The sequence below is a fragment of the Phragmites australis genome, chromosome 15, assembly GCF_958298935.1.
Source record: "Phragmites australis chromosome 15, lpPhrAust1.1, whole genome shotgun sequence".
Lineage (NCBI taxonomy): Eukaryota > Viridiplantae > Streptophyta > Magnoliopsida > Poales > Poaceae > Phragmites > Phragmites australis.
In genome coordinates this window covers 19,680,747-19,752,835 of record NC_084935.1, presented here as the reverse complement: position 1 = coordinate 19,752,835, position 72,089 = coordinate 19,680,747, and the positions used below count along the sequence as shown (strand labels likewise).

Below are 72,089 nucleotides of genomic sequence, written 5' to 3'. Positions count from 1 at the left end.
CCTAAAACTGATTGATCTTATCAACCTATGCATTAATCAATCTATCAACATGAACCAATCTTAAAACAACAATAGATCCAATTTACTACTACTGTATATCAACTATATGCGATCAATCCAGGTCAAAAACCATGTGGGATGGCTCTGATACCATTGTTGGGGAACAGGTAGGCTATGCTAGTGCAAACTAAAAAAAATTTACCACGTTCAACCAAAAAACTATATGAGTAGAGGATCATGGATCATTATCACTAAACGCATAGTGCAGCAGAAGAAGGGTTAGAGCAAAACAATCCAACATCATCCACGTCGATGTAGAGGAAGGAGTCGAATTTAGCAGGTTTGTCATAGATGATCGACCTCCTAATCAGGATCAACTATCGGGTTCAATTTCCTTATTGGGAGCATTCTAACTACCTAGTCAGGAGTGTTTTGACTAGTCGTGATCTCCTTGTCGGGAGCGATGTCGAGCCGATCAGTGCTGCAATAGCAGCAGCACCTCTACGATCCACACGTCCTGGGCTAGAACGTCGAACACCGGTGTGCTAGCACTACACATACAACTATGGTTTTGAGAGGTCAGGTGCGTGACTAGTTTTTTGGAGTGGTACAACTGTGCATGCCCCCCCCCCACACACCTCCTCTTAGATCCTACTGTGGGCTCTCACATTGGAAACCCAATAGGACTCTAGGCTCTCATGGATCATAATCCGTTTAAACCCTCTTACGGATCCAATCCATGTGTCCTATTCCATCCCATTAAGTGTGTGGCCTGTTAGGTTCAAGTATAAATGGATACGACCCGAAAACCCCTTTCCACTACTACAGAACTTGGCTTATATGCCGGCCTATCACTGTCGGTTCCTCATTGGCTGGTAGTGATGGGGCATCACTACCATCAATTAGCCGTGCGGGAAGAATCAGCCATCATGGCTTATGAACCAGCAATGATAAGGGTCATCACTACCGGTTGATGGATTGATCTGGCAGTGACGCACCCACCCTCATCACTGCTGGCTTAATCTACTAACCGGCAGTGATATCTCTACATCACTGCCGGCGGAATACATGAGTCGGCAGTGACTTCCCCCACCTTCTTCTACCTCGAGTTAACAGAGCCATTTCAGAACTCTCTCCCTCACAAGATCTCCTATGGCAACAGCCACTTCATCCCTTCTCCCGCCTTGATTCCCCCACCACTCAATCTCAATTTTGGTCAAGGAGGTCTAGATGAGCTCTCTCTAGTTATCCAAACAAAATCTCTTCTTTCCTCTCCATTTGCTCATTTGCCTTTTCTTTATTTTTTAGGGCAAGTGAACTCTGGATTTTTCTCCAACAGTAAGCAAGCTTCTAGCGGGAGCCTCTTGAGGTCAAGTTGAAATCCCCAAGTTTAATCCTATATTTAGTATTTTATCTCAAAATGTTACCTGAAAAACCAAAGTTGATCTTATCCCTATAGAGACCTAGGCAAATCTTCAAAGTTGATCCTAATGAACCATAGAATAAATTTAGAAGTCCACAATATAGAAACTTTAGGTATGAGTATAATTATTTTTGAATTTTAATGAATGAGAAAAATTAGCCATGATATTTAGGTAAGTAGCAAGATCTAATTGTATTTTTTATATTTTATTTAATTAGCAACCTCCAATATGGAAACTTTAGGTATGAGTGTATTTGTTTTTCATTTTTCCTTAATTAGTCCTAGATAAGGGTTGAATAATAAAGAAAATTTCTAGGGATGGCACCAACAAATACTAATAAGAAGCGGACGCGAAAGCATACAAAAGGCGACTCCTCCAACCCGGGTCAATTGCCAGTAGGAGATGGCAAGGTAATTTCTTTGGTGGTGATTGCAAAATCTTCTAGATATTTTTAATTTAGATTTACAATAATGATATAATTGTAGATGGATAGAAGATGGATGTACAATGCAAGTCGTGTGAGACCAGGGTACAAGAACAGCATGGAGGGTTTCTTGGTAGCAGCCGCGGTGTAAAGTCAAATACACAATCTCAATACATGTGTTGTCCATGAGTCGATTGCAATAATAAGAAGCAGTTTTCCACCACCCAACAGATACATTCCCACTTGATACAAAGGGGCTTTATGCTTAGCTATACCAGTTGGACCGAGCATAGTGAAGCTAAGATCGTATAGGAAGGGCAATACATTGGAAGAGATGACAAAGACATGTGCACTAATATGCCAGTCGATGAATACATTGATATACCGTCTGCTGGAGATACGTTGGCTAATGATGATCTAGAGGAGATGTTAGCCGATGCTGATGTCGATGATCTGGAGCAGATGTTGCCTGATAGTCAAGGGAATTTCACCAAGAAAGAGAGCTTCAAAAGTTCCAACGCATGGTAGAGGACTTTAAAACACCGTTGTTCCTGGGCTGCGGGAAGGAGCACACAAAGTTGTGCACCGTGCTTTCACTGCTGCAATTGAAAGCAAGCAACGGGTGGTCTGATACAAGCTTCATAGAGTTGTTACTGTTTTTGAAGAAATTGCTTCCAAAGAAAAATATCTTGCTAGAAAACACATACCAGGTCAAGCAGGTTGTGTGCCCATTGGGGTTGGAAGTACAGAAAATACATGCATGTCCAAATGATTACATGTTGTATCGTGGAGAGCATGCAGACTTGCAAGCATGTATCGTATCTTGTGTAGCACGTTACAAGCGTGACGGTGATGATATCGATGGTGAAGGAAAGAAGAAAAGGCGTCCCATGAAGGTGATGTGGTACTTCCTATAGTCCCCCATTTGGAGCGTTTATTTGCGAACAAAAGGCATACCAAACTGATGCGATGGCACGCCGATGAGCACAAGGATGATGGAATGCTGAGACACCCCGCTAATTCTACACAGTTGAGAAACATCAATAGGAAATATAAGAAGACCTTTGCAAAAGATATGAGGAATATAAGATTTGGGTTGAGTACGAATGGGATGAATCCATTCGGCAACATGAGCAGTAGTCATAGCACTTATCCTGTGAATCTATGTATCTACAACCTTCCTCCTTGGTTGTGTATGAAACGAAAGTACACTATGATGCCGGTGTTGATACCAGGGCCAAGGTAACCTGGCAATGATATTGATGTCTATCTGAAACCATTTCTTTCTTTTTCTTTTCTATTTTTTGTTGTCTTTTCTTTTTTTTGACAAGTAGCACAAACTGAACTTTTGCAATATAATTATAACAAGATTGCAGAAAGTAGCACAGATATGCAAATTGCACTCTCTCGTTCTCAAAACTGAATGTACTCAGATTTTCACAAAAAGAAGAGATGCATAAGGGAGTCTTTGTGCAGGTGTGGATGATGGTGATGGTGGTGAGGGTTGCAGCGAAAAGGTGGAGAGCAGCGCCAAATTCGGTGGTGGTGGTGGTAGTAGTTTTGGTGGAGATTGCAGCGGCTAAACTGGGGGAAAGGCAGCAGCGGCTCGTTTGGTGACCAAAACGTGATAAGAACTCGAAACTCTAAAGGATTAGAACCTAAGAACCAGCACTTGACACCACGATGTAAACCACAAACTCAACAAGCAAAGAACTAAGCAGAAATAGCAAGGCTCAAACTTTTTTTTGGGGATTTCGGTTCTATCCTATTTTTGGGATTTCTGGATTGTAGGTAAAACAAGAATGGGTAGAATCTCTCACCGAAAAACCTTGCTCTGATTACCACATAATGGAACCCACTAGGGTTTGTTCCTGATCCTTCGATGAGAGTTGGGGATAACTTCGATTTGGGGTGGATTCGACGTTGGCTGTCCGACTACAACGACCACAAGGGGCTGCGCCTTAGCAACAGGTACACCGTCTCCGTTGGTGATGTTCTTGCCGTGCCAAGAACACCGCTGCTCCTGCTAGCAATCGAGAACAAGCAAGAACAAGATGAACAAGCAAATAACTCACGGAATGAAATCCAAAGGATTGATCTGAATCACAAGTTGGGGTCTTGAATCAAGCAAATCGGGTGGTCTGATCGACACACGCGTTTACAAGGAAGTAGCAGTAGCTAACTTGCATCTAAACAAAATCCAACCTTGCTCCTAGCAGCTGGAGGTTCTATTTATAGGTAGAAGGCAGCCAGGAGGCGTGGGGTGAAGAAACCCTAACACAAGATGGGCCCCTAGTGGGCTAAACTAGATACAAGGACCTCAGCCCAAGACTGGAGATCTAAACGTCTTCTGGTCGATTCTGAGCAGCTCCAGTGGAGTTTTGCAATGAGGTTGGATCCATTTGAAAGTAGACTTCAAGATCTTTCCAACAAGTACTCATGGGCCTCAAACAACCTTTGGAGTCAAGAAATATGGGCCAAGCAATTTGGGCCAGCCTAGCTGTCTGAACTTGATGTCCAAACCTGATGTGCAAACTTCTGCAGCTTGAAGATCTTGATGTCTGAAGTGGACGTCCACACTTGAGTCATCTGGTTCTTCTCCCATGTTCCTAAGCATAAGAAAATCATCACAAGACTTTAGTAGTACCCATTCAAAGAAGAACTCATTTTCAGAGCGAGGAACGACTTTACCTGATAATTGAGTTGTCGTGCCCGAGCTCTTGTCATTGGTCCTTGTTATGCAGTAGGTGTAGTTGTATCGTTGGAAGGGATGTCCTCATCAAATACTCTGGTGTGTACAAAGTTCTGAGCACCGAATCATCTGATGTAGTCATTTTTCTTGAGACTTGTCCAATTCAGTCCAAAATTTGTTCCGACTTTGATAGCTTCTTTATGTATTGCATCCATAAGACCTACTAACATATATTCTTGACAAACATGTTAGTCTCAATGACTATATTATCATTAATCACTAAAATCTATCCCTATGCGGCTATGCACGTGTGCCCTTTAGCAGTTTAGCCTCACCCTGTGCCGTGTTCCCCCTATGGGTGTGGGAGAAGAGCACAAGAGAAGTGGTCAGTGGATCAATCATCAGGCATCACTAGATCTAGATCAACAAACATTCGGCAAAGGGCAAAGTGGCCACTGGATCAAATCAACAAACAATTGAATGTCTGAAGACTCTGAACTGAACATCACTAGATCAGAACATGAACATCATGTAAACAACTAATTTGGCAACTGAACACCAATACATCAGAATATGAAACACCCCAAATCCCAATTCGGCAACAAGCCAACAAATATGACATACACAACACAAGCTGACAAGTGATAAGCAAATGAGCAATGAAACAAGTCAGAGGCACAGGCAGTCAGCAACATTGAGTCCATGAGCCACTAAGATAGGATCTAGGAGCCGCTAGCCTCAGCCATGGAGGAATGGCAGTGATGAAGCTATGTCTAGCTGTGAGCCGTCTGTACACCGGTGGGGTGTGGGCGCTGGAGTGGTCGAGTGGGGACTGCAGGACTAGGCAGGGCACGAGCGCCGGATGGCCAGAGCGGCAGGAGGGCTAGGTGGTCGTGCGTGGTGCTAGGAGGTGGGAGCGACCAAGCGAGGAGCATGGGATGGGAATGGGAGCTGGGTGCATCCATGCATGGGTGGTTAGGGGATGTGGATGATAGGATAAGGGTGGATGTGGGAAGGGAGTAGGGTTTGGAGGATTAGACCCACCTGTCAGAGAGCTATAGGCACTACTACAAAAAAAATCATCACCGACGGTTCAAAAATTACATTACTACCGATTTTTGAACCGACATTGATAATCTATGATTATCGCTGTCGTTTACAGAACTGTTAATGATTGTACATATCTTTGTTAGTTCGTGTTTATCACTACCGGTTCATGTTATGAACCGGTAGCGATACAAGCTATTATTGTTGGTTCTTGAGCTTATTCTAACGATTTGTATACTTATAACTACTAGTCACAACTACGAACTGGTAGTGATACTTAATCCAAGATAAAAAATTAAACATTCGAGCATTAATTTAACTATAATTAATATTACTAATCACTATAATAATAGAGTTTATATCACACTAATCCTATTGTACACCAAAAGCTAACATCATTCATACGCCTCCACGCACAAAACTCCTAAACGCACACGTCTAAGCTACCCCCAGCCAAGATGATACTCAATCCACGATCGGCTGCTGTCATCAAGGTCGTCCCCAACCTTCTCCTCCTCCGAATCCTCCTCTCACTCCTCCTCATCCTCCTCATCCTCCAATGAACTCGACGGAGGCTTTTTCACCTTCGACTCGTCGATGAAGAAATCCCACACCGAGTCCTCGGAGTGGGACCCCTGAGTCATCTGAGTCCAAGGTCAGGGGCGCCTCGTCTGACTACCTCGCCGGAGGGACCTCCTCCTCCTTGGACGAGGGTGCAGGTGTGGGAGGCATCCTAGTAGAAGGCAGTGGAGGTGGTGACAGATCCATTGATCATGCGGCGCAACAGCGGCGGTGGAAGGCGGCTGTGGGTGAGAGCGAGCGAGCAAAGAGGGAGTTCATCGAACAAGAGAGAGCAACATTTAAAGTCATAGGGAGAAGCTGAGCAGGTGGGCGCGTGAAGACGTATGGATTTTTTTAGTATCACTGTTGGCTCATAAACACAACCGGTAGTGATAGCCATTATCACCGCTAGCTATTAAAGGCATATCTTTTGATGAGTTAATATCACTGTAGATTATTAGCTAATATCAACAGTGATTCATGTTACTAACCGGCAGTGTTAATCATTATCATTGTCGATTCTTACTAGCTTGGTTTTTTTGTACGTCTGAAACTTCCGAACTGATAGTAATGAGAGGGTGCGGATGATGCTTTCTTTGGTAGTAAGGAGTAAACGGGTGTTACGGGCATGGGTATACCTTACCCATACCCATACTAGCCTAATAGTATTTTTCATCTACAAACATACTCAGGGATACTAAATACAATACATATCCAATCCTATTAAAATATATACCCACATATAATCAAATTAAATTACCATCCCTTAGTTGCACCACTGGCTGAAGCCAACGCAAACCCAGCGCAACCCCTTGACTTCCCAACGAAGGTAACGAACCGAGTAGGCACGTTCGCCTCCCTTGTCGCCTGTCCGCCTCCTTTAGTCCGCCTTCTGCCTCCCCCATCCACCAAATATGGAGGAAATTCTATGAGACCCAGTCTCACAGAAAGACTCCATCTTGTGCATATCATGTGTCATCTTCCTTTCTCTCAGTTACACATGCTAGCTGTTGAATCAGGGAAGGATGGTATGAATCAGAATCTCATAAAGATCTTTTGATGAAAGGTCTCATAAAATCCTCGGTGAAATGGCGCCTCCTGTACGAGCGGCTGCAGTCTTGCCGACGCAATGCGCCTCTCTCTCTCTCTACCCGCTAATTTCTTTGCAAGGTTCCACTGCATCACTCTAATTTGTTTGCAGGGTTTCATCGATGGTCCATTAGATTTAGAAAACCCCAAATCAGGTTCCTCCTCGATCTTCTCCTCCCTCCTCTTTTTGTTTCTCAAATTTTTATTGCCGAGTAACCATTCGGTCCAATCCCCCCCCCCCCACCCGACAAATATTCTTTCAGTTTCCCTTTTTTTTATCTTAGCATTCCTTCACATTAGGCATGGTGGGTTTCCTTCTTGCCCTCTGTCCTAATCACCTAAGTTTCCTGCTCCCATGTGGTTCTTAGTAGTGGATTCTCATTTTTTGTTGTGTGATACAGATAATCAGGTACTGGTTAACTGGTAGGAGCACGCACAAGCAAGGATACCATGATGAATAATTGTCCTTGAAATTGTACTTCCAACCACCAATACATTTTATCTCCCTTAATTGTGCATTCCCCTAAATTATTTTACAGGATTGCATCATTTTTTTTTACAGTTTTGCCTGTACAATTTTTATGTTTTAGTATATGATCATCAGAATCAGGTGAAGCAAGAGAAAGAATAGTGCTCAGTGCCTATGTCCATCCTTCCATTGTTCCTTTTGTCATGATGAGCCGAGACATCTTTTCCTCTCATATACCTGGACATTTCTTACTTGGTGAGGAATTTGAAAATGACCGGTACGGACAATTGCTATCTTGTTCGAAGCATAATCTGTTGTCTTTTACACATTTCAGATTTCACCCTTTCTATTTGCTATATTATCCCAACCAAATGCTTAGACTGTTTCTGCTAAAAAGAATGCCAGAACAAGATGCTTCAGATCCCACTACACGACACACAGGTGCCATATTTTCTTCTTTTACTCACTTATATTGATGCCTCATGCAGAGATTTTATGACAGGATAACTGCAATATTGCAAATTACTATTATCAATTCCAATTAAATATGTTATCAAACCCATATGGCCGTATCCACCGTTACTGTCCTTTGGACCCCCTGCTTCCATTTCACCATGGTAACTCACGAGCACAACTATATACCCACAACTTTATCTCATTCCATCCTACAATTGTCTCCTCATCGCCAAACACATGGAGCACCAACGACGCAGCAACAAGTTTTCCCTCTGTGCAGCTTACCATCTGTTACTTTTTTACATCTTTTTTTTTGTTTTTTTACATCATATCCCCTCTAACTAACAACATAGATAACTCTCCTGCTCTAGGATGCCGCCGAAGTCCTCATGGTCTTCCTCATCTTTCCTCCATCAGTTCACCCAAGGAGATACACAAAAGATACATGGATGCAGTCAATGAGCTCAAGGATTCTACAAAACCAAAAGTTTGTCTAACTCTCACAAGGAAATCCCAGGGTGAAGACATCACCAAGCAACTGCCATCTGATCATCACTCAGTATTGGCTACATAAAAAATGGAGAATCATACCTCCAGGCCATTTTCAGCGAAGATGACACTGGGAATAAAAATCAAAATTAGTACCGCTTATTACTATTCTGTTTGATTTACACAAGAAATTTCTTTCTACAGATAACCAGATCTGTGTAGCATATCTACATTTAATATAACTGCTGTTATACTATGCATCTTAATTTTGTCTTCTCTACTCAAGCCACTTGTAATTTGCACTACTAACTTCCTCCGGTCAATAATTCCATTCGTTTATATCTCATTTCCTGCATATTCTTGGTTCATGAATCATGAACAATTTCGGTGCGACTGAAGCTCACACCATATAGGTATGTCCATCAGGCTGTGATTTGGTCACCTAATTCCCCAAACTTTCGCTCTGTTTTTCCATCAGACCCCTTATATAAACTGCTGTTATACTATGCATCTTAATTTTGTCTTCTCTACTCAAGCCACTTGTAATTTGCACTACTAACTTCCTCCAGTCAATAATTCCATTCGTTATATTCTCATCTCCTGCATATTCTTGGTTCCTGAATCATGAACAACTACGGTGCGACTGAAGCTCACACAATATAGGTATGTCCATCGGTCGCCTAATATGAACCAAATTGTTTGTTATTTAACAACAACATTGTTAACTACATATATAATATATTACCCAAACTTCCGCTCTGTTTTTCCATCAGACCCCTTATATTTCTGCCATACTCCATTTTCGTAACTAACTAACCTGCTAATTTAATCTCCTTAATTCATCCGGTGTTCATATAAAATTATCCCTGAAATTCCCGCAGCAATGCGTGGGACATTCACCTAGTATTCCTTAGTACATCACAAAAGTGATTAGGTAGCAGTATGTCCTCACAAAAATCACGTGCATACTTACGAAAGGGCTCATATGAAAGTTAAGTTGTTTTGTACGTGCTCGCATAATTAGTCCTCGATATGCAACTGCCAGAGAAGGATTACTTATAGTGTGTCTCTGAAAAGTGATGTCCTCATCAGTGGGCGTTCTAGCCAACGGTGACTGGGTGGGTGGTTGCGGCTGGGGAGCAGTTGGCACAACAATGTCGGGGCACAAAGTGAGCGTTGGACATACAAAAACTAAGGGTCTATTTGTTTTTTATTGTGATTTTGAAAATCCAATACTGAATTGTGAATTCTGAAAAGCTGGATTATAAAAAGCTAAGTGTTGTTTGGCAACCTTAGATTCTGGATAGTTACTTTGTATGTATTATGTCTATAATACTCATAGTTGTTGGATTAAGATTTAGAACATAGTTGGATCTCAAAACCTAGTTTCAGCCCATATATGAAGTTGGCCTTCATCTCATTCGATTATCACAAGTCCACCATGCACAAGTAGTGTTCCACAGTTGGAATAATGTGGTACCCATCTATAGTGAAAATGATCCTATTAAGTCATGATTGTGATTTTAGTGATTAATGATAACATAGTCATTTGGACTAACATGTTTGTCAAGAATATATGTTAGTATGTCTCATGAATGCAATACATTAAGAAGCCACCGTAGTCGGGATAATATTTGATTGGATTGGAGAAATTCCAAGAGAATTGACCTCACCAGAAGGTCCGGTGCAGAAGAGCTTGCACTCACCAGAGTATTGTGCACAGAGGATGATAGCCTCACCGGATAGTCTGGTGATCTGTACAGGGTGATACCAGAGTATTTCTTGCAGAGAAGAATGCGAGTGCAAAAACCTGAATATCAACTCACCGAAAGGTCCGGTGCTTGGTTTGTGCACATTGGAGTATGGCACCGGAGCATTTTTTCCAAAGGCGACTGCAAGTGCTGAAGAATGAAGATCAACTCACCGGATAGTCCAGTGATTATAGAGATGAATGCACCGGAGCATTTTACACAGAGTGGCTACAAAGGTTCGGATGACTTAAGATAGCTCACCAGAAGGTCTGGTGATGGATTTTAAGGCACGCTGGTGTTTCCAATGTTCACAGAGGCTATGAGTGAAGTTCCAATAGCTAGTTTCTGAGTTTGTACTTATTGGATGATCCAGTGTTAGTACTACTATTCTCATCGGATCATCCGGTGAGAACAACTTTTCTGAGCCGTTGGTAAACGGCTAGTTGGCGGGTTTAAGGCTATAAATACCTCTCCGCTCAGTCATTTAGCGTGTGGCATGCTGCTGGAGTCTAGAGGAAACTTATACGCACTTGAGAAGACATCTAAGCCACCAAAGTATTTAAATTAGTCATCCAAGATAATTAAGCACAAGATTAGAGAGTGTTTTAGTGCTTATAGGCCTAGAGTGAGTTATAGCTAGGTGATGCAGCTTGAAAAAGAGATCAAGTAGTGATCTTAGTTTGTACCGAGAGGTACGTCGATACCTTGGAGTCTTGGTGACTCGATGTCATCTTAGGCCTTAGTAGCTCAAGCTTGTTGATCCTCCAACTTGGTGTGGAGAGGCGGTAAGAAACATGTACGGGGATGCGGAGACTCTTACCTTGGTGGCTTAAGCTTCTAAGTGATCACGACGACAAGGAACCAAAAGAGAGGCTAGTGGTGAGATCTTGTCTTGGTGGCTCATCTGGATGGAAGTCTTGTCTTTGTAACTTGGTGGCTCAAGAATCGTGACTGGAATAGTCGTGTCGACCGGGAGTTCCAATGTGGATTAGGAGTGGCATTTATGCTATCGATAACACGGGGTAAAAATTCCTTGTGCTGAGTTTGTCTCTCTAATTTATTTATGCTTTTACATTTACATACTAGCAATTTACCTTGCTAGAGTAGGTTGTAATCCTCTTAAGCGGTAGAGTAGACAGACTAGATAAACCTAGGGCACATTTAGATAGAAATTGAGATATATTTATCTTGTGAGGTTTTTGAAACTGAATAGTATTTAAGTGTCCTAATTCATCCCCCTTATGACGTCACTGTTTCTCAAAATTGGTATCAGAGCCTCGTGCTCTTGATAGGCTAAACATCTTAGAGTTGTGATATCCGAGGTTGGCATGAATACCTATAGCGCTCCACTTTTCGATGACACAAATTTCCTCGCTGGAAAATTCTATTGTCTCGTTATTTGCAAGTTAAAGGTGTAGATGTTTGGAGAATCACTGAGGAAGGGATGAGATCTTGCATCACCAATAAGGAAAGGCAATTAGATGTATTGGCGAAGAGTATCTTTTTATCATCTTTAAATGTTGATGCATTAATCATGTTTATTCTCTTACTAATGCACATGATATTTGGAATAGTCTCATTGAAATACATGAAGGCATAAAGGATGTGCGCAATGAGAAATATCATGTGCATGTTACTAAGCTCAATAGCATCAAACGATTTGCCCATAAAAGTGCTAATGACATGTACTCACATTTGAATATTTTTATCAATGAGATAAATAGGTTAGGTTTGACGTCAATTAACGATGATCAAGTGGTGAGAAGAATATTTCAAGCTCTTCTTAAAAAGTACAAGTTGATAGTCTCCATCATCTACGACAATAACGGCATCAAGAAGATAGTCACAAGTCAAGCGCTTGGCAAGATCACCGTTCATGAGATGACCATTAACATATGGGTAAAAGCCTCTTTCTCATCCGACGCCAAGAACCTTGCTCTTACAAACAAGCAAGCACAATGCCCATATATGAAAGCGAAGATGAGGAGGCAAGAGTAAGAGTCAAGCTCAAGCGAAGATGATGAAGATGAAGATGAGGACAAAGAGAGCAATGAAGCTAATGAGTAAAGCACATCAAGTGATGAAGAAATGGATCTTGAAATTGCCAAGCTCATCTCTCAAGTGGAGAAAAATATCAAAAAGATCAATGCCAAGATTTATCAACGAATCTCCATGAAAGATTTGGTCAAAACTATTGATCACATCAAGAAGGAGAAGAAGACCAAGAGCAAGAGGGAGACAAGTGGAAGAGCCAAAGCATTTGCAAGCATGGAAAGATGGTTGATTGAAGATGAAGACTCAAGCTCAAGTGATGAGAGCTTCGCCACCTAATCTTCCAAGAGAAGCTTTTGCTCAAGGTCATCATCACGCAAGTCATCATACAAGTATCTTATGGCTAACGCTATGGAAAGTGATGTAAGTGATGATGAATCTGATGATGATTCTCCTTCCTATAATGAACTCCTTCGTTTGATCAATGAGCAACAACGGACCCTTAAGAAACAACCAAAAGAGCTTAAGAAATTCAATGCCCTCAATGACATTCGTGCTACCTTTTTTTTAATTATGAACAATTATTGAGCAAATTCAATTTGCTAAACAAGGAGTATGATGAGTTTAGGCAAAATTTGAGTGCATTGAATCTCAATCTAAGCCCCTCTAGAGCAATCTACCTCTCTATTTAATTTTAATTCTAAGATAGATGCTTGCACTTCTTGTAATGATTTAATTGATATATCATGCTCACCCCTTTACAAGATATGCATTGAGAATATTTTTATAGAACCATCTAATGACCTTATTGTGCAAGAAAATAATGAGCTCAAGCAAGAAGTCAAAAGGCTCAAGATGGACTTGGCAAGATTAAAGGGCACGAACTATGTCTAAACTCTTCAAGATAATCATACTACCATGGTGAAGAAGCTTGCTTAGGGGTCTACCGTGACATGCTTCAAATATCATTAAGAAGGCCACAAGTCTTTAAAATGCAAGCAAGTTAAGAATAAGACCAAGGAGAAAAAGAAAGAAATGAACCTCTCCAACAAGACCTCCAATATCTACATCAAGTCCAACTACAAAACCAAGACCAAGAGTAACCACTACAAGCTTAAGAAGAAGAACAATGTCAAGGTGGTTACACATATGGTTAAGAGAAAAAATTAGGGGTGGAACCAACCCATTTGGGTGCCCAAGGAAGTCATCACCAATATGAAGGGGCTCCAATCGATTTAGGTTCCAAAGAAGACTTGAAGGTCGAGGCGGCTATGGGGATTTGGAGACTTAGCTTACAAGATAAAGTGAAGGTTCAATCAAAGAAGCCAAGTACATAAGTGAAAGTGCATTTAGGCCTCCTATGTGAGTTTTGGATAATTGATGACAAACGATTAAGAGACTAATGTGTTTATTGAAGTTATAAACATGTTTTAGTCCTATTGGAGAAGTTGAACGATGATTGGCATCCCTCAAAAAGAAAAGAGAAGTGACATGTAGTTACTCAGTAGGTTTAAATTATTTTTTTTCTAGAACTTGTGTTTAGGAATGTCGTGCTATCAAGAGGGATGCGTTTAGGTTGACTTGAAGATGTCTCACTGCTCAAATGATTCTTTTAGACCAAATATGAGAGACACAATCACCCCACAGACACCGGGATGGTCTTAGAGTTTGTTTGCACCCGGAGTGTCCAGGCTGACCCGGAGTCTCCAGGTTGTCGGAACCTTCGGGTAAGGCTTCGGTCAGGGGTGCTCAGGTGGAACCTAAGTACTGACTCCAGAGTCTACGAGTTATCCCGGATACTCCAGATTTTGGTCAGTGGCTCGAAGTCTCCGGGTTAGACTTCGATTCAAGCTCTCTGTTTGGGCTTGAGTGCCCAACCCAGAGTCTCTCGGTTGACCCGGATACTCTAGGATATGGTGAAGGTCCAGACCCTCCAGATAGGGCTCCTAACAGAGGTCTCTGTGGCACTTTCGAAGGCCAACCTGGATACTTGGAGTCAGTGCAAAAAGTACTATAATAGCTAGTTTTGGGGGTTGGGTTTAAATACCCCCTTCCCCCTTCATCTAGTGCTGTTGAACCAACTCGAGAGAAAAGAGTTCATAGCCCTCCCACTCCTCTAGTGCATTAATTCTAGCAAGGATTTGAGAGTTTAGGTTGAAAATTGAGATTGAGTGCTAGTGAGCTTAAATTCAACCTTTGAGCACTTGAGTTCATCGTCAAGCTGTCGACTCACATTCGTTACTCTTGGAGCTCTGAGTTTCTGGACCGTTAGGCATCACCCGGAGAGCACCTAAACTTGTGGAGTGCCCCAGGAAGTTTGTGAAGGTCATCCTCACCTCCGCATGGGAAGAGGAAGGTTGAGTAAGCCCCGAGCTCAATCTTTGTGGTTGCTCGATGAGGATAAGGGTTGAGAGAGACCCGGCTCTTTGTGAGCACCTCAACAGATATGTAGAATAATTGGATCTAAACTTCGGGAAATAAATACTTGTCTTCTTCACTTTCTTGCATACTTTCTTGTTCTAGTTGATCTTTTGGTCAATTTGCCCCAATCTACTTGTTTGTGAGTTTGTGACCGCATGCGGTTATTGAAAAGAAGCTCATACATCAATTGGATCTTGTGGTAACTCATAGACTCAACTAGATTTGCTTAAAAATTCATAGTTTTTTATTTCCTATTATTTCCAGACTATCTGGGTTCACCTGGAGTATCCGGATCCTATACAACCCGGAGTCTCTGGATTGACCTAGAGTATCCGGACTCTATAATCTGCTATGAAGTTTAAAATTTCAGGAAACGCCTCTTCACCCCCTTTCTAGGCGACACCACGTACATTCAATTGGTATCAGAGCCTAATCTCCTATAAGGCTTCACCGCTTGGAGGATTTGAAGATGTTGACGTCCAGGGAGAGCCTGACGAGTCCAAAGGGTGTTCTTTCAACATCAGGTAATGGTAAAAGGCAAGAGAGTCGCAATCGAGCTCAATTATGATAAATTGAATACTTTCAATTCTTATATTTCTGCTCCATCCGGGCGTGCGCCATATTTTGATGGCATGCATTATGACGCTTAGAGGCACAAACTGAAATTTCATTTAATATCACTTCATCCAATTACATGAAAAATTATTTGCACAGGTTTTACGTTGCCGGATAAAGACTAAGAGCTCACTCCCGATAAAGAGCAAAATCTACACTACGATGCACAAGCCGCAAGTTTGTTGTTTGGTGCTTTGAGCCCCGAGAAGTTTAATAAGGTGGATGGGCTTGAAGAAGCTAAAATGATATGGGACACAGTTCAAGTCACACATGAAGCTACCATAAGCGTAAGGGAATCCATGATAGAGTTGCTTGAAGGCAAAGTAGGAAGATTTGTTATGGAGGATGATGAAACCCCTCAAGACATGTATGACCGTATGATGGTGCTGGTAAACAAGATAAGAGAGCTTGGAAGTGAAGAGCTAGATGACCACAAGGTGGTGCGAAGATTGCTAAAAGCTTTTGCACCAAGAAACCCCACCTTGGTTACTCTCATTCGAGAAAGAAGAGATTACAAGAGGCTCACACTAAGTGATGTGCTTGGTAGAATACTGGCTTATGATCTCATGGAGGAGGAAGCAAATGAAGTCAAGAATCTTATCAAGCAAAGTTCAACCTCAAAGAATAAAGAGATAGCATTCAAGGCAAGAAAAAGTAAGCAAGTTCAAGAATCGAGCTCAAGTGAAGATGAGAACTCGGATGATGAAGAAATAGCCTTTTTTTTTAAGAAAGTTCAAGAAATTCATAAAGAAGGGTGGCTATAGCAAGTACAAGAGAGACATACCCAACAGAAGAACATCTGAGAGAGCATGCTATAAATGCGGTGAAGTTGGGCGATGCATCGCCGAGTGTCCTAACAAGAAAAGTAAGGACAAGGAAGAAAATAAGAATATGACTTTCAAGAAGGACAAATACAAGACCTACAAGAAGAAATATTCGGATCAAGCCCATATTGACAAGGAGTGGGACTCCAACTCCGACTCCTACTCCGATGATGAAGGGGTTGCCACCATCATCATTCACTCCTCTACACCGATAAAGTCACTCTTTGGCGGGATGAGTGACGATGAAAACACTCCTAAGTATCTCATGGCAAAAGGGCATAAGGTTAAATCACAAATCAAGTTCCTGGATAGTGATAGTGATAGTGGTTGTGAAAATATGATTAAAGTTCTTAGTAAAAATGCCATATCTAAGATAAAAGAGCTAATGGAAACAATAGAGAGTTAAGAGGAGATTCTTGAGAAGCAAGAGGACTTGCTCATCCTTAAAAAAGAGAGAAACCTTGAACTCGAGGAGCTTCTTGCTAAAGAGAATGAGGGAGTTGAGAAATTGACCAAAGATCTTGATTTGGCTAATATCTCAATTGCTAGTCTTCAGGATAGAAATATCACACTTCAAGAGAATTTCAAATGTTTGAATAAATATCATAAAGCTCTTGAAGTGCAATTCGATGTCCTCAAGAATAGCACTCTCACATCTAATAATACAACATCACTCTCTATTGCTTCTACTAGTAATGGTTCTTGTTGCTATAATGTTGATATAAATGCTTGTGCTACTAATGTTTAATCTTTGCAAGCATTATAAAAGGGAAATGAGAGGCTGAATGCCTTGATTAAGTATGGATGCATCAAGACATACAAATCCAAGGATACACTATACAAGACCATTTTGGCCAAGGACAATAGGCAAAAGAGAGGGCTTTGATTTGATATGCATACGAGCAAGCCAAGTGAGCGTGTAGTGATTAATGGCAAGGAGTGCCTCAGGTTCATCAAAGAAGGCAAGCAAAATGGTCATACAACACAAGCCTAACGACCGAAATGCCATGCACATCAATCTACTTTTTATGCATCTTATGTTTTGAAGAGGAACCACTATGGTAAAATGCTTGCTCTATATATTGGCATCCGCACAAAGGATCGAGTTGTCAAAAGGAGTTTGTGGGTGCTAAAAGTGCTTATGACTAACATGAAATGACCCAAATAAATTTGGGTACCTAAAATAAAAGCTTAATTTGTTTTATAGGCATACTCCTCCGGTGGATCAAGTTTGGTTATTGATAGCGGATGCACAAATTATATGACCGGAGAAAAGAGTATGTTCTCATCATTTAAAGAAAATAGAGGATCTTATAAGAACATTGTTTTTTGTGATGATGGGAAAAGAAAGGTAATTGGTTTAGGTAAAATTACCATCTCTAATGATAATTCTATCTCAAATGTTTTGTTCATCAAATCTCTTAGTTATAATTTGTTGTCAGTGTCACAATTTTGTGAGATGGGCTACAATTGCCTTTTTACTAATGACGGTGTGACCATCTCTAAAAGGGAAGACTCCTTAATAGCTTTCATCGGTCAGTTGAAGAGCAAGCTTTATCTTATTGATTTTTCAATGGATGAAGTGAGGCCTAAAACTTATTTCATTGCTAAGTCTAGCATGGGTTGGCTATGGCACCGCCAACTAGCCCATGTTGCCATGAGAAATTTGTCTAAACTTTTAAAGGGGGAGCACATTCTAGGACTAACAAACGTTTATTTTGAGAAACATAGGATTTGTAGTGAATGTCAAGCGGGCAAGCAAGTTAGAGCTCCTAATCCCGCCAAGAATGTAATGACGACCACAAGGCCTTTGGAGCTCTTTCACATGGATTTATTTGGACCGATCCATTGGCGGTAACAAATATGGTTTGGTTATTATTGATGACTATTCTCGTTTCACTTGGATATTCTTTTTTATAATAAGAGTGAAACACATGCCATATTCAAGAAATTTGTTAGAAGAGCTCAAAATGAATTTGATGTGAAGATAGAAAAGGTAAGAATCAACAATGGAAGTGAATTCAACAATACTCAAGTTAAAAAGTTTCTTGATGAAGAAGAGATCAAGCACGAGTTTTCGACATCCTACTCCCCTCAACAAAATAGGGTTATCGAGAGTAAGAATATGACTCTCGTAGAGTCGATAAGGACCACACTTGATGAGTATAAGATTTCAGATCAATTTTCGGTTGAGGCCGTCAATACCATATGACATGCCATCAACCAGTTGTATCTCCACAAGATCTTAAAGAAGACCACTTATGAGTTTCTAACTGGTAACAAGCCTAATATTTCATACTTTAGAGTTTTTGGTAAGAAATGCTTTATTCTAAATAAGAAGGTAAAAAGTTCTAAATTTGCTCTTAAAGTAGATGAATGTTTCTTGCTTGGTTATGGATCAAATATCTATGCCTACCGTGTTTTCAACAAAACTACTGGTTGTGTAGAAATCGCGCGTGATGTGACATTTGATGAATCTAACGGTTTCCAAGTGGAGCAAATTGATCATAATGTTTTAGGTGCTGAAGAAATTCCAAGCGAGGCAATCAAGAAGATGGCAATAGATGAAATCAAGCCTCAAGAGCCCAAGAGCAACAAGTGTCCAATAATGATCAAGTTCATCCATCTTCATCAACTCAAGTGAAGCCACCTACATCAAATCAAGATCAGGACAAAGCTCATGATGAATCTAACAAATTGCTTGATGATGATGAAGTGGATGATATTCAACCCTAATCCCAAGTGCCATATCCAAGAGTCAATCAAAATATCCAAAGAGATCACACGGTTGACAACATCATCGGTGATATACAAAAGGGGGTAACCACTCGCTCTAGAATTGCATTATTTTTTAATCTTACTTTTTTGTTTCCTCCTTGAAAACATTAAAGGTGGAAGATGCACTTGGTGATCCGGATTGGGTGATGGCCATGCAAGAAGAGCTCAACAACTTCAAGAAAAATGAAATTTAGTCATTGGTAGAAAGGCCAAATTAAAACGTGATTGACACCAAATGGGTCTTCTGGAACAAACAAGATGAGAACGAGATCATTATGAGAAACAAGGCAAGGTTGGTTGCTAAAGCTTCACGTAAATAGAAGGTTTGGATTTTGGTGAGACTTATGCTCCCGTAGCTAAGCTTGAATCAATTCGTATATTACTTACCTATGCTACTCACCATAATTTCAAGTTGTATCAAATGAACGTGAATACCGTTTTTCTCAATGGATCAATCTCCAAATTGGTACTTGTGAAGCAACCACCTGAATTTGAAGATCTCAGGTTTCCCAACCACGTATACAAACTCCATGAGGCGCTCTATAGGTTTAAGCAAGCACCTAGAGTATGGATTTTCTTATCAAGAAAGGTTTTGAAATAGGCAAACCCGATTCTACTCTTTGTACTAAAATGTTGATAATGATTTATTTATTTGCCAAATATATGTCGATGACATTATAATTTGTTATGCTAATAGATATGGAGATTAGTTCATATATGAGAAGAACATGTTAGATCATCGTTTTTGGAATGATTTTCAAGCTGATTTTTATGAGACGGTGATCCTCATAAAAAGAATCCTATCATCCCAATGTAGTGGATAGATTTGAATTACATGGCAAATAAGAATGATCCTACTTTCAATGAAGTAATTTCAGCTTGTGAGGACAAGAGGGCCAAAAACATCAAGAGTCTAAAGTGTGATTGGAGTGTTGAAGTCATAGTGTAGTTCTATACGACTCTTTACTATGGCCATGAGGAAAACCAAACCATGTTTTGGATGATAGAATGAGAGCAATACAAGATTTCACATCGAACTTTTGCTTGTTTGTTTGGATTTGATGTATGTGACACGAGCAAGATAAAGATTCATATTGAAGAACAACTCTCCGCCGAAGATATGGATTTTATGTATGAAAATCGTGGTGAAGTGACATATGACTCAACCAAAGGCATGAGGCATTTTTACAAGTGTCTCAATTCCTTGTTTCATCTCACTTTAAATCCTAAATTGGTGATGCCACTATGGTTCAAGGTATATAAGAAATTTATTTGCTAGGATGTCCAACGAAGGTGATCCGTTTAGTGTGGTGGACTTCCTTTGGGAGGAAATCCACATTAAATCCTACACACCTAGCAAGATTTGTGCCTACGCGTCATATATCATGTACATGATTGTAAAGGTCACAAAGAAAACTTCTTCAAGGAAGTGGAGCATAAGGCCTATAGGATGATGTTAGTGAGCTCTAAGTCAACTTCATCCATTCCATCGTCGCCTCCTTTGGCTCCTTCAAGGTCAGCTCCTAGTGAAGCACAAAGGGCAGCACAAAGATGAACATCTTCCTCACGTGGCTCTCCATCTTTTATCAAGAATGCACTCAAGGCCATATTCAATGTCTGCACTCATAATGTCGTGAAGATAAAAAAGCACAAAGACAATACTAGTATGAGGCTGAGGAAGATTGAGAAGAGACAAAAGGCTATTTATGCTAATTTGATAATTGAGCCTCCTTACTCTCCGCTCGCATCCGAAGAAGAAGTAAGCGAGTCCGAAGCCTTTGAAAATACGTGGGATTGGTATACTGAGGCTCATGCTACAACAGGAGATGCTAAAACTTCACATGCTCAAGGAGAAGCAGAAGAGACTGAATAAGAGGAAGAAGACTTGGAAGACACCAAGGAAAGCTCTCCTGAAGATGATGATGGTAGTAGCAATGGAGATGGAGATGGGGACTATGAAGAAGGCAGCGAGTAGATCATCATATTTGCTTCTCTTTATTTTTGGTGCTTGATGCCAAAAGGGGAGGGAAATCCTTGAGTTAGCTCAGCTGTCTATTCTGCTCCAATCTGGAGTGTCCGAGTTGACCTGGAGTGTTTAGATTCTGAGCATGTTGTGTCTCCAATTCAAAACTCTTAATTTTTAACAGTTCTATTGGTCGCGTAAGACTTTTGTAATAATGTGTGATGAACTATGTGTGTGCTTACCATTGAACTTTAAATTTGTAAGACGCTATATGTTAGTGTGATATTTATGACATTCTATGGTTCAATGTTTATTTCTCTCCTTCTTTATGTGATATATTATGTCATGCGTATCACATATTGTCATATTTACTCACACTTGTAGCACCACACGAATGCTAAGATATAGAGGTTGCTTTTGCAAAATTCTTTTAAATTTGTGCATTTGATCTCAAAAAATTCAAATTCTAATCAATGCACAACTTTAGAGGACCTCACATATATCTTAGAATTAAAAAATCTTTAATTTAATTATCCTTTGTAAACTTTAATTGTGTTATCATCAATCTAAAAAATGGGAGATAAAAAGTGCATCTAGACACCTATTGTGGGTTTTGGATAATTGATGACAAACGATTAAGGGACTAATATGTTTATTGAAGTTATGAACAGGTTTTAGTCTCATTGGAGAAGTTAAACGACGATTGGCATCTATAACACCCTGATTTTCAGAATTTACAACATTTAAAATTTTCCAAGATTATTGAATAGCTTCGCTAGTAGAATAGCTTTAAAACCTATTTTCTTAATTAATCAATCAATATAGGTTGTTATTTTGTGTGTATTGCATGCTGAGTTGTGCTAGGAGCCAGGTAAATGCATTGGAGCTCTTTTTCTCTTTGGCTTTTTGAGTGAAAAATATTTTGAAAAGGTTTTTACAAAACTCAGTAGTGAATAAGTTAAGGGTATTAATGATTGGAATTCAAAATCCTTGAATTTATCATTTATTCAATCCTTGATTATACCTAATCATTTTCTAGATCAATTCAAATCTTATCGAAATCCTTGTATAAAGCCAATCTCTCCTCTTTCTCAAATTCTACCCAAATCCAAATTCAAATTCGTTATCTACTCCTATTCTTGTTCAACCTCATTTTTTGTTTCTTTTAAATTCGCTCCAAAATTTCTTTTGTAAACCCTAAATATACCTCAGGTATCTTTAGGCTCAATCTTGCTCAAGTCCAAACCCTTAGCCGAGTCTTCTAGATGGCCCAACAAAGGATCCACGAAATCTGCAAATTTTCGTGGAGTCCTGGACAGGCTCATCTTTCTATTAAATTTCGGAGTTCAAAACGGCCTCAAATGCAAATCTTGACAATACCAAAGTTGTAGGTCTCATCGAGAGCTTCGATTTGAACCTATGAAAGTCACCTTTTTGATAATGGAGCTAGGAGTTATGGCCCCCGAAATCAGTGCTGCGCAGATAAGTCTGAGTTCAAACAATTTATATTGTGGCACATTTTTGGAAATCAAGATGACGTTTTCAGAAGTTCAAGTTGTAGATCTTTTCAATTACTACAATTTAGAATCGAGAAACGTCCAATTTGGAGTCTGGACAATGGCGATATCGTCCTCGGAATAGAGAGCTGCGAAAAAGAAAATCGTAACCGACTCGAACTCAAATCCGATTCGTGTTCGGTTTGGACTCCACCTCAAACATCCGCCCCTAGCCCTATAAATATGAGTTGCACACCCTATCCTACCCCTATTCCATGCCCTCCAGCCCTAGAAGTCACTGCTGCCCTGTCCGTGCGTCGCCAGAGTGCCGCCGTTCGCCGGAGCCGCCGCCGCCCCCGCTGCCCGTGATGCGCTACGTCGTCTTCTCCACGAATCCTCCTTCCTCGACCATCAAAGCAAGGCGATGACCCCTTATTCTCCTCCCTTACTACTATTTTATCATCATACTAAGTCCCTAGCCAAGCCCTAGCCCCGGCCAAATCCCAATCTATGCCGCTACGGTCATCGCCGTCGAGGACAGTCACGCTGTAACCGATTGGCATCGGTGTTCCCGACCGACCAGTAGTCAAATCACCAAGCCCTTTCACCGATGCATGTCCCATGATGTTCCCCACGCCCTCACCAACCAGGTCAGCCATTAGAGCAGCCAAACTGTCAAAATCAAGGTCAACATACCCGCTGTCCGGTTTCTGGACACGTTCTATGCGCGCACTTTACATTCGTGTTCCCCATCAATCTGAAAGCCATATGGATGCACCAACCACGTCACGATGTGTCCCATAGAGTTTTCTACGTGACCCTAGGAGCCCATCCCCCTTTGTGCAGCGACACGACCAGGACGCCATTGCCAACCACAGCACGTCGCAACCATCACCTATCTCATCTCCGCTGATCGTTCTTCCTCTCAGTGGATGATCTACCCAAAACTATGTCGTAGCATTGTGTTCCCGGGATATATGAACGTCTCTATTCAAACTGTTTCTAAAATTTCATAGCCAATCTCCTGGAATGCGAGCGTCTTCGTTTCTACATCTGTTCGCGGTCACCACCAAACCTAGCAGCAGTCATCGCCGTTTTGCCGCTACCTCGGAAGACCCCTTCCAAAACCAACCATACCGCTGAGTTAGTATTTCCGCGTTCTACGCCATGCTTCCCTCGTTTCACTGAAACACCATTGAAGCCAATATCGATGTTTGTGGCCACGTGCCCGATCGCCATCTTCGACGAAACACGAACCACCGCCACTACATAGAGTCACCAGTAGTATCCTTAACCTATAAGCGCAACATTCATCCTTTTTGATCCATCATAGGTGGTCGATACTACATCTCAGTGTATCCCTTCTTTAATCCAAGATATTACTTACACAGCTTGCCAAGTCAGTGCCACATCTTTATCCTTAGCTTAGTCAGTGAAGTCTAGTCTGCCCTACACTTCTTGGGTCTTACGCAATGATGTTGTCAAGCCTGACACAGTGATTGTGCGATTAAACCTTTTCCATAGGAAGATAGTTTCGGAAAACTAGTATTTTCTTTCAGTCTAATCCATCTTTCGAAAGCCCGTTCTCTTTTCATCTTAACTCCGATTTAGGCGATTCTTGTGTCTAAATGTTTCTAAAATCATCCCTATCCAACCATAGTATTTTTTAAAGTATTTTTAATGATGTTTGGTATGTTGTTCTTAGTGCTTGTTTTGTGTTGTTTGTCGGTAGTCCTCGCGATTAGTCAATAACGTTCCGGAGTAGTTCGAGGGACTTCAAGACCAAGATTTCGACAACATTGAGCAACATTGGGTAAAAGGCAAGTGTCCTTGATCATCTTGAACCTATGTTTTTAAATATTTTGTTTTACAAAATTGCATGCAGTGTTTGTCAATATGATGGGTAGTCACCTATATTAAGGTTTTTCCTAGATTTTCCCTTATCATCTCTTGTAATCTAGATGGTTTATGGTTAGGTATTTTTGTTGGGTAGATTGCTTAGTCATGCTTTTGGTATATTGAGAAGTGCCATAATCTTGACTAATGAACATATTCAATATTGGTGGTTAATTTGTTAATGGTCTAGCAATATGGAACCTTAGGCCTTGAGCAAAGTGGTTTTGATGGTTATCATGGTTATGATGTTGGTTTAGTGTTTGCTCAAGAAACCTAAGTAAGGACCTGTTCATAGAGCGACAACCCAAGAAATATCGTACCAACCACGAGACCTGGTATGGGACAGGCCTAGCCTATTAATTAGTGGATTCCAGTTTTTGTGCGTATCAAATGGAAGAGTGGATGTGTGGGGACGGCAAAGTCCAGAACCATTTGGTTAATGGTATGAGATGTGTAGTGGAAGGGAAGGGTGAAAACTTTCCAGAGGTACAAGACGCAAAAGGGGGCTTCTGGGTGGTGTGAATGCTACTTTGACGGTGGTGAAACCTAGCGGGCATGCACATACTGGATGAATCTTTGTAACGGCTTTGAAGTGACTTTTCGGGCGACACACCACTAGCGTCTGTTAAGTGTCTAGCTAACACGGCAACATGGAAATCACGACTTGTGGGGAAAGCTGGACAACCTCTGCAGAGTGTAAAAACTGTTATAATAGCCGTGCTCACGGTTATGAGAGACTTGGATCCTCATATGATTAGTGGGTTGTGATTATGGGTTGTGGTTATGGTTCTGGTACAGGGAGTACTAGATGGTTATAGTTCTGGTATATGGAGTACTATATGGTTGTGGTTATGGTTCTGGTACAGGGAGTACTAGATGGTTATGATTTTGGTTATAGTACAGAGAGTGCTAGACGATTATGGTATGCAAGGTGGGGAGACTTGTATGCTAAGTGTTGCATTGTATGTGTTATGTTCACTTAATAATTTTTTTAATACTTTTGAGTCCAAATATCTTTTCATTACTCGCATTTACGTAAATATACCATATGTTAGCCTATTCTTGATATAAGCCTGCATATCATTATCTTTCCCACACTTGCTGAGCGCGTCGTGTGCTCACACTTGCTATTTTTCCTATGCCATGCGACATGTGTGCTGCTACAAAGTGAGTGAAGATGTTGAAGACTATCAAGACGAGGTTGTGACATTCTAGGCGCATGTCTCCCAGTCAGTTGCCTGCGGCGTTGTTGGGCACCAGTGCTTCTGTTTCGCTGCAGATACCTTCATAGAAGACAATATATGTCAATTGCTGTAAGAGTTTGACATTTATTCTGTAAAAGTATTATTTTTGTTACTTCAGCTGTGACGTCCTTATGTGTGTTGAACATCCTAAGCACACATAAGCCGCATCTGGTTTTAGCTGTTAAAATCGGGTGTGGCAGAGGTGGTATCAGAGCCATACTGACTGTAGGACGCAAGCCTAGATAGAATGGTCATGCCATAAGGTCATATTTTAAAAGCCTATTTTGAAAAAAAAACTATCTCCGTGCTTTTCTAACCTCTCATTTTCTCTCTCTACTTACCCATTTCAACCTATTGAGACAAATGAATTTCCAACATTCCTCCTTTCAAACTATTATTTGTTGAACCATCCTAGCTACTCTGTTCGAGGAGGATGCACTTGAAGATCGCTCTTGGCGCTCCTACCTTGCGTAAATATTTATATGATAAAGATGAAGATTCATCACGACAAGGAAGAATCGTCTACCACAACACTGAAGATATGAAGATCTACCTTTGCGCCGCTCCTGATTTTAATTTTTCGAGACATAGGAGGATTTTTTTTCCCTAATCTTCGTAAACGTTAGGGCGAGGTTAGTAGTGTGTGCTTCTGTGGTGTGCCTTGAGTGATTTGGATTTTCTGTTTGAGTGCTGGAGTGTGTTGTGGGATGCTTTAGCATCTGGTAACAGCGGCGCTCCTTATATATCTCTATAGTTAATAGTATAGCTGAGTTTTCTCCTTCTAGTCCCTTCTCTTTTTACCCTAACCTTCTGCCTCAATCCCGATTAGATGGTGAACACAAAGAAAGATTAGCTTGGTAAGGGTACCAACAATAACAACAACATCCAGTAGATGCAATCTCAATTCAACAAGGAACAATTTTTGGAGACGCAGACTCAAATCCTTTAGTGCATGACTCAGAATATAGAAAGTCTGCTAAAGATCATTGAAGCTCTGGGTGCAGAAGACGAGCGTAGAAAGCAAGGCAACAACAAGAAGAGGAAGAAAGCCTTTGAAGACCATCAAGCAAATAACAATTCTTGGTTATGTTCCACTCCTGAACAAACTTTTGTTCTGTCAACCAGGAAGTTTCATAGGTCAAGAGAAAATTTACAGAGTACCCCTATAAGGAAGGTGTATTTTTGCTGTGAAGAAGAAAGACGCTATGCCAATGGATGTCCCATAAGGATCCTTGTACCTGATGAGAAGAAGGTGTGTGTCCACTCTGGAGAACCTACGCACTGGGTCAAAAGATGTCCCATGAAGCAGCTCGTACGGGACTGGATCAACCCCAAATCCCATATGAAGATCTCAATCCAACATTCAGATTGTCACAACTTTCAAGTTGTAACTCAAGATAGCCAAGATCGACGAGATCCCATCAAGCTCACAGAAGCTCAGTAGGCACAAAAAAGTGTGATATATTCCCTGGCAAAGGCTACATGTCTGTCTACTTCTCATGAACTGGAAATGCAAGTCAGAGAAGTTCGCTCCTTTTTAAGGGGGTAGTCTTCCTAGGTAATCTCTTGGTTCTGGAACCTAAAGACAGATATTGGAAATGGCTAGTCAGCAAAGGTAATGCGGTAATAAAGTGTGCTAAAGGAAGGACAGTACCCAGAAGCTGCACTTCGACCACAGAAGTGATTGCTAAGAACCAGTACTCTTTCCTCAGAATTAGGATATGCCTTACTAAATCTTCAAGGATAAAAAAAGGTCTGTCAAGGTCAATCAATAGATGAGAAGATTATTAAAAAAAATAATAAAGGAAACTTATCAGAAGTGCTAAAGCTACGAAATTCTCAGGAATCAGAAAGCACTAAGATGTATCATGATCTCAAGGATTGTTATCGGTAGTATGGAAACAAGAGTGGTGTAGCAAAGGATATGGTACTATGTGACACATGTCAAAAAAGTTAGAACAGTACATCAGAGACAACTACAACCATTGAAGATACCATGAATGGAATATCCGAGAAAATCCAATGTACTCAGGGTAATCAATTAAGATTTGTCGAGACAGTTATAAAAGCCATCAAAAGCAAAGTGAGCAGAGTTTGTCAGGGAATGAGGTTAACACTGAGAAGAAAAAGCAGTTTGGAAAGCGAGAAGAAGACTTGAAGATCAAGATCCATTATCTCGTTTTCGATCTGCCCGAATCTCGAGGGCGAGATTCCTTTAAGGGGGGTAGATTTGTAACACCCTGATTTCCAGAATTTATAACATTTAAAATTTTCCAAGATTATTGAATAGCTTCACTAGTAGAATAGGTTTAAAACCTATTTTCTTAATCAATATAGGTTATTATTTTGTGTGTATTGCATGCTGAGTTTTGCTAGGAGCCAGGTAAATGCATTAGAGCTCTTTTTTTCTTTGGCTTTTTGAGTGAAAAATATTTTAAAAAGGTTTTTACAAAACTCAGTAGTGAATAAGTTAAGGGTATTAATGGTTGGAATTCAAAATCCTTGAATTCATCATCTATTCAACCTTGATTATATCTAATCCTTCTCTAGTTCAATTCAAACCTTATCCAAATCCTTGTATAAAGTCAATCTCTCCTCTTTCTCAAATTCTACCCAAATCCAAATTCAAATTTGTTATCTACTCTTATTCTTGTTCAACCTCATTTTTCGTTTCTCTTAAATTCACTCCAAACTCAGTTCAAATTCAAACCCTATTCAAATTCTCTGCAAAAGTTTTTTTTTCTAAACCCTAATATACCTAAAGTGTCTTTGGGCTCAATCTTGCTCAAGTCCAAACTCCATCTCAATCTCCATTCTATCGTTGCCTCCTTTGGCTCCTCCAAGCTCAGCTCCTAGTGAAGCACAAAGGGCAGCACCAAGATGAACATCTTCCTCACGTGGCTCTCCATCTTTCATCAAGAATGCACTTAAGGCCATATTCAATATCTGCACTCATAATGTCGTGAAGATAAAAGAGCACAAAGACAATACTAGTATGAGGTTGAGGAAGATTGAGAAGAGACAGAAGGCTATTTATGCTAATTTGATAATTGAGCCCCCTTACTCTCCACTCGCATCCAAAGAAGAAGTAAGCGAGTCCGAAGCCTTTGAAAACACGTGGGCTTGGTATAATGAGGCTCATGCTACAACAGGAGATGCTGAAACTTCACATGCTCAAGGAGAAGCAGAAAAGACCGAATAAGAGGAAAAAGACTTGGAAGGCACCAAGGAAAGCTCTCCTGAAGATGATGATGGTAGCAGCAATGGAGATGGAGATGGGGACTATGAAGAAGGCAGCGAGTAGATCATCATATTTGCTTCTCTTTATTTTTGGTGCTTGATGCCAAAAGGGGAGGGAAATCCTTGAGTTAGCTCAGCTGTCTATTCTGCTCCAATCCGGATTGTCCGAGTTGACCTGGAGTGTTTAGATTCTGAGCATGTTCTGTCTCCAATTCAAAACTCTTAATTTTTAACAGTTTTATTGGTCGTGTAAGACTTTTGTAATAATGTGTGATGAACTATGTGTGTGCTTACCATTGAACTTTAAATTTGTAAGACGCTATATGTTAGTGTGATATTTATGACATTCTATGGTCCAATGTTTATTTCTCTCCTTCTTTATGTGATATATTATGTCATGCGTATCACATATTGTCATATTTACTCACACTTGTAGCACCACACGAATGCTAAGATGTAGGGGTTGCTTTTGCAAAATTCTTTTAAATTTGTGCATTTGATCTCAAAAAATTCAAATTCTAATCAATGCACAACTTTAGAGGACCTCACATATATCTTAGAATTAAAAAATCTTTAATTTAATTATCCTTTGTAAACTTTAATTGTGTTATCATCAATCTAAAAAATAGGAGATTAAAAGTGCATCTAGACACCTATTGTGGGTTTTGGATAATTAATGACAAACGATTAAGGGACTAATATGTTTATTGAAGTTATGAATAGGTTTTAGTCTCATTGGAGAAGTTAAACGACGATTGACGTCCCTAAAAAAGGGAAGAAAACAGCATATAATTACTCATTAGATTTAAATTATTTTTACTCTTGAACTTGAGTTTAAGAATACCGTACTATTAAGAGGGATGCGTTTAGATTGACTTGAAGATGTCTCAATGCTCAAATAATTTTTTTAGACCAAATATGAGAGGCACAATTACCTCATGGACACCGAGAAGGTCTTAATATTTGTTTGCACCTGGAGTTTCTGGCTTGTCGGAACCTTCAGGTAAGGCTCCGGCCAGGGGTGCTCGGGTAGAATCTAAGTACTAACTCTGGAGTCTCTAGGTTATCTTATATACTCCGAATTCTGGCCAGTGGCTCTACGTTTATTCATAATCATAATAAAAAATAAATAGGCCCTAAGATGAGAACCCAAAATTGGCGTGCTATTCCAGCTATGAAAGAAACGTTCGGAAAGCCCACAGCGGCAACGTAGCTCGGGCCTCGTTGGCCGGGCCGGGCCCAAGGAAATCAACAGACGTCGGGTAAGAAAAATGAGTTTTTTTATTTTTATATTTTTTAACATAAAAATTTATTTAAATGTATCCCGGATGAAAAGATTTACAAAAATAGACGCCTACCACCCTTTCATAGAGCGGTTAGACCCTTACCGCCCACTGAGAGGACGGTAAACAGTCGGCCCGCAGCTTACCAACCTCTCATAGGGCGGGTAGGCCTTATAGCCCTCTGAAGGGGCTGTAAGAATTTAAATTTCTCTCTTACCTTATCTGTTCAAAATAGTGATATTCTATTGCTATAAAAATCCTAAAACTTTTTGTACGTGTTCCATAATCTATGTGCAACCCATTTTAATTGAATTTACCTAAAAATCATATGTAGAATTTAAACTAAAATTCTCCAAAAAAAATCTACTTTTATAACTTCTAACAATTGTTAGTGCCTCAAATAAATTTCTAAAAATTTGGTAAAATTCACTAATATTCTTCTTATGTGATGTGATAATTTTTAAAATTATTTTCAGCCCTATATTATGTGGTAAAAAAGTGAGTTCCTTTGTAATTCACCATTTATATGTATTTTTATAATTTCATATGATATTCTTCTTTTAACTTAATTGGAATTCAAACATATATAAACCTAGTGCTGAAAATTTTAGAAATTATCATATCACATAAGAAGAATATTAGTGAATTTTATCATATTTTTAAAAATTTATTTTAGGCAGTAACAATTGTTAGAAGTTATAAAAGTAGATTTTTTTGGAGAATTTTAGTTTAAATTCTACACATGATTTTTAGGTAAATTCAATTAAAATGGGTTGCACATGTATTATGGAACACGTACAAAAAGTTTTAGAATTTTTTAGCAACTGTTTATGCACCGCCCCTTCAGAGGGCTGTAAGGCCTATATGAGAGGCGGTAAGCTGCGGGCCGACTGCTTACCGCTTTTTGAGGGGGCGGTAAGGGTTTAACCGTCTTATAAGAGGGCGGTAGACGTCTATTTTCGTAAATTTTTTCATCTGGAATATATTTAAATAAATTTTTATGTTAAAAAATATAAAAATAAAAAAAGCTCAAGAAAAACAAGCCGGGCAAGAAACCAAGTTCCTTCATCGTGTCCGCTACGCTGCTACGCCGTCTCGTCGCCGTCCATCCCCATCTTCCTCCCCCCCTGTCGCCGTGTCGCGTTTTCTTCCTTCTATCCTGTTCCTCCCCGACTCCGTGGTGCTCGTGCCCCGATTCCCCGAAGGTGACGACCTCGACGCCAGCGACGGGACGCAACGATCCAGGCCTCCATCCGCCGGAGTCTTCTCTCGTCGAGAGGCGTCGCTCCTCCTCGCGCCTCTGCTTGTACTGGACCGGCGTGGGGTGGGGAGACTTGGACTGGTTGCCTTCCTCTTGTGCTCGTAAGTAACCCTGGCTTGCTTGGGTGGAATTTTCTTGGATTTCGTTTTGTTCCGTGGGACCTTCTCTTTCCTTGCTGCGCCGCTAGCAGCCAAATCCAAATATTTCTTTCCGCCGATTCAGTTAGTTTGGATCCTTGGGATGTGTTCGCTGCGTGCTACTCGTACATCAGTTAGCCGAAACCATCCATTTATTTTTATATTAGGTTCTTCTTATTCAGAGCGCAAGATCAATCTCAGTTCACCCAATAGGACGTGGAACGCCACATGGCGCAGTTTATTTTGTATAAATTTTGGGGCATCAACTGAACCCCCATGGCCACGGTAAGTCTGCACCTGAAATTAGGTGACAAATTGCACGTCTTCTGTGCAATCGAAGCTGGATCTGGGCTTCTGGCGCAAAAAAAATACTAGGGACGTATTGTTTTTAGATGAGAACAACCATACATGCTTTGCTCTTTCAGGGCTCTCTGGACCTTTATGACTTCTGTGGAATTTTTTCATCCATGTATGTTGTGCAGAAATCAGGGAGCAGTCATACAACCTCCACCCTTTCTGGCTCTCCTAGCCCTTAAATTCTAGAGTGTGACAATTTACAATTTTGTATCCTTATGGTCAACCTGGACCTGAATGTAGCAATGGGAATATGCAGATGTTTTCTTTATCAGCTCTTATGCATTGTCTATGCAGATGTTTTCGCGCCTGGTAGGCATGTTAAGCATGTTCTCACTGCTGGTTTTAGTCTTTCAGGAAGTCATGTGCTCGTAATCTGCTACCATGGAAAAATATAGAGAGGTTATCTCCTATCATCCATTGCCTGCACCAGGATTGATAAACAGCCTGAACGATGAGATTCAATCAAAAGTTATGGAAACAATTGGGAATGCAATTAACTCATTTGATCCAAAGTCGTTGCCTCAGCATATAGAAGGGGCTTTGGGAACAGCTGGAAACATCATTAACTCATTTGAGCCAAAATGGAGCGGGCAAAAGGCGTTTGATGGGGAAGCTGATTTTCTTGATGGATATGAATGCCCTGATGAGTGTTGGGGCTCCACACCAGTGAAGGCACAAAAGCCCGTAAATATTAAGAACATTCTTGGTGGTATAATTGCAATCATTGGTCGTAGTTGCAAAAGTGCTGAAGTTCAACATCCAAAGGACTCTAAGGCTAGTGTCTCATTCTTGGGGTCAAGTGATGATGGAGATACATTCTTGCATTCCTCAGTCTATATGCCAAGTGCTCCTCCAGTGCTTGATGAAGAAGCCTTAAATTACAACATTTATAGGGCTGTGTTGGAAGCAGAACCACCAGAATGGCTTCCTGACAGTTATGCTAGCTCGTGCATGCAGTGTGCTTCTCCTTTCTCTGCTGTTACCTGTGGAAGGCATCATTGTCGATTCTGCGGAGGAATATTTTGTAGAGCATGCTCAAAAGGACGATGTCTATTGCCTGTCAAGTTTCGTGAGCGGAATCCACAAAGAGTTTGTGATGCATGTTACGATAGGCTTGATCCATTGCAGAACTTACTGATTAATTCTGTCAGCAATGCCACACAAACTGCAAAGCATGATGTTATGGATTGGACTTGTGCGAGAGGATGGTTAAATTTGCCTATTGGATTAACAATGGAGCATGAGATATATAAGGCAGCAAATTCCATCAGGAGCTATAGCCAGGTTACTGAATTCAGTTTCTTTATTTTGTATTCTGTATTTACTTGTTACTCCCTAGAAATAGCTAGAATCTGAATTTGATTTTAAAAAAAATCTTAATGCAGGTTGCAAGAATAAACCCTGAGAAGTCTATTCCTCACGCAGTTCTTAGTGGAGCTAGTGGGCTTGCCATCTTGACAGTTGTAAAAGCTGGTGCTCTTCTTACTTACAAACTTGGAACTGGCTTAGTAGTTGCTCGAAGATCTGATGGGTCATGGTCTGCACCATCCGCTATACTTTCAGTTGGCTTTGGATGGGGAGCACAGGTAGTAAATTTTTTGCTAAATTGTTCTTTTGTGTGATCAACTGCTAATTCGTCAGTAGATAAATCATAAATGGCACCGCCTTTTAGTGTTAGGCTGCAAATGCATCGTCATTTATTTATTTCTATTGCATGCCATGTGGTGTTTTCTTAGGAACTACACACATCACTTATTATTTGCTTATCATAGGGCTCAGTGTGTTAGATTTTACAGGATTTCTGTTTTCATTATTCAAAAACACAGTAGTTTTGTGTGTTCTTTGAATCATAAGGACTATATCTTTATGTGGGTTTGTGGCTCATATCATTTGTCAGGGCAATATCATGGAGCTCTTGTAGAATGAAGAATTGTGATCACAAGAATTGTGCATACTGTTGGAACTATTTCCAGCTATAGTGCCGGAGGGGTTTATTCCAGGCAAAGAGAGAGAGAGAGTGGAGGTGGGAGGAATCAACCCCTACCCTCTTGACCCCTTGGGTCCTTTATATAGGTGAGAGGGAGGTGATACTTCCTCTCCACCCCTTGGTGGGGTACAAATATTACAAAGAGGTCTTTGGGCTTTTACATGGGCTGCTTTGCTACATGTGCTCCTTTGTAGGCCTGGGTCTTTCCCCAACAGTTGCCCCTCAGCTGCAAGCTCTCATGGGACAGTAGGATGAACAACTATTACTAGGAAAAGATTCAGGTTTATTGCTGACATGTACGCCTCGCTAAAAACTCCATCTCAAAACCCAGTGGGAAAAAAGGGCATGAAGAAAAGAGCGCGTACATGCGCATGTTCCTTACATGGTTGCTAGAGCTAACACTCATAACTACGCTTCGTCTTGCTCGGCAAAGGTTGCTGCTACAGCTTCAAGAGGTGCTCCTCTGCAGTAGAAGTCGAAGGTTCTTCTTCGTCCTGGTCGGCGAAGGGGGTTCTGGCGAAGGGGTCTTTGATGAAGTGAGTGCTCGGCGAAAGTTGCTGCTGAGGCTTCGACTAAAGCAGCTTCAACGTAGGTAGCCAAGTTTGATGACTATTGTCACGACCCGCCAAAGTCCATGGTTTCCTTGCATCTCCGCTTACGTGCACCGGCCAAACTCTTGCGACCCAGGACGGGACATTCTGGGTGCCCCCCATAGCCCCTGTGTTCGTGAGTGGTGAAAGATGCCGTGTAGTTAACGTAGTCTAAGTCGGCTTGGGTGAAGTTATCATGAGTGAAGCCCCTCTGGTCGATGCCATGGTCAACAAAGATGAAGCCTCTGACGATGTCAGAGTCGACGGAGGTGAAGTAGTCATGGACGATGACCCTCTATCGATGTCATAGCCGCCAAAGACGAAGTCGTGTGTTGAAGGCCCTCTGTTCGATGTCCAAGTTGACAAATCAAAGGCGTCGCGGCCGTAGTCATCGCCTAGTCGACGGAGGCAAAGTCGTCGTGGCCGAAGCCCCTCTGGTCGACGTAGTCGGAGTCGACGGAGGTGAAGTCATCGCGGCTGAAGCCCCTCTGGTCGATGTAGTCGGAGTCGACGGAGGCGAAGTCGTCGCGGTCGAAGCGAAGTAGTCGCGGCTGAAGCCCCTCTGGTCGACGTAGTCGGAGTTGACGAAGGCGAAGTCATCGTGGCTGAAGCCCCTCTGGTCGATGTAGTCGAAGTTGACGAAGGCGAAGTCGTCTACATGGCCAAAGTGGACGTGGCCGAAGGCCCCTCTAGTCGAAGTAGACGGGGGTGAAGCCATCGAAGACTCCATCCGGAGTCTCATCGACGTTGTTGAAGCCGAAGGTGAGGGCGACTCACTCTGAGTCGATGTCGATGCTGAAGATGACGATGAGTCGATATCGAAAGTGCCAACATGACCGAAGTAGTAGCCATTGTCGACGAAGGTGGTCGGCAATGCACCGTGTACGAAAGGATCTTTGGCTTCTCGAAACGCAAATGGTCGTGTCTTCAAGACTTGTTGTCTGAGGTCTGAGTGGAGCATTGCCTTTACTTGAAGCTGAGCGGTATCTCGGTCCTCTTTGTTGGGCCTTCGCCAACCTTTTAAGTCGATTGGTGCGCTATCTTTACCTAAGGACCCGCCGCACTTCGACTTCCTGTCATGTAGGACAATAGATGCTTCGCACCCCTTTCTAGAGATGAAATACACATTATAATCGATATATGTTTGGTATGTGGACATGAAGAATAAATACTTAAATGCATTGATGTAATCCGAAGGCCTCTTTTGCCTTCGGTACGGGGGTAGGCACTCTTAGCCCCCATTTTTGTTTTAAGTCGAGAGGTGTGCTGCCTTTGTTTAAGGTCAAATAGAACTTCGGCTTTTTGTTCCCGGAATGTCTCTTTTGCTTTCGGTGCGGGGGCAGGCACTCTTAGCCTCCGTCTTTTGTTTAAGTTGAGGAGTGCTGCCTTTGTTGAAGGTCAAGCAGCACTTCGGTTTTTTGTTCCCAAATGTCTCTTTTGCCTTCGGTGCAGGGGCAGGCACTCTTAGCTCTCGTCTTTTGTTTTAAGTTGAGGTGTGCTGCCTTCGTTTAAGGTCATGCAACACTTCGGTTTTTTGTTCCCGAAGGTCTCTTTTACCTTCGGTGCGAGGACATGCACTCTTAACTCCCGTCTTTTGTTTCAAGTCGAGAGGTACGCTGCCTTTGTTTAAGGTTAAGCAGCACTTCGGCTTTTTGTGCATGTGTTAAATAGATGCACGAAAAGTACAATCGAAGAGTAAACGCTGCGGCATAATGATAAATGTAGCAACGAAGGATAAAACCTTCGGTGTGAGGGATAAGCCCCATCCCGCGAAGATTAAAAGTTTATGTATAAGAGCAATAAGAGCTTTCTCATGCAAATGTTGAAACTTGTGTATGAGGAATAAATATTCCCTCGAGCGAAGGGTAAGAACATGCATTTCATCTTACAATTTTTCAATGCCACGAAGGCGCGTTGCCTCTTATTGAGGTCAACCGCCACTTCGTCTTACAATTTTTGCGGAGGCGATGCCTCAGTTTTGGGGTTGATCGACGCTTCGTCTTTTCATTACCACGAAGGCGCATTACCTCTTATTGAGGTCAACCTTCACTTCGTCTTACAGTTTTTGCGAAGGTGATGCCTCAATTTTGAGGTCGATTGACGCTTCGTCTTTTCATTGCCACGAAGGTGCGTTGCCTCTTATTGAGGTCAACCTTTACTTCGTCTTACAATTTTTGCGAAGGCGAAGCTTCAATTTAAGGTCGATTGACGCTTCATCTTTTCATTGCCGTGAAGGTGCGTTGCCTCTTATTGAGCTCAACTGTCACTTCGTCTTACAATTTTTTGCTAAGGCAAGTGTTATCCCTCATCTTGTGCACTGTGCAATCAGTGTTTCAACATAACAGTATAGATAGAAGCGAAGGATTATCAGCAAATGATTGTCACCTTCATCCTGCGAAGAGCATGGATTCCTGCAAGTGATTCGTGTTATGCTTTACAAGCGAAGGTTATAACTTGTGTACGGGGAATGAATATTCCCCCGAGCAAAGGGTAAGAACCTGCATATGTGAAAAACAAATGCTTCGATGCATTTATGTATTAAATACACAGAAGGTAATGCTTCATCATTTATGTGAAGAATAGATACTTCGTGCGGTAATGCAACGGACGTATGTGAAAAATTAAGCGCTTCGGCATGTATACGTTTAAAAGCACACTCTGATGAGTCATGACAAAGTGCACAACAAGCATAATGTCATCAACATGTAACCAATAAACATGTGCTAAGCTTCGGGTGCACGTGAAGATTAACACTTCGGCAAATAAGCGAAGGGTGAACGCTTTAATGCGATCGATCCTACACAAAATAGAACACTTCGCTTTTCATACGAAGGGTAAATCGCTCAAACTCGTAAGCAAGAACGATGAAGTTAAATACTTCGGCACAAGGACGCATCGCATATATAGAAACAAGACGCTTCGGAACTCAAGAGAGATCATTCATGTGAACAACGCTTCGGCACGAGCGAACTGTAATCATGAGAGAGATCTTTGGCATATGGGCGAAGGATAAAGTAAGGTGCGTTTGTAATGAAAATGCATATAATGATTGAAGGCGAAGGATAATTGCCTTTGGCATAAAAAATTCGCTACCTTGAACGAAGGGTAGAAACCCTAGCCGAAGTGTCAAAACGTGCATTCAAGACACAATGTCCTTCAAGCGAAGGGTTAATATGTGATAGTGAAAAAACTCACAAAGAGGGATAAAACCTGCATGTTAGCAAGAAAGAGTTTTGGCGTGAACGGAAAATGAGCACACAAAGATAGCCTCTTTGGCAACAAGCGAAGAATGAAATTGCACGATGCATATAAGAGCGATTAAGATTACTGAAAGTGCTCCGGCATACAAGAGTGAATCATTGTATGCGAAGGGTTGAAACCTGCAAGCGGTTAGAGCTTGCATGTGGTTCGAAGGGCAAAAGCAAACTCTTTTATGCATTTGCTACCTACACAAAGGGTAAGAACCTGTAATTGAGGAATAAGATCCTTCAAGCGAAGAGTTAGACAAATGAATGTAATAAGATAGTCTCTTGGACGAAGGGTTAGAAACCGTGAATAATTGAAATACTCATGAAGAGGGATAAATCCTGCTAAAAGGAGACTCCTTCAACTCACGAGCGAAGGGTGAGTAGTTCGGTGCATAAACAATGCAAGTGAGTGCAAACATGTGAAAAAAATTCAATTTTCGGTGCATGTACTATACGAGTGCATGAAGAGAAATTGCTCTGAGCATTCCGAATATATTATCTTAATCAAAGAGTAAAAACCTGCAATTTGAGGAGTAAACCTGCAAGCAAGGAATGAAGTCCCTCGAGCGAAGGATTAGCATACATATTCAAAGGAGTAAATGCTTTGGCACGCATGCAATACGAGCGCATGTGATGTGAGTGTACGAAGAGTAAATACTTTGGCATATAATAATGAGCTATATCGTGCGAAGGGTAAATATCTGTATGGGAGGGAGAAACAGCTCTCAAGCGGAGCATAAAAACCTGCATATACTCGTAGAGGGTAAAAACAAGTACTTTGACTCGTTTATGCTATGCAAACGCACCGAAGGTGAATACTTCGGCATTCATGCGAAAAATACATGTTTCGATGCAAATGTAACGTGAACGCGCGAAAAATAAACGCCTCGAAATGCAAACGATGGGTGAATACGATGCACGCATGTAGGGATTTTGGCGTTCATGCGAAGAGTTAGCACTTTGATGCCTACGTAACGTGTAGAAAAAATAAACACCCGCGAACAATAAATACTTCTATGCGTGCAAAATACGAACTCAATGTATCCTACACCAACCAGAGAACTCACCGCAGACGCTGAGACGTGAGCATGAGCCTGGTCCTCGCGAAGCCGCTGGACTGTCTATTAGAGGAGGACAGGTCTGCGGGCGACCCACGGATGCGCTTGGACGCATCTAGGACAGACGAGTCCTCCGCCAGTCTTTTCCCCCTAAGCGCAGACGCTCGGTCAACAACGGCCTGACCGCTCTCGGTTTGGGCAGAAGGGGTCTGGTCGAGGGATGTTTGGTCGGTGGGCACCTGGTCGGGGTCGAGTTGGTCAGGGCGGGAGTAGTCGGAGTGAGGCTGGTCAGAGCAACGCGGGTTAGCCCCCTGTTGGCCGGCGCCACTCTCAAGACTGCCACCTGTAGCCTCCGTCTGGCTCTGGGCAGTTTGGCTAGCTTCGCGACCAGCTGTGTTGACTTCTGCGACCGTGGTCTCGGCAGTCATCGGACGCAATACGTCGACTAGTGGAAGATCGTATTGTAACACGAATTATGGAACCTCAACACATGGGAAGATCGGCGATCAAAAAGTCTAAGAAAAAGCCAAGCATACCATGCGGCGGGCCCTCTCTGAAGGCAACAAATCGCACAGCGGAAAAGCGTCTCACGGATGTCCGTTCTTCCTCGCAGCGGTCGCCATTAGGAGTTTGACGCGCTGGTCGACGACATCGTCAACCAACTCTGAGATAAGGGAATACGTAAGATACCATACGATCAACAAGTAGACACCATGAAAAGGGATGCGATGTTACCTGTGAAGCTTTCCCGAGTGATGTCATCAGTCCTGGTGTACAAATAGGTTGGGTGCTCTCTCCTCCGCAGAGGGCACAATCGGCGCTTGATGAAATCACGACGACGTCCGCTCTCGTCAACTTGGCGTTCACGAGGTTCTTAACCCGAGCCGCGAGGACCAACAGCTCCGTGGTGGACGTGCGGGTGCTTCCCCAGTCCTCGTTGTATTGAGTCGGTCCGCGCGGCACGCGGAAATTATCCATGGCGTTCTCGGTCTTGAGATAGAACCAGTCCTCCCTCTAGCCCGACCACGAGGACTTAAAGCCCATCTTGAGGTATGAGCCGGCAAGGCTGTCACGGAGACGAAACCCGTAGCTCTTGGTGGCTGGCCTGGCCAACGGTCTGGCCGTGTAGAAGTACCTGAAGAGATCGAGGCACGGCTCGACCCTGAAAAAGTTCTCGCACATATAAGCAAAAACGCTCAGCATGATAATGGAGTTAGGGTTGATATGGAGGTGATGGACGTCATAGAAGGAAACGACAATAGTGAAGAACTCGGAGAAGGATGGCACGAGTCCGGCTAGGAAGGAGGCAAACATCATGATCTCCCCCTCGTGGGGAGCAGACGTGTCCTCCCTAGCACAGTACCCAGAAGAAAGGCGGTGAGGGAGAAAACGACTCTCATACATCACTTTTAGCCTCGCCTCGGTGAACTTCGACTTGGGAAAGTCTGGCTCGTTGCCAGTGCGCGACGCTATGGGATTTCTGGGGGAGGGCTTTTAGGAAAGCTCTGATGGAGAAGAAGGCGATGGGCGTTAGGCTCTAGGGTCTGGTCAGATGGTGAAAAGTTTCGTGGGGAACCTTTGGCTGTCCAATTTATAGGGCTAGCGCGATATCCTAACCGTCGCGAGCCCAGTCGTTTCGGAATTCGAGAGGTTGCATGGGGAACCAAAATCCTCTCGGGTCCAGCGGCAATTAAAGGTTATCTCTCCCACGATCCTCTCTCATGCACACGTCTTCCTTTTTTCTCTCTCCTAGGATTTTCTCTCTCTGAACGTTTAATCTCTCCTTTGGATATGGTTTTCTGAGCCAACAACGAAAGTGGACCATGTCGCCAACCACGCCCTGGGCGAACTCATGTTCACCTGGGGCCCAAATGGTACGAATGGGTCCGACCACGACCACATAACAAACTACTACATCTACCGTATCTACGCGGGAGCTTGGAGGCTACTGTCGGTGTAAAGAATAATAGGGTCCCCTGGCAGGGGGACCAACGGCGATAAAATATCAGTCTTTTCCACATGTCATGATTGCGCAGGAGAATGGCCCCTCGGCGCGTTCAGCCAGCAACCACGCAACTAGTTTCTCCGATCAGTCCCCAGATATCATATAGGAACCTCGCGACCAGTTTTCTCTGATCGGAGGCAGGTATGAGCCTAATCAGTCTAATTTCATTACATATTTTTCAACTTAAATGTTTTCTCTTGCTGAGGTCGTTCTTCCAGGAGGATCTAGGCGTGGCCGCCATAGGCTTTCCATGTCACGTCTTGTAGCATTAAATACTATGGGACGACCTGACAATATGTGTCAGTAGGTTTTGCAGGTGTGTGGGGACGGGACCTGGCAGACCATGTGACAGGATGGCGCGAGCGTGGGAACGATGGGACAGACCCTGCAGATCGACAGGGCAAGTGGAATGAGGCCACTCGTTGTAATGATGGGCCTATGTTAGAAGGATTAGCTAAGCCTGAGTCTAGTTTGAGTCCCTATGTAAGTCCAATCTCCCTCGGATATATAAAGGGAGGGAGACACGGAGAACAGGGCAAGTGTAACCAGTTCATTCAGATCTATATCAAAAAATACACAGGATGTAGGGCTATTATCCTCAAAGAGGTCTGAACCCGGATAACCTCTGGTGTTCTTGAGTTTATCACACGCACGCAGGTAGGATTTATAGCCCTAAGACATAGATCACCCACCACCTTTTAGTGTTAGGCTGCAAATGCATCGTCATTTATTTATTTCTATTGCATGCCGTGTGGTGTTTTCTTAGGAACTACACACATCACTTATTATTTGCTTATCATAGCGCTTATTGTGTTAGATTTTACAGGATTTGTGTTTTCATTATTAAAAAACACAGTAGTTTTGTGTGTTCTTTGAATCATAATGATTATATCTTGCAGTGGGTCTGTGGTTCATGTCATTTGTCAGGGCAATATCATGGAGCTCTTGTAGAATGAAGAATTGTGATCACAGGAATTGTGCATACATTGATTCCTCGCTCTTTTGCTTTCTGACGTGGTTACACCAATGATACGATGTTTCTTAACTTCACTATATCTGATCTTACTACGCCCTTAAAAAATTTGATGAAAGTGGTGAATAGATGGGACTTAAGTGAAAGATTGAACATGCTGCCAGTTTTTTCAGGCTAATTTAGAAATGGCTACTTATTTTGTTGCCTGGGGCTCTGCAAGTTTTAGTTTATTAAAGAGAAACATCATCTTGAAACATTTTGCTTGTTGTAGAAAATGGTACAACTGTGATCTCTTAGTTGGCCAGCGTAAGGAGTTTTAAGGCAATACATGTTTGTGTTAATTGTTATTGTCCAAAAATAATTTATGTTTTAGGTCATAGTAGTCCTGGAGTTCGCCGATAATTTCTGGTTGCATGTTACATACTTGCGTTTGCACACACAGGTTGGTGGTGAGCTAATGGATTTCATCATAGTGCTCCATGGTTCAGAAGCTGTCCAAACTTTCTGCAGCCGAATGCATTTTTCACTTGGGGCAGGTGTAAGTGTTGCAGCAGGACCTGTTGGCAGAGTATTAGAAGCAGACCTGAGAGCTGGTGATAAAGGATCAGGAGTTTGTTATACATATAGCTGCAGCAAAGGTAACGATTTTGTCTTACAGTGAGATCTTTAGCCTCGTCATTGCCAATGGTTTAGCCTTCTCATCCTTGAAACTTCAAGTTTGCAATGACCAGAAAATTTATCTTTAGACCGAAAACATAGCCTACAAAGTTTGGTTTCTTTTTATCTGAATTCAGTATTTATCTTAAGTTTAGCCAATTCAGAAGTTTAAATGTTTATTGCAAAATTAAATTGAGTGTTCAGTTGTCTAGATTTTGGGGACTATTGATCTGTTGACAGTTAGGAAATAGAGTTCTTATCCCTTACGTATAGGTTATTAGAGTCTTTATCCGGTACTATCTTGCCTTCAGAGGCTACTATTAAATATAAATTGTACTCTATATATTGCCTTACGAGGCTACTATTAAATATAAATTGTTATTCATAATATGGTATATAGAGCTAAAATTAGAGTTAGGGTTTTTTTTCCCTTGCGTGTTGCAACTTTCACGCATACTTCCTGCAGCCTATCGACTTTCTGCCGATCTGATCGGTCCCGATTGCTTGGGTCGGCCCTAGTCGGATCTACGTGCGCCTCTGTCGTTGCTTGGCTCCACTCCTAGCTGTCCCGTCTGCTTGGCCCACCTCCGAGCGTCGCCCGCCCAAGGTCCTCCATGATCGCCTGCCCGGCATGCAAGAGCCTATCCACCGTGCTGCCCTGATTGCATCGTCCCATTGCCGTGCGCTGCTCCCCGCTGGCGTCTTGCCCAGATCTTGCTGCCGCCGCTGTTGGATCTGCATGTCTTCTTCGTCGCTATGGGCTCACCTCTTTGTCGCCATCTTGATATCCTCGGTCGCCGCTTCCTTGTCCTCGGCCACTGTCTCGCTTGCAGCCGACCACCACCGCCAAGCGTGCTTCCCTGTCGTGCGTGTCAATGGTCCTCTGTCTCCTGGACCGTGACACTCTCTGCCAAATCATGCCACCGCTGCTTAGGTCTGCAATGGCGCTCATGCTCATCTCCACTTGGATCCGCATTGATGGGGCTTAGAGACGTGATGCAAGGTCATTCATCTTCATCACCGCCACCATTGGATCTTCAACGTTGGTGGCTCGTCTTCGTCACCGGTGGCATCTTATTGCCCGCTTCCGCACAGCTGTCATCGTTGGCTTCCACATAGTCGCCTCGTCATCCGCTTCTGCACAGCCGAACGGATTCGGTTCTCTTTGTCAGACTACGCCATCGTGGTGTCTTCTCAGTCAGATCGCGACGCCAGAGGTTGCCGCTCTCACAACCCACCATCTGCTCTGCCTTCGCAGATAGAAGCTCTTCTCTGCCATGCTCTCTGTTTCTCTAGTAACATAGTAGCGCTGCTACCTTATGGGCAAGCTTGTTGCTACTCTGCTTTGCTCTCTTGTTTGATTGGTTGTGTTGCATCTTGCTTGCTAGCTTTTACCTATGTTGATAGCTTCTTTTGAGTTTAGTTTCATTAAATTCCATTGAGTTCATATCTAAGTCTTAGTCTCTCTTTGAGTTCGTCTATGTCATGCGAGTTCACATATTCCTTCATCAATTAGGCTCTTTCTTTCCCTGTTGTTTTTTATGCAACCACGCTATCTAGATCTTTTTTAGCTTTTGTGGCGACTTTATTTGTCATCTATTGCTACTTTTCATTTAGGGCATTCTTTTGTCATCTTGGTCTTCCCGTAGCTTTTGTGATAACTTACATATGTTATCTTGCTACTTGTTGTCGCTTTATTGCGATTCTCGACCAAAGGCATTTATTTGTTGTCATCATCACGATTCTACTCCTGTGCTTCGTTTTGCATTTCTTCGGCTTGATTCGATATGAATACAAGACTCTACTCTACGACGGTTTTGAAGAAACAGTTTTTAGATGTATTAGTTTTATTTTGTCTAAGTTTATTACTTAGTGTCATCTCTTTCAAATGCAACGCTATTTCGTATGTCTTGTATTTGAGGGGTATTAGGAATATAGAGTCATTATCCTCTACTCCTTTGTGTATTCTATATATTGCTCATATGGGATACCATTGAATACAAGTTGTTATTGTTAATATTAGCATCTTTCCAAGAGTTAGTGCTAACTTGGATATTGTTTGACTTAATATCCCAAATTTTGGATTGAATATTAGCCATCAAGAACATTTGTATGGGTGTTCATGTCCGTAATATTCCATCATGCTTTTGCATGGTTCTGTGGCTACAGGCGCATGAGGGGTATCTTGGTTTTGCCCGTGTGTATATTCCCGCACAGAAGGTCGTTTGATTGTTCCTTCCTACATCTACGGATGCAATTATTCAGTTGGGTCTGGCTCGATGGATACGTCCGAATCGAGCTTATCTTTGGAGCTTGGCTCGGTAGATGTATTGCATCTGCTACAATGCTTTAACGGGTTCATCCGTTAGTCTCAAGTGCAGAACTATTGCATCCGCGCATGTATATAACCAAACACCTTCACATGGTCATTGCATCCACAAGTGTAGGGTCATTACATTCGCTCATGCAGACAACCGCACACTCTTCTTTTCGAAATCATTGCATCCGCTCAGCCTACTTTTACTCGTCTTGTAGTTCTATGAAAAGCCATGCGGATAACCAAACACACCCACAATTAATCCTCACGATGTTTTTTTTTTACTTCACAGGTGCATTCATTGGTGTTTCATTAGAAGGGAACATAGTTACCACACGGATGGATGCTAATCTGCGGTTTTACGGTGACCCGTATCTAACGACCTGCGACATTCTTATGGGGAATGTGGAAAGACCAAATGCTGCTAAGTTTCTGTACACAGCGTTGGATGATCTTTACTCAGGGCTGGTGTGTTAGCTCAATGTGAAGCTGAATTGTACATAGTTGCTTTGAGTTTTTCGATTGTGCCAGGTTGTATATATCCACGAAATTCTTTTGCCGTTTGACGGGCAACATTGGGTATGAACTAACGAAATGCCAGATAGTCTGTGGACATGCAAGTGGACATCATTATGAAATACTCCTGACCTGAGCCCAAAGGAACTTAGATCACATCGAACTATATCAAGCGACTTTTTTTTTTGACTAATCAAGTGACTAAATTCTCTGCAATCCGAAAACAAGATGATGTATATAGGGGGAAACTGATAGTTTTATTGAAGAATTGCAAGAATGTAAATGCAAAAATATATAGTAGTAGTAACCCAATTTTGTTCACCTGCAGCAAGACATGGCAGATGATTAATTCCATGCTACTGAAAACAGGTTTATGCATTAATATAGGCAGCACACTCTTGATTGCAGTGCTGTGCGGAAGAATCTATTGTCCTTCACACAGACAGAAACATGCCACCTGGGCATTCGACACTTTAAGCGCTTTGTTTATGCCGTTGCTCCATGGAAGATGAACATCTCCTGGTCGAAGTCAACCTATTATTCATTGTCTCGGGCGCTGTCAGTCAGGAATTAATCATCAAATGATAACAGGTTATATAACCCATTTAGTCTCGCCTCTACTACACGGACCCCTTTAAGAGTGCTCTGCATCGTCATAAAAAGGCATAATCATCTGCCCAAATAAAAATAAATAAAAGACATAATCATACAAAATAAAATGAACATGGCAACAAATAATATGGAAATAAGTAAGAATATGGATCACTAGGAGGATTCGGATGTGTTGACCGGAGCTGGGAGGAGGATTGATATGCATCCAACGGAATCAGATCGATGCTGGGGCAGGGGGTGTCGTGCAAAAACACAAGTGGATCCACAGGTCTTTGTTTTACTTGTGAGAATTCATGTTGAAGTAAGTTCGGAAGCTCCTGGCATGGGCAGTTGGATGGTGATGAGGGGGCTGTTTGATTCTTTGTCTTAACAGGCCGAGCTAAAATTTGATCAGAGATCAAATAAGACTGTCAAATTTTGGTCGTTAAAATAGCATTTGGTTTGAGAGCAAGCCAAAATTTTAGCGAACGATTTGACCATCCGAGATTTGCCTACAAGCTCTATAGAAAAATTTTGGCTGACTAAAATTTTTCGACATGACCAAATTTTAGCCTCAAATCAAACGGAGGACAAATTTTCAGGACACAGCCTAATTTTGGCTTAGCTTCCTTTAGCCCCTAACCAAACAGCCCCCAGATGCATGATTGCATAGTATACAATGTCCCATATGTTTGCACAAAGAGACGCATAGCATAAAAGATGACCAATTTTTCAACAAACCACTAAGAGAAACACAACGTAAAAGATGACCAATTATTCAACAACATATAAAAAATTGTGCTTTCATAAAGTAAAGTAGTTATTTAAGTAAAATACACCGGAGGTACAACAACTTGCGGGGTGGACAGTGTAGGCACCGTAAAGTAAAGTAAAGTAGTTCTTACAAAATACTCAAACAGATCACAAAAGTTGACTTGGTGGTGCGCAAGGTGATGTGGACAGTGTACCAAGGGAAGGGGCATGCCACGTTGAGCTAATATGGCGTCCAGGTAGGCACCGTTGATGCACTGGTAGGAGAAAACTTTGTTGGTCTTGTTTTACAAAGATTCCCTCAAAATGCCCATGTAACTCATTTTTGGTCCTTGTTATTTCCCCCTTCTGATGCAACTGTTTGATTTGCTCATGAGATATCATGCAAAAATCTTGATCCTCTCTCCCGTTCCTTTGATCTAGCCCACCAATCGCAAATTCATACAAATTCCTAGCCTGCTAAGGCCAGCAGGCATGATTCCCACCACAACGCCGGCCGTGGTGCCACAGGCCCCCTACTTGCTGTGTCCAGGTCCAAGTATGCCTTCTACTGCTGATGAGAAGCGGGAGTGAAGGTGGAGGCGAGGAGACCACAAACAGCCAAGCACTTTGTTATTGTACACTAATCTTCATCTAACAGTCGTGATTACTAACCCTAAGCATTGTACACCCTTCTAATTGCGGAAGAACCTGAATTGGAGAAAGCCATTAGGGCTTTTGTAGCTCCGTCGGGACAGAACAACAACAGGGTACCCATCAAGTCGACGAAGTATATATCGGACCGATCTAAGAATAGAACAATACATATACTATATATCGAGTCAGTAATCAATCTCAATATATAGGGACTTCATAGATGATAAACAAAATATAATATCACAATTTAACTTAATTATCCATGATTACAGAAGGGACTTTCAAGGGTCAAAAAGCAAATAAAACTCCGTAGCTAGTGTAGTCTTCTTATTATGTATCTCCCACAGGCAGTCAATGTAGAGCACCATCTTAGAATTCTTTGTCCTCAGAGTAATCATCAGAATCTTCCTTGACTGAGCATTATGGTTGTAGCAAGTGTGAGTACGTCTCGTACCTGTAAATTATGGTAAAAGATGTAAAGAAGACTTTCACAGTAATAAAGCTTACAAGGGCTAATTTGCATACAGACAATATTTAACTAAAATAGTTAATAAAAGCAAAAGTAAATACTGAATAAAGACAACCTCAAGAATTATCCTTCTTGACATAAACCACCTTAATCGAAGCTGACCACCTCAAACATGGTTCCTACAACCATGAATCAACCACCAACCCAAAATATAACCATTCCAGTGTATTCTAATCATGGGGTGGCATTCCTTGCTGTTCATAACCGCGAGCATGGCTAATTAATCAGTTTTACACTCTGCAGAGTTGTACACTTTACCCACAAGATGTGTTATCCTGTTTTGTCAAGTATCCGCTGGCCAACGGAAAACTCTTATGCACTTCTAAGGTGTGAGCTAGGAATCCATTGCAAGGCTTTTATAAAGTACCTCCCAACAAGTGTCAACCCGCTAATGTTCCACTGCCATATGAATAATAACCTCAACAACAGAAGCCCCCTCTTGCGCCATACGATTCTAGGAAAATTCCATCTATTACATGTTCCACCCTCTAGTCTACAATATGTTGGGAGAAAACTAATTAGTTAGCCAGACCTATCCCATACCAGGCTTGTAGTTGTACTGTAAAGCTCGGTCCGATCGCACCATAAATCGGTCCTTAACATGGTCTAGGCAAGACCGCCACCATCCAATACAAGGAAATCACCATTTATCTGACAAAGCCCATGTTTTCCTAGAACACATCGTAGGCCAGCCAACATGCCAAACTTTCCCAAACCCAAAGTTCCATGTTACTAAAAACATTTTCATAATTTTCTCTCGTTATAGAACCATTGTCAGAATTATTATACCAAGTGTGTTGATCCAACTCCTAAGCAAGACTAAGAAATTCTACCCTTGATCCCACCAAAACCGAGGCGACAAGGTAGATATGAGAAATACTAAGTCAAGCCTATCTTGGATTTCCTACCGACAACAATAAGCGTGCAACTTTGTAGAACAAAAACATTTGGAAACTTAGGAGTAAAATGCATCAAGGATAACTTATGTTCACCCTATTGCTTAGTGAGGTCCTCGAACTTATGATATGGAAACCTGCAAACTCCTCCTTCAGGACGTTGACGTCTAATCGCAAAATAAAACAAGACAATAAACCCAAAGAACTAAAAAGAGCCAAAAACACACAAAACAATTCAATTTTTTTTTTGGTGAATTATTATAGGAAACGATTAGATCAGAGTTGCAACAGTGGAGATATGGCTTGGAAGGGTGAAAGGAAGGCATATGGGTTTTCTTGGAACTTCTAGATTTCATAGCAATTATTTGAAATTTAAAAAAAATTAGTAACTAAAGAAATTCTAAAAAGAATTAAAATATATTATTTAGATTTATTTACTAAAGAGAAACTCATTTATTCATTTTTCTCTATATTTACATATTTTCCATAATTAAAAACATTAAAGGAAACATATTTAAACATTATAACAATTATTTTAGATTTATTAAAACACTATTCAATATTAAAAAAATTTATTTTATTAAGGAAACCATATATTTGTTAAAGAATTTTCCAATATTTTCTTATTAATAAAACCCTAATTTTGGATTTATATGATTTCATGAATTATTTTTCTGAAGGAAAATAGATTTAATGCGCAAGGATGACGTCAGCAAGGAATTAAAAGAAAAAGGAAAAAAGAAAAGCTGAAAACATTTATTTTATTAAGGAAACCATATTTTTGTTAAAGAATTTTCCAATATTTTCTTATTAATAAAACCCTACTTTTTTATTTATTGGATTTTATGAATTATTTTTCTAAAGGAAAATAGATTTAATGCGCAAGGATGATGTCAACAAGGAATTAAAAGAGAAAAGGAAAAAGAAAAGCTGACATGACTGTTGACCGAGGCAAGGATATGTTGACTATAGTGCCATGTCGGACAAAAGTGCACAGGTGGTTGGCTTACATGGCGATGTTGAATGGGCTCAAGCTTATTTAAATCTAGGGCATCACATGACGATCGGATGACTGCGATCTAATGTGGGTGAAAGGGTACGAGGGTTCTAATCTCGGGCGCAACTGTGAGATCCAACGATGGGGAGGCGACCTACCTTTACTCCGGCGATGCACGGCTCCGGTGAAGTCCTCCCACGGCGACACACTTGTTGGAGTTGGCAAAAACCTCATTGCGGGGCTCGGGCTTCGATGGTGAGCAGTGGAGGAGCACCTTGGGACATCGGGGAGCTCATTTGAGCATGTGCGTGCGCAAGGGATGTCTCCTGCAGCTTGGCGACGGCTCGAGCTCAGCATAGGGGCTCAGGGCGGCGCTTTCGCTTTAGGAATCAAGGGGAAACGCTGAGGAGGCTCGTGTGGTGCTTAGGAAGGGGTCCAGGGGGTGGGTTGTTTATATAGGTCGGGCATGCGGAATCAAAGTCGAGGTCAGGTTCGGGTCCTGTGAGAATTCTACGAGGGGTTTCCTTGTGTCGAGCTTCGATTTCACCTTGTGATTGATCCTCTTTCCTTTTCCTCGGTCCCAGTTTCCATATACGTGCTCACATGGTGGTCTTTTTCCCTAACTTAGCGCGGGATTAACACGGTTGTTGGATTAGTTACGGCGTGGGGAAAAAAGGAAGGGGAGCACGTGGTAGGGGACGTCACCGACATGTGAGGCCGACGCAGGGCGATGCCGAGGTGGCTCAGCCTACTGTGTGGTATAACGATATAGAGCACCAGTTTGGAGCTTCAGAATTACCGGTCAGCTTGTTCCCCTTTGTCAAGTGCACGGACGTAGTTCTCGTAGTACTGCTGGCTGCATAAACTAATTGGTAGTAAGTAAGTGCTTCGATATGATGTAGTTCTGTATCAATCCAGAGCCCTACATTTTCATTCACTTGAATTCATAGATCAATGGTTTACAGTTACCAACTCGCCCTGGGTGGGTTCTAGGAATGAGAGAACGAATACCGAGACAACCGTTCCCTTGCCAGAGCGCTTGATAGGAGAGGAGTGGGTTGAGGCGCTAGACCGGGAGAGCGAGCGAGGCAGAGGGAGAATGAAAGGGGGGGGGGGGGAGTCCCAGCGGAGTTTTCTTTTTCCTTTTTATTTTCTTTGCTTGACTTCTTTTATTTTTCCCATGTAATATCTTTATTCCATTTATTTCCTTGATAAATTTTTGGGTACAAATTTTGGGGTGTTACAACATAATGCAGTTCGTGAGGACGTTGTCAGTCTCCATCATCTACGACAATAACATTAAGAAAATGACTCCAAACTAAGTACTCGGCAAGATCACCGCCCATGAGATGACTATGAACATAGGGGTTGAAGCTTCTTCCTCATCCGGCATCAAGACCTTTGCTCTCACAAGCAAGCAAGCTCCTTGTCCGCACATGAAAGTGAAAATGAGGAGGGAAGAGCAACAGTGAAGCTCAAGCGAAGACGATGATGATGAAGATGAGGAAAGCGATGATGAAGATGATCAAAGCACCTCAAGTGATGAAGATGTTGATCCCATGGTTACCAAGCTCATCTCTCAAGTAGAGAAGAACATCAAGAAGATCAATACTATCGGAGGGTTAACTCCACAAGCGAGGATCCGGAGGGACCCCCTTTGAGATTCGGCCGGGGGATGATTCTGAATCTACCTCGTATGTGAAATGAATGGTAGTAAATGAGATGTAGGTGGAGTGGATGATCGGATGCAGGAGGAAATAAATGCTCAGGGGATTTTAGATAGGTTCAGGCCGCACGGAGCGTAATACCCTACTCCCGTGTGTATGCTATAAATGCTCAGGGAATACCTCTCTGAGAATCTCTTGTGTTACAAAAATGTTTGTCTAAGTCTAGAGCTTCGTTCTTCTTCCGTCATCGTCGTCCAAAGTTTGTCCTTCGATAGTTCGTTCGGTCTGTCCGGTCGTCCTTCTCCGGGGAGCCCGCCCCTCTTTTATACCCGTCGGGGCGGGTAGCATGCCTAGAAAGGATGGCGCAAGTTCCAAGGCACCATAAATGGAAAGCAACCATCATGGGCTGCAGCTTGAGGTGATGGGGAGGGTTGAAAACGCGCCCCCGTCCGGTCCTGTTGTCATCATCCCGCTTTTCAGCGGGTGCTGCGGGGAGGGCCCGCTGGGCAGCTAGTGAGCAGCCCCGCGTGCCCGCCCGGTCAGAGCGAGCCTAACACAGCAGGGCGGCATACGTTACGCCTCGAGCCCTGCGACGTTATCCCGAGGCGCGCCGAATGCTGCGCGATGGGACCCACGCATTAAATGTCCTCACGCCTCCCTGCCAGACCGTGGCAGGGACTGACAGCAGGCGTGGGGGGAGTGGTTGGAAGTGACAGGCCACGCGCCCTCTTAAATGCAGCATCGGGCCTCTCACCAATTGACACCTCACCGCTGAGTCCCTATGGGGACCACCGGCGAAGGACTTCTCAGGCTCTCGGGGAACTATGAGTGCTCGGAGACTACTGTTCACAGCCCCGAGCACTCTCTCCCGGACATACCCTTTCTTGGTCCTCGGGGAACTCGGGTGCTCAGGGACCACTGTTCATGGCCCCGAGCGCCCTCTCCCAGAACTTAACTGCTTGGGTCCTCGGGGAACTCGGGTGCCCGAGGACCACTGTTCATGGCCCCGAGCACCTTCTCCCGGAACTTGGCCTTCTCGGGTCATCGGGGAACTCAGGTGCTCAGGCACCACTGTTCATGGCCTCGAGCACCCCCTCCCGGAACTTGGCCTTCTCGGGTCATCGGGGAACTCGGGTGCTCGGGGACCACTGTTCATGGCCCCGAGCACCCTCTCCCGGAACTTGGCTTTCTTGGACCTCAGGGAGATAATCCCCAAGGGAGGGCATCACGTGGCACTCTGCAGGACAAGGAGACGATCGGCCACATGGCCCTCGGTTTTGAAGAGATCGCCCAGCGCCTCAAGGCTCTTTCGAATGCTGTGCACGAGCTGGCGTCCCGGGAGGGGCGTGCTCTGGCCCAGGCAGTGGCCGAGCACGTTCTCGCCTGCTACCACAGCCGAGATCCTGCCTTCTCGCTGGAGCCGGTCCGGCAGGGAGTGGTCGAGGCCGAGGAAGATGCCGCCTAGGAAGCCGTCCGTGACGTTGCCGTCGAGGTGGCGGCGTGCTTTACGCGGGAGCCAGCGCCGAAACCGAGTAGCAGCGGCAGCAGCGACGCGTCTTCACCTCCGTCGGAGCCTGCGGATTAGTTTAGATTTTTTGTTTTTTGGAATGTTGTAAATATGGTGCCACGTTTCCTCTTAGCCCAACACCTCTCAGTTGAGTGCCAAACAAAATGGGATGGAGTGATCCCCTCCAGAATGGTTCCTTTGAAATATGATAGAAGCCTTTCTTTGGGATCGAAACTCCATTGTGTCTCTTGATGTCCCGAGAAGTACTTAGCTGGACCGAGCCCAGCCTTCCTCCCCTGAGAGTTAAGTTGCCCCGACCACTCATCGTACGAGTAGTGGGACCACCCGAGCGTCCAGTCCCTGAGCCCTCGCGAGTCCGCAGCTGCTAAGTCAAGAGACACAGACACGAATTTCCTTGCTCGGGAGATTGTCCATCCAGCACGGAGCACGCCACGACCAGTGAACACTTTCAACTTTGCGATCTCTCAAACAAGCAGACCGGCAATGCGACCAAGAGTCCCCACGGTTTGGTGGTGTCCGGGGTAGGACTGACCAGACCGAGCACCGACAGCCCGCCCCTGGGGTCTAGGCAGTCCCGACCACTCTTTGCTCGAGTGGTAGGATTACCCGAGAACCCCAGAGACTCGGTTGTGCCCGGGGTACTGCCAAGCCGGCCGAACACCACGGCCACCATAAAAGATCTCGGTCAGCCATTGCCGCCTGTACGGTACACCGACTACTGTCTGTTTTTGTTGTTCCAGAAAAGCGAGCACGTGGGCAGTGTTTTGTGCGCGAGGAGACCATCTCGCCAAACAGATTAGAATGCAAGGGTCCCGAGGAGAACTCGGGAACAATAGTTTATTGCGTATGTACGAAAGGAATATTGATATGACTTTAGTCACTCACCGGACAGCTGTCAGCCTTCTGGTCGACCAATCCAGGAGGGGTACGTGCCCCGAGCTTGGTGTGCCCGAGAAATTGGTTCCCTCGTACAGAGCGCCCGAGCACTGGAAGGCAGGTGAGAGAACCAGAGGCTAGGCGGTCCCGACCACTCATGCCCGAGTGGTAGGATTACCCGAGGACCCCGTAGGTTTGAGCAGCGCCCTGGGCACTGAGGCCCTTGCGGTCGGGCTGCTTTGTTCTTGATCATTAATCTATAAGCTTAAGAAAATAGGAAAAGACTCTTTGTTTGGTGCACTCTGTTAGTGCGGTACTCATTATAAACTGCTCTCGTTTTTGACTCGAGACCTCTCGAATACCCGGACTGGCGAAGTGTACAGGCAGAGGCATAACCAAGAGGTCCAATGGTTTGGTGGCGCCTGGGGTAGGACTGACCAGACCGAGCATCGACAGCCCGCCCCTGGGGTCTAGGCGGTCCCGACCACTCTTTGCTCAAGTGGTAGGATTACCCGAGAACCCCAGAGGCTCGGTGGTGCTCGAGGCACTGCCATGCAGTCGGACACCATAGCCTACCACAACAGACTTAAGTCAGCAGCTGCTGCCTGCGCGCATACCGACCGGGATTTGTTTTTATCAACAGGAAAAATGAGAGAGCTTGTTTTCTCGCACAAATCGAGCATCTCACCAAACAGATTAAACATATGGATTCCAGAGAGAAAACTCGGAATAAGAGTGTGTATTGACAATTTTGTACAAGATTGGTAACTTACATGTACCCGAGAACCCCAGATGCTCGGTGGTGCTCGGGGCACTGCCATGCAGCCGGACACCACGGCTTACCACAACAGACTTAAGTCAGCAGCTACTGCGTGGTTGGTGGCAGCCCCCGACCAACTTGGGCAGGGGGGACCCCTGGCCTGGTTGGGCCGATCATGAACATGTCCACCTAGGGATAAAATTTGCGCAGATGCTTGATATTCCATGCGTTTGGGAGCAGCTGCCTGTCTTCTGTAGCCAGCCGAAACGAGCCTTATCGCGGGACACCGGTCACGATGAAGGGGCCTTCCTACATAGGGGACAGTTTATTCTTTCCTTCGCGCGATTGAGCGCGTCAGAGAACTAGATCCCCGACATCAAGTGACCGGGCCCGGATGTGACGCTGATGATAGCATTGCAGGCTCTGCTGGTATCTGGCTGCTCGGACAGTGGTCCATCACCGGTGCTCCTCCAAGTGGTCGACGTCATCGCGTCTTTGTGGTTCCTGTTCGCCTTCGGAGTGGGCATTCACACGAGGGGAGCCAAGAGTGAGCTTGGAGGGGACGAGCGCCTCAGCGCCGTACATGAGGAAGAAAGGAGTCTCCCTGGTGGTGTGGCTTGGTGTGGTCCAGTTGGCCCATAACACAGCAGGCAGCTCGTCGATCCATCCTTTCCCGTTCTTTGCGAGCACGTCGTAGGTCTCGGTTTTGAGCCCCTTCAGTATCTCAGCATTTGCACGCTCGACCTGCCCATTGCTCCGAGGATGAGCAACAGAGATGAAGCAGAGCTTGATGCCGAGGTCCTCGCAGTAGTCCCCAAACAGGGCACTTGTGAACTGGGTGCCATTATCGGTGATGATTGTGTTCGGGACGCCGAAGCAACTTGTGATACCGCGGATGAATTGAAGCGCCATGTTCTTGGTAACCTTGACAACTGGGACCACTTCCGGCCACTTGGTGAACTTGTCGATGGCGACGTAAAGGTACTCATAGCCCCCGATTGCTTGGGGGAATGGACCTAGGATGTCCAGCCCCCAGAACGCGAAGGGCCATGAAAGGGGGATGGTATGGAGAGCCTGAGCTGGCTGGTGAATCTGCTTTGCGTGAAACTGGCACGCCCTGCAGCGCCGAATCAACTCGGAAGCGTCCTGGAGGGCTGTAGGCCAGTAGAAACCTTGCCGAAAGGCCTTCCCGACCAGCGTGCGGAATGATGCATGGCCACCGCACTCGCCTTCGTGGATCTCAACGAGGAGCTCATTGCCTTCTGCTCGGGTGATGCATTTCAGGAGGACACCGTCCGTGCCGCGCTGGTAGAGATCCCCATCTACTATGGCATAGCGTTTGGACTGCCGTGCAATCCTCTCCGCAGAGGCGTCATCCTTGGGAAGGATGTTTTCTTTCAAGCACCCTCGGATCTCGTCAGTTCACGAGGCATCTTGAGAACCACTGGCAAGCGCAGCGCACTCACCAGGCGGTGGCACCCTGACAGGACCTCCCACTTAGGGTGCTACCTGGGTCCCCTCAACTAGGCTCAAGGGTTCCCCTTCATCCTGGTCGGCAGGCAGGACGGATGGCCGTGTGAGTCTTTCTTCAAAGTCTCCAGCTGGGACGAGTGCCCGGGCAGAGGCCAGGCCAGAGAGGTCATTGGCCAGAGTGTTGTCGCGGTGAGATATGTACCGCAACTCCAGGCTATCGAAGTGCCTCTCCAGCCTCCTGACTTCTGCCACGTTCGCCGCCATCTGAGGATCCGCGCACTGGTATTCTTTGGATACTTGGTTGACCACTAGTTGGGAGCCTTCCTTGACCAGCAGGCGCCAAATCCCGAGGCCCGCTACTGCTCGAAGGCCAGCGATGAGGCCCTCATACTCTGCCATGTTGTTGGTTGCTCAGAAATGCAGCTGCACGACGTACTGGAGTACTTCACCCGTTGGGGAGGTGAGAACCACCCCAGCCCCCACGCCTTTCAGTGTGAGGGAGCCGTCGAAGTGCATGACCCAGTACCCGGGCCCATCTTGCCCGGGGTACGCGGAAATCTCTTCATGGTCGATCTCGGGGACCGGCGTCCACTCCGCCACGAAGTCAGACATGGCTTGGCTTTTGATTGCTTGACGACTGATGAAGTGCAGATCGAACTCCGCCAGCTCCACTGCCCACTTGACGATGCGCCCAGTGCCTTCTCGGTTTCGGAGGATCGGCCCCAGTGGATATGTCGTTACCACCGAGACCTTGTGCGCCTGGAAGTAGTGGCGTAGCTTCCTGGAAGCGATGAGTACGGCATAGAGCATCTTCTGGGTTTGGGGATACCTTGTTTGGGCATCTTGGAGGACTTCACTGACGAAGTACACCGGTCGTTGTACACGGTGGGCCCAGACTGAGGCTTCGCCTGAGGGCTTATCACAGCCCCCGAGCTTGGCGTTGTGGTCGGGGCCAACCGGTTTCTCGGGCTCCATTCCCTGGTCGGGAGGAGCCGTGGTCTCAAGCTCAACTCCCTGGTCGGGAGGAGTTGTGGTCTCGGGCTCGACTCCCTGCTCAGGAGGAGCCCCGAGAACTGAAGGCTGCTCGGGGGCGACTGGGAGCTGGGACCCAGCACCTTGCTCCGAGCACTCGTCATGCTCCACCACCAGCACCATGCTCACGACCTGAGGAGTGGCCGAGACGTAGAGCAATAAAGGTTCACCCTCGGAGGGGGCCACCAGTACGGGTGGTGAGGTAAGGTACTTCTTCAAGTCTTGGAAAGCCTGCTCGGTCTCTGGTGTCCAGTCAAAGTGACCGGCCTTTTTTAGTAGTTTGAAGAGAGAGAGAGCCCTCGCTCCCCGAGCTTGGAGATAAAGCCCCCAGAGCCGCCATGCAGCCAGCGAGAAGCTGGACTTTCTTGAGTCGAGCCGGGGGACGCATCTGTTCGATGGCCCGTATCTTCTCTAGATTGGCCTCGATTCCTCGGCTGGAAACCAAGAAATCGAGGAGCTTGCCCGTGGGCACCCTGAAGATGCACTTCTCGGGGTTGAGCTTTAGGCGGGTAGTGCGGAGACTGTTGAAAGTCTCGACTAAATCCTCCAGCAGGGTGGCGCGGTCTCAGGACTTTTTGACCACAAGATTGTTGATGTAAGCCTCGACATTGCGGCCAACCTGCGAATCTAGGGTAATGCCCACGGCCCGTTGGAATGACGACCCAGTGTTGCGCAAACCAAAAGGCATTGAGACATAACAATAGGTCCCCACCAGGGTAGTAAAAGAAGTTTTTTCCTCGTCCTGTTTGGCCATGCGGATTTGGTGATAACCTGAATTTGCATCTAAAAAACACAAAAGATCGCATCTCGCAGTGGCATCTACAATTTGATCTATGCAGGGTGGATCTTTCGGACAAGCCTTGTTTAAGTCGGTGTAGTCGACACACATGCGAAGCTTGCCGTTGGCCTTCGGGACGATAACTGGGTTTGCCAGCCACTCTGGGTGGAGGACCTCTTGGATGAAGCTGGCGTCGAGGAGCTTCCTAACTTGATCCAGGATGAATTCTTGGCACTCGGGCGCCTGCTGCCGGACCTTCTGCCTCACCGGCCATGCGTCGGGGCGCACCGCAAGGTAGTGCTCGATCACCTCCCTAGGAATCCTGGGCATATCGAACGGCTGCCATGCAAACACGTCGACGTTAGCACAGAGGAAGGCGACCAGCGCGCTTTTCTATTTGCCACCCAGGTCACCGCCGATCCGGATGATCTGGGAGGAGTCTTCGCCCACCATGACCTCCTTTGTGGGAACGGAGACGTCGGCGGCGAGTCGGGGTTTGGATGAAGAGGGTCCCAGGCCCCGTGGGTGTCCTTCGACCTCGGCCCGAGCAGAGGCCAAGGCCGCGTAGAGCTGCTCGGCGCAGGAGACGGCGCTGCCGATCTCGGCGGGCACGGAGATGGGGCCTGCGGGGTCCAGCATCTTAACCGTGAGGTAGGCATAGAGCGTGACCACCATGAACCGAGCGAGCGCCGGGCACCCGAGTATGGCATTGCAGGGGAGAGGGACTTCCGTGACATCGAAGATGACTTTCTCTGTCCAAAAATTGTCCCAGCTCCTGAATGTCATGGGCAGCTCGACCTGCCCGAGGGGCAGAGTGTGCTCTGGCGTCACCCCGTAGAAGGGGAGCGATGGCTTTAGGCGCCTGGAAGGCACTTGCAGCTTCTTGAAGGCCTCCTGGGACAGGAGGTTTAGGCCTGCACCTCCATCGATCAGCACTCTGCTGACCTTTACATTGCAGATGGTGGAGGACACTACCAAAGGTAGTCGCCCCACGCATGCAGTACTCGTGGGGTGGTCCACCAGACTGAAGGTGATTGGGGTGTCCAACCACTTCAGGGGCCTTGCGGCCGCAGTGCTCGGGGTCGCCGAGCACACCTCACACCGCATGGTTTTGATGTAGCGATGGGAGGAGGGCGTGTACGTGCCCCCATCGATGAAGGTGACGGTGTGCTCGGGCTCCTGGAACCCTAGTTCTTGGTTTAGGGTTTAGGGTTTAGGGTTTTAGGGTTTAGAGTTTTAGGGTTTAGGGTTAGGGCCAGTTGACCCGACAGAGCTCGTTAGTGAATGCGCTGCAGCCTGTGCCGTATCCCGCGGCGCGAGTAGCGCCCTTGGGTGGTGAACGTTGGTGAGCCGGGGAACCCCAGCGGTCACGGGCCGGCATAGAGGATGCCTGGTCCCCTGCCTCGGCCTTGTGCCGGGACTCCCGATGGCGCTCGAGGGTGACGCGCGCATCTTCGGCGGCCCTCTGCTCGTTTAGGTGTAAGAAGAGGTTCTAAGCTCCGGTTGTGGCTAGGGGGGCGGCACTCTGCCTGGAGGCCTCCCGGCCGATTCTGTCGCCGCCTGAGGATGGACCGGCCTTGGTTACGCCGCGGCGGGAGGTGGTGCGAGAGCTTTCGGCCAGCACCTGCTGGTGAACTGTGCCCACCAGGGCAGCCACCTCCTGAAGCCAACGACCTTCTGGGGTTTCCCCCGCTGCCTGGACATTTGGGTGCCTGAGGAGCGCTTGCGCCACAAGCAATGCACTCCCAGGGCTGGTGTCACCGAAGGCAAGCCTGCGCCGTAACGGTGCTCGGTGCTGTCCGGACGTAGATCTCACGGCAGGAGTGTCTGCCGCTTGCTGAGGGTTAGACGGCCCGCCTGCGACGGCGGTGGCAGCCCTGCTGGGCCCAGCGCTGTTTTCCCCATGAGAGGGGAGCGCCGTACGGGCGGACAGTTGCTGCTGTTGCTGAGGAGCAGCAGAGACTGGGGCCTCCTGAGCGATGGGCTCCACTTCTTCGCTGGAACTGGAGCCGGTGCGTTGGAGACGATGTCCACCTGCCATCTTTTCTACAGGAAACAAAGCGGATTCAGGGATGCAACCCCCCTACCTGGCGCGCCAGCTGTAGGAGGGTGAACTCCACAAACAAGGATCTGGAGGGACCCCCTTTGAGATTCGGCCGGGGGGATGATTCTGAATCTACCTCGTATGTGAAATGAATGGGAGTAAATGAGATGCAGGTGGAGTGGATGATCGGATGCAGGAGAAAATAAATGCTCAGGGGATTTTAGGCAAGTTCGGGCTGCACGGAGCGTAATACCCTACTCCTGTGTGTATGATATAAATGCTCAAGGAATGCCTCTCTGAGGATCTCTCGTATTACAAGAATGTTTGTCTAAGTCTAGAGCTTCGTGCTTCTTCCGTCGTCATCGTCCAGAGTTCGTCCTTTGATAGTTCGTTCGGTTTGTCCAGTCGTCCTTCTCCGGGGAGCTCGCCCCTCTTTTATACTCGTCGGGGCGGGTAGCGTGCCCAGAAATGGAAAGCAACCATCATGGGCTGCAGCTTGAGGTGATGGGGAGGGTTGAAAACGCGCCCCCGTCCAGTCCTGTCGTTATCATCCCGCTTTTCAGTGGGTGCTGCGGGGAGGGCCAGCCGGGCAGCCAGCGAGCAGCCTCGCGTGCCCGCCCAGTCAGAGCGAGCCTGACACAGTAGGGTGGCAGACGTTATGCCTCAAGCCCTGCGACGTTATCCCGAGGCGCACCGGATGACGCGCGATGGGACCCACGCATTAAATGTCCCCACGCCTCCCTGCCAGACCATGGCAGAGACTGACAGCAGGTGTGGGGAGTGGATGGAAGTGACAGGCCACGCGCCCTCTTAAATGCAACATCGGGCCTCTCACCAATTGACACCTCACCGCTGAGCTCCTGTGGGGACCACCGGCGAAGGACTTCTCAGGCCCTCGGGGAACTGTGAGTGCTCGGGGACTAATGTTCACAGCCCCGAGCACTCTCTCCCGGATATGCCCTTTCTTGGTCCTCGGGAAACTCAGGTGCTCGGGGACCACTGTTCATGGCCCCGAGTGCCCTCTCCCGGAACTTGACTACTCGGGTCCTCGGGGAACTCGGGTGCTTGGGGACCACTGTTCCTGGCCCCGAGCACCCTCTCCAGGAACTTGGCCTTCTCGGGTCATCGGGGAACTCGGGTGCTCGAGGACCGCTGTTCATGGCCCCGAGCACCTTCTCCCGGAACTTGGCCTTCTCGGATCATTGGGGAACTCGGGTGCTCGGGGACCACTATTCATGGCCCCGAGCACCCTCTCCCGGAACTTGGTCTTCTGGGACCTCAGGGAGATAATCCCCGAGGGAGGGCGCCACGTGGCACTCTGCTGTCCTAGCCTCGGGACTCGGGGACCCCTGGTTCCCATGTCACCGACAAATACCAAGATTAATCACCGAATCTCCATGAAAGACCTGGTCAAAATAATTGATCACATCAAGAATGAGAAGAATACCAAGAGCAAGAGGAAAATAAGAGGAAGAGCCAAACCATTTACAAGTATGAGAAGATGGATAGGTGAAGCTCAAGTGATAAGAGCTTCACCACCCACTCCTCCAAGAGAAGCTCTTCCTCAATGTCATCATCACGCAAGTCGTCATCACACAAGTGCCTTATGGCTAAAGGTATAAAAAATGATATAAGTGATGGTGAATCCGATGAGGATTCTCCCTCTCAACAAGACCTTCTTGATTTTATCAATGAGCAACAAAGGGTCTTTAAGAAATAATCTAAAGAACTTAAGAAATTCAATACCCTCAATGACATTCATATTACCTTTGTTTCTAATTATGAGCAATTATTGAGCAAATTCAATTTGCTAAATAAGGAGCATGAAGAGCTTAAGATAAAATTTGAGTGCATTGAATCTTACACTAAAGTCCCTTTGAAGCAATGTACCTCTCTATTTAATTTCAATCCTAAGGTAAATGCTTCTACTTCTTACGATAATTTAATTAGTTAATATATCATGGTCACCCCTTTGCAATGAGAAATGCATTGAGACTGTTTTAGTAGAATCATTTAATGACCTCATTGCACAAGAAAATGATGAGCTCAAGTAAGAAGTGGAGAAGCTCAAGAAAGATTTGACAAGATTAAAGGGCAAGAATCATGTCCGACCTTCTCATGATAACCGTGCAACCATGGTTAACAAACTTATGGAGGGGTCCACTATGACATGCTTCAAGTGCCATCAAGAATACCACAAATCCTTCCAATGCAAGCAAGTCAAGAAGGAGAACAAGGAGAAAAAAAAGCAATAAACCTCTCCAACAAGACCTCCAACCTCTACACCAAGCCTAACTATAACAAGACCAAGAGCAACCAATACAAACTCAAGAGATGGAAAATGGCAAGGTGGTTGTACATGTGATTGAGAGAAAGGACCGGGGATGGAATCAACCTATTTGGGTGTCCAAGGAAGTCATAACTAACATAAAAGGACACCAATCGGTTTGGGTTCCAAATAAGACTTAAAGCCTGTGGTGACTATGGGGATTTAGAGACTTGGCTCACAAGATGAAGTAAAGATTCAAGCAAAGAAGCCAAGTATACATGATTGGGTCCTTCAATGAAAATCATAATCATCATATACCTAAATCCCCGTCCAAAAGTAAAAGAGGTAAATAGTAGCTAGATCTTTGTTCATGCATTTTATTTTGCATCTAGAATATTTGCCTTAACTAGGATTTGCATGTGCATATTTTAATTTGTTGCAATGCCTAGTGTAGGTTTTCCATATGGTATGTTGCTTGTATTTCTCTCTTTCTTATGAGCAACTTATATGATTTATTAGTTGTAGGTTCCTTATATGACACTAGTTTTTCAATTGGTATCTTTTATGTGCCATGGATCTATAGGGTAAATTCTCCATTGTTATCAATAACAAGTGCATGTCTCTCACAAGTATTCGACATTTGTATACATATATTTATGGGGGGCATATCCTATGAGTTGTGATTTTGAGATTAACAATTGTTACAAGTAATATGTTTTTTAGTCTCATGGAGAAATCTTCAAGTCTTCAGAAGTATGCAATACTTAAAGGCTTCAATTGGTATCATTGTCAAATTTTTCATACATTTAAGCTGCCTCCATGCATAATATGACTTAAACTTTCTATCTCTATATATTATCTAGTTGTGCATATGTTTCACTTTCATCATATGCATGCACACATATAAGGGGAGTTTAAATCATATTATGTGAGTTTCATGAATTGAGATCCATGTTCTTTCATTTTAATTGGTATCCGCATAACCCTTCACATCAAAAGTGGCACCATTCAATTGGATCATGATTTATCAAGTTCTCTCCCATGTTCTCTAATGTTTTCCCTTGAGTTCAACATATGTTTGTAGCCTTTTTTAGATTGTTGATAAAGTAGAGAATTTTAGTGATCAAAGCAAGATGTGCAAGATGGTGTGCCTAGTGGAGAACAAGTAAGGAAGCAAGATACCTAGGAATGCCAAGGTTGACAAAGGGGGCAAGGAAGATAGTGGCAATGAAGAAAGGGAGAGAATTGCCTCCATGATAGCCACAACAAAAGGGGACCAAAGTGGTAAAAATATGCATCAAAGCAATGTGGTAAGATCTTGTGCTCTTTACAATTAGTATCATTTGTTATTTGTCACTTGCTTTGATTATGTTGTCATCAATCACCAAAAAGGGGGAGATTGTAGCGAACATGACCCTTTTAGATTATGTATGTGATTTTATTGATTAATCACAATATAGTCAAGGAGACTAACTTGTTTGTCAAATATATGCTTTAGTAGGTATCATGGATGTAATAAAAGAGAAGTCACTGAAGACAGGATAAAGAGAGGAATAAATTAGACTTGTTTCATGAATTTTTATGTGATCAAATGGAATATATTTCTGTACAATCATGTAGAGCTCTTCACAAGCTTTTCCGCCCAAGATCATTAAAATCGGAGCTTGTAGCGGAAAGTTATGCCCGAAATACAAATTGCTAGTCGGCTGAAAATATGCATGACGGATATTCCGACGTGTACAATTTGAAGAGCACAAAATACTCCGGTGTTCACAAAAATAAACACACTGGATGTTCCGATGTTCACAAAAAGTTTCAGTGATTTGGTTCTTCTAGAGAGCTTCCAAATGGGGTCTAATACATACCAGATGTTCTGACATTCACAAGAAGTTTATGTCAGACTATTTTTTCCAGAGATGTTTCAAATTGACTCGGTTGGCACCGTATGCACACCGGATGTTCCGGTGTTTACAAAGAAATACTCCGCGTTCATAAAAGAAAGTGGAATTCCAACGACTATTTTTTAGAGAGTACAACAAAATGTAATATTGCACACGCCGAATCATCCATGAGTACAACAAAATGTGACTATTGGAGCAATGACTAGTCTATGAGGTTGAGAAATGGCTAGTCTGTTGGATTAAAATGTGACTGTTGAGCCATTAGACACTTGAGAAGACATCCAAGCCACCATAGTGCTTAAAATTTTCATCTAAGACGATTAAGTATAAGATTATTGAGTGATTAGTGCTAATAGGACTAGAGAGAGTTGGTGTTAGGTGTTGCTACCTAGAGAGTGGATCAATGAGTGATTCTAGCTTGTATCAAGTAGTATGCCAACGCCTTAGAGTCTTGGTGACTCGTTGATAACTTAAGTCAGAGTTGCTCAAGCTTGTTGACCCTCCAACTTGGTGTGGAGCGGTGGCAAGATACATGATGGGGATGCGAAGACCCTTGCCTTCGTGGCTCAAGCTCCGAAGTGATTACGGTGGCAAGTGACCAGAAGAGGGACTTGTGATGAGATCTTGCCTTGGTGGCTCATCCGGCTTGAGGCCTTGGTGGCTCAAGAGCTATGACTGGGTACCGTCCGGGAGTATATCCTTGGTGGAGCTACAACGTGGACTAGGGTGATATTTATACCATCGATACCACGTGATAAAAATTCCTTATGCTGAGTTTGCTCTCTCTATCTTATTTACGTTTTCACATTTACATACTTGCAATCTACCTTTGCTTATTTATTTTCCTATAGTGGTTTGTTAGGATTGGTTGTAGCTTGCCAACATTTTGAGCGGTATAGTAGACACACCAGATAATCTTAAAACACATTTAGATAGAAATTGATGTAGATTTATCTTGCGAAGTTTTTAAAGCCGGTTAAGTTTTTAAGTCATAATTCAACTCCCTCGTAGGACGTCACCGATCCCTTCAATATGGTGATCTTAATTTATTGTAATAAATTAAGTGTTATAATCCTTATGTAAGACTATATTATGATATGGTAAGGTAATGAAAGTATGATTGTGATGCTATTATGTTAAGACTGTACTTATTGATTAGAGGTTTATATGAGATGCACAATAAAACCCTAAAATCAGAGTCAGACACACCTTGTCCTTCTATCTATTTTGCCTTATCCCTATGTGATATAGACAGGGACTCTGGAAACGCAGGAGCAGTGATGGTAAATCAGTATAGCGTTGATTATTCCGAGCATATCGGCCAATGGCGTGTAGTGTGCTTCTCAATTGGGAGTAGTAGGACAGTCCAATAAAGTCAATTGTGATGGGGCAAGCTGATTGGTCTAATCAAGCCAGCGCAGTGCAATTGTGCGCCATGGTCGTATCATTGTATGATTCCCAATCTAAGAGAAAAGAATATCTATATATCGATACGTCGGGAGCCATGGTCGTATCATTGTATGATTCCAGATTACGTGAGAGGCCAAAAAACGAATTATGTGCGCAATGTGACGATCCTTTTGCAAAAGTTTCCTTCATCCGTGACTACGTGGATAGTAGTGTTGCACTATACGTGGCATGTCCTTTTCCATGACTTCACATCCACGTCATATATATTGGATTTTTATGTGGCTTCAATATTTATTCAACTTAATGTGGAATTTATATTATTGATGTACGTATATGACCAGAAATAATTGATGCGGAGTTTTACTTGAGGAATTGATACTCAAGGTGTCAAGATAGATGCCAAAGATAGGTGCACTGGAATACAGTAGATGAATTAATTGAGATTAACTCTATTAGAATTTTATATACATACATATATGTTTTATCCGGGAACAACACATGGTAGAAGAGATAGGTTTGTTATGCAGGATTGGCTCTGTAGGCTGTTGACCTACATAATAAAAATGGAATTGATCTCACGTATACAACCTGATCATACACATGAATAACATATGTGTGCTAGTCTGCCCGATCGTGGTTGGTGACATGCCTCATAAGTCTCACAGTTTTTCAGAAATAGGTGGAGTAACATATGGAAGTCAGGAGGTGGAGTCTATAAATAGTTACCTACCCTGAGCGACACTATAGAGAAGATAGAGAAATAGAGGGTAGACTATATAGCATACAAACCCTAACAATATAGTGCACAAACACAAATGAGCTTAAGAACTGTGGCTTATTTGCACCCACCGTGCAAGTCGTTGTGCTACCGATGCATTTTACTCTAGTTATTTCATATACAAGGACACAACGTGAAAGATGATCACTCTCTTACGAAAAGGTCAAATATATTATATAGCACTAAGATATTGTAGAAACAACAACCACAGTGCAGCCAAGAGCAACACCATAGCCAAAGTGCAAAAGAGTCAAAACACAAACTCCTGGCAAGGGTTCTAATCATGTTAAGAAGTTTTATCTTTTAATAGATAATGGTAAACTTTACAGCTTTATAAAATGCTCATTAAAATTCAGATTAACTTGTCGAATGAGATTCTTTTGGATAATTAAGAGCATCTCTAAAAGACTTTCTAAAACTCACTTCCAATATCCTCATATAGGGAGCCATACCTAAAAGATTTCCTTCCTAAACTTCATCGTTCAGACTCTCTATATCTTGCCCCTATACTCTAACAGTCTGGCATTTGCCAATGCACCTAGGTTGCAACCAGCTCAAAATAGCCCATCTAGGTTGGTCCATGTGGGGAACCATCCAAATAATATTCTAATTAATCATCAAGTCGGTCATTTGCATAACCACGACTACAACGATTAATTAGAATATCACCCTGGTAGTCCCGACATGTGTTTCCTTCAGGATCGGAACACATGCCCTTACAACACGCACATCATCACAAGATATAATAAAGAGTAAGTAATTAAATTAAGTTACAAGCCTTTAAGTAGATTTACTTTACAATAAAGTATAAACCGAACATTGTTATTGTAACTACGCAGCGGAATAAAATACATGTCAATAAAAGATGAGCAGTGTCATTTTCCCTAAGGCGCTACTCCGAAGTAATATCAACTGAGTAGACAACACTACTCATGCCCATCTCCAACATCGGCAGGCGTAAAGTAGCCAAATACTAAACCTTTCTCACCTAAAAAGAAAACCAAGCATGTGAGTACGAAGGTACTCACAAGACTTAATCTATAATAGGCACTTATAATTAGCCTGACTCCAAGGAGAATGCAATTTAGATAATTAGTAAGGACTCGGCCACAAAGTCAAGTGAATTTTATATGCAAGAGAAAATTTCAACTCAAGTGTAAGCATCTACATCTAACCATGAACAACCTTCTATCATGAGATCATTACCATACCATAATTATAACTTGAACCGTATCAAAACTTCAATAACATCACCATACATTTCCCAACATACCATCACAACCACAACCGGAACTCTACAATTGATGCAAATGGCCAGAAGCGTGCTCATAACCGAGAGCGCGGTAATTCAAATTATTTTACACCCTACAGGGGTACTCCATTACCCACACGACTTGAGGACCATATAGCTTGCGTGACCACACAGGTCCACATAAGGGGTACTCATGTCAACCTTTCCCAAATAAATCCCAATCGTTTGAACATGCGCCTCGGCATGCGAGGGTCATCTAGAATTACTCCCAGAGCCAACTAGATACCCTTTACAAGACTATTATGCCGATAACACCCGAGACTAGCACGCCAAAAGATCACAGCTACATAAGGTATTCGGCTTATCTGTCCCATATATGGATACGTGGTAAGTACAGACAAGTGCTAAAGCCAACTGCAACAACAAACGATGCTTAATTGATTCAAGCGGGCCTATAGCATCGAGACTCCCTTCTTGAGCCATCACTATTGCCCGCCCGAATCTCGGCTCATCCTCACTAACATACACCATCCTCTATCATCATTATCATTGTGACATAAGGTAAACCTTAAGCTCACGAACGATGGCCGAACCACCGCTCGACTTCTACCGAGGACCTAAGCCATGCTAAGCATAACACATTCTTTTAAGTTAGATCATTATGTGACATGAACAACCTAGGTTACAAAAGGATCAAGTGATAAACAATGTCAAGGGAGGGTAATGCAACAAGTAGGATCTAGCCCAAAACCCAACATAAGACTCATTGACATGCAAACATACATAAAGTATTACTTATCAATTGACACAATATATGATCCAAAGTAATGTGATGAAAATGCTTAGATGCTTGCCTTATTGATCAGCTTCACAAGCAAGGGAAACAACTTATGGATCGCCCTCGATCATGCCCGCGTCACCCTCCGGTCCTTCGTTCACTAACGAAGATCGCATGCAATGATGAGCATAAAAGAGATACAAAGAAAATGCTACAAAATTTTAATGAGGATGTGGTACTGGGTAATGAACATAATGCAGCAAGAAACACTTGAATTTAAATACGTAAGCTCATGGTAAAAAGAATTTATTTAAGGTATATCCAAAAAGGATCTTAATTAACCTAGCTATCAAGACTAAATGAGCTTAAACAATTTAAACAACACTTTCATACCAAAGTATATTTTTCCTAGATAGCACTGATCATAATATGAATTTCCAAGTGGTTCCATAATTTTAAGACATAGCATTAGTTAACTGTGATTTAATTAAATATCAAAAAGTATTTATTGAGTTCCAATATTTTTAAAATGTAGTTCATACTCATACAAAGCTAATGCAACTAGTTTCATAATTTTTGGAGTTTTTATGAATTAACTATGAAATATACAAGCTATTAGAAAAAAAGAAAATGCATGATGAACAGTAAAATCTGGAGTCTCCGGGTGAACTCGGACTCTCCGGGTTCTGGAGTCTCCAGGTGACCCTCCGGGTGGGGGTCCTCGGTTATTTTTGGTTAAAATCACCCGGAACCTCCGGGTTTACCTGGATAGTTCGGATTTTGACAGTAGAACACGAGTTTTTTTGACTAATTCGACTTGCATGTCAAAATCTAAGCCACCTAAACATGTAAAGGCACTAAAGCATTGGTTCTAAACCTAATTTAGTCTCTCTACAAACTTGAATCGTTATCTCAACTCCATCTAAATTCCTCATACTAGCTCTTGCTAAACAAAATCTCTTACATTGGCTCCATTTTCATATAAACACTAAAGTGCTTCACCCACTCTAGATTGCAGCCCACAAAACCTGTTCAAATCCAAGCTAAAAGCGTGTATTCTCACATGAAAAACTTAGAAGACTTACCCAAGGTGTTTAGCCAAGGTTTATGGCCGTCAATTGGTGGAAGAAATGGAGGGATTTGCTTGAGAAGATGAAAAAGGCCTGCTGAAATTTCAGAAAATCAGGGTGTGACGAATTGTTTTGCAAATCCTTCAAATCTTCGTGCATGTGAGTGATTCTTGGATGGATTGGAAACTAAGGAGGAGGGGATTGCAATGATATAAAATGCACACCTTGGTTTAGCTTCCTTAGGGTAGATTCTTGAGGAGAAGAGAGAGTTGGAGAGGAGAAAGAGGGGAGAGCAGCAGCCTTGCTACTGTGCTTTGGCTGAGAGAGAGTGAACGTGAGGGAGGAAGTGAGGTGGAGAGAGGGGCTGAGGGGTGGGGCTGCTGCCTGTTGCAGCCAAATGGGAGAGGGAAAGGAGGGGTGGGGCCCACTTGGAAGAGAAGCAAGAATTATTTCAGCTGAAAACTCTTTTCATTCTCTCCCTATTCTATTAACCCAAAAGGTGATCTAGAGCTCCAAAACTTCTATGGATTTTTGCATCGCAAAATACAGAATGAGATGAACCAAATTTTAAGTTGGATTCACCCAAAAACTTAGGCAAGACTTAAAGTAAGCAAAAACTCTAATGTAGGTTATTATCAAAATACATAGCAAATATCAAACCACCAAATGGAATAGCAACAATTCATAATGCTTAACATCCAAACATGATGCTTAATTATGCATAATGAAATGATTAGGAATTGGAATGTGACAACCCATGTGCTACAGTATCCATCCATCTTCTTCCTCCTCGCTATCTTGCTCTCCTCTCTCTTGTTTCTTCCGACGAGAAATATCAAATTCTGATGTGGTGGCGTGGATGCGTGGTGCTCACGGCAGCCCAAGAGGTGACTACCCAGGACCAGCACCAAGCAGCACCCATCTCCATCCTCAGCTCCTTTGACAGCCCTGCCACCATCAAATATACCAAGGTTTCTGTGCTATTTCGGCAGATCAAGGTTGATGGAGAGCAAGTCTCTGCAGGAGTTGCTATTTGGGTAGATCAAGAACTTTCAGTGCTGGTACGCAATCGATTTAGCTCCACCTTGATGCAAACTTTGATTTCCAGAAGTAGCAAGCCGGTGGGCTGGCATGGGAAGTAGTGAGCAGGAGGTCAATTTGGGTGATGGGGACCTCAAATGTAGCAGCTAGGAGTACAGGTTCGGTGGCGGAGCTCGGCTGCGGAAGTGGGGAGCTCAATTTGGGCACCAATGAGCTCGATCCCGCACCTGAGGATGTTGATTTGGGCATCGATGAGCTCGATCCCGCGCCGGAGGAAGTTGATTTGGGTGTTGATGAACTCGATCCAGTTGGCGCGCGAAGTAGTTAGCGTGGTTGTCGGTGTGCTTCGCGTGCTCCTTTGGCAGGCGACGCATGTGGGGCCTGGGCGGATAACGAATGAGGCGGGTTCGCCAGAAATAGCGAGTGGAGGGAGAGATTTGAGGGCTTGATAAAGATACAGAGCCACGTAGAGCGGAGAGAGTCTGTTGGAGCTGATTTTTTGGTTTAATTTCCTACTTTTAGCTATAGGGCGCTGGATAGCAATTCTCTTGCAGATGCTCAAGCAGGAGCAGTTCTACAATTTTTCATGCTATGTAGTAATGCCATGGATCAGATTAAGGGATACTAACTGCAGATTTTGGGATATCACCTGTACGAAAAATAGACTAATAAATAGTTCTTGTCAATAACTTTGGGAAATCTAGAAGAACTAAACAATGGTTCGTTGTATGAATATTAGATTAATAAATGGATCAACTGAAGTGTGTGTGTGTGTCACTACCTCTGGACATGTCATTAGTGACGTGTAAAGTACGCGTCACACCTATTGCATCACCAAAGATGACACATTAGTGACGCGCACTTAAGCGTCACTAAGGACACTCTTTTGTGATGCGAAGCACATGACACACTTCACTATCTTATGTCGCCTATGGCCTATGGGCAGATCTTTAGTGACGCGATAGGTGTGACACTAGTGACTACTGTGCACAGAAGTGCGTCACTAAAGATAGTTTTAGTGACACGCATCAAGAAGGCACGCATCACTAAAGATCTTCTTTAAGGACACAGTGAAGTCTTCACGTCACTATGTGCTGACCCCTTCTACCCAGGTTCCCCTCTTTCCTGGCTGCATCCTAAAGCAAAGTCAGGATTTGGTAGCCGTCTTCTCCTACAAACAATACACACTAGAACATATAGATGCATTACAACAATAAATGTCCACCATATTGACCACATCGTCTTCATGTAACATATCAAACATCTCAGCAGCAAACATCCACCATATTGACGTCAACACATCGAGATCACTCAAGTTTAAATAATAATGTACAGAAGTTGAAAGTGTACTCGATATAAGTAGAAATTACATCAGTCTAAAGTGCAACCACAAATTACACAAGTCATCACTACACTGTCTCCCTACAATGGAACTCGCCTTTCGAGAGATGACTTCGGTCATTATGAATGAGGTGATCCATCCTCGAATGTTGAATAATGTAGACTCCTTGATGTTGTCGTCCGGTATACTAAATTCCTGCTAAATGAAAATAGTAATGGAAAACATATGCAATTAGCATGAGCAAAATCATTTTATTATCGAATATTAAATGAAAGTAGTTATGAAAAGACTATATGCAATTATCTTACATCTGGGGATTTCATATTCTTTGCTACCATGGCTAGCAGCTTGTGACGCACAACATAGAAGCCGCAAGTATTGCTCGGTGGTTGTTGGTGGCACTGGAGAGA

General features: G+C 43.7%; 1 protein-coding gene across 2 annotated transcripts; it reads left to right on the top strand.

Annotated features, from left to right (window-relative positions):
* The first annotated feature begins 31,199 nt into the window (after positions 1-31,199).
* Positions 31,200-45,416, top strand: LOC133893528 (uncharacterized). Of its 2 annotated transcripts, none has more exons than XM_062334562.1 (5): positions 31,200-31,516; positions 32,256-33,193; positions 33,295-33,495; positions 42,213-42,408; positions 45,037-45,416. In XM_062334562.1, exons 2-5 carry the CDS (start codon positions 32,291-32,293, stop codon positions 45,219-45,221), a joined length of 1,485 nt encoding a protein of 494 aa, XP_062190546.1. In that variant the 5' UTR covers positions 31,200-31,516; positions 32,256-32,290; the 3' UTR covers positions 45,222-45,416. The 2 variants fall into 2 exon arrangements, with proteins under 2 accessions (XP_062190546.1, XP_062190547.1); XM_062334563.1 differs by having other exon boundaries at positions 31,201-31,516; positions 32,264-33,193.
* Positions 45,417-72,089: the final 26,673 nt, after the last annotated feature.

Coding starts and splice junctions, on each gene's coding strand:
- LOC133893528 (XM_062334562.1), top strand. CDS start 32,291: ATGGAAAAATATAGAGAGGTTATCTCCTATCATCCATTGCCTGCACCA. Junction 33,194..33,294: donor CCATCAGGAGCTATAGCCAG/GTTACTGAATTC, acceptor ATCTTAATGCAG/GTTGCAAGAATAAACCCTGA. Junction 42,409..45,036: donor TACATATAGCTGCAGCAAAG/GTAACGATTTTG, acceptor TTTACTTCACAG/GTGCATTCATTGGTGTTTCA.